This window comes from Mobula hypostoma, chromosome 12, assembly GCF_963921235.1.
Source record: "Mobula hypostoma chromosome 12, sMobHyp1.1, whole genome shotgun sequence".
Classification (NCBI taxonomy): Eukaryota; Metazoa; Chordata; class Chondrichthyes; order Myliobatiformes; family Myliobatidae; genus Mobula; species Mobula hypostoma.
Window position 1 is genome coordinate 72,111,400 of NC_086108.1, and position 72,089 is coordinate 72,183,488.

Consider the following 72,089-nt stretch of genomic DNA (forward strand, 5'->3'; position numbering starts at 1 on the left):
GATGGGCTCTGTTTCTTGGAGGACACAATTACAGGACTGAATTCAAGAGGACGACTAATTATGGAAATTCTGATGGATTGTCCTGTTTGTCCTTAGAAAAGGAAATAAACGGAAAAAGATTACAAAACAAAAAGCACACTGTTTTGGATGTATTCTTGGTAACGCAAATCGGCAGAGATGACCCAAAGAGAAACCAGAAAGGATCCCACCTTGTCTCAGGTCTACACAGTAACCCAAAATGGCTGGAATATGCAGCAGAAACTTCAGTTCCCCTATTTTTACAGGTGCTGGGATGAACTTGCCCTTGATGGAAGTTGCCTTATGTGGGGATTGAGAGCTGTTGTACCATCCAAGCTGAGACCCAAAGTTTTGGAGGAGCTACATGCTGGTCATCTATATGTGGTTAAAATGAAAGCATTGGCTCGAAGCTTTGTCTGTTGGCTTGGGATAGATCAGCAGATTGAGCAGCTTGCCATGTACTGTTTGGGATGCCAACAGTACATTCAGAAGATACCAAGAAGACTACCTCCTGTCCCTGGGAATGGCCTGCGTTTCCCCAGCAGAGGATTCATTTAAGTTTTGCCGGACCACTCATGGGCACAAGTTTCTTGGCAGTAGTGGATGCAGCTCCAAAATGGCCAGTAGTGTTCCCAATAGCCTCCGCTACAGCCTCGCACACTGCTGATGCGTTGAGAAGCCTCAGAAAGGTTTGCCCAGAGTCTGAAGACTGCACTGGAAGCAATGTCAGCTGAACACACCACACTGACCCTGAATCAGAAGCTCGCCAAATTCCTTCTTACATGATACAATGCAGCACACTCCTTAAACTGTCCTGGTGGTATTTTAACAGCAAATGCCATTTCAACTGTTTCTAAATGTTTTTGATGATTGGAGATACTTTGAAACAATTTAGACCGGGGTTCCCAACTTTTTTAATGTCATGAACCACCACCGTTAACCAAGGGGTCTGTGAACCCCAGGTTGGGAGCCCCCGGTTTAGAATGATTAAAAAAGTTTTTAAAAATATCAAAAATAAACTGACCTCAACATATTGTGATTTTGCACTATCCTGGACAGATGGTAATAGATGGTTTTCAATGGCAGTTCCTACAAACCCTCACCCCTATCTATAACCCCTCCCTGCTCACTTTAGTTAGCTTCACAAGATTTTTCTGAATACCAGGTATTGACTAAAGGCAGACTGGTTCTCAGATGGAGAACATCTTTCTCCTCTGGACTTTTCCTGCCCAGCATCACTTGGCCTGGTCCAGCCCAGCCTAATCTTGCTCAGATCACTTCAGGATACTCATCCTGTCCTGAGGTAGAGTGGGGATGCCGAGGCCTGGCGGTTTCTGGATGATTCAGAGAAAGGAGGAGCCAGCTGAACAAACCAATTAGGCGAGAAGGAAGCAGTTTAGACTCCAACGCATTCAGCTACAATAGAGATTTAACCATGTTTCAGCTGGTTAGACTGTTTATAGCCCACACACCTCAGCTTCTCTGCTGCACTCAATATCTGCAAAATTTGAGCTGCAGCTGGAGGGATGAGGCGAAAGAATATAGTATGTTATGCTGCTGTGCTACAGTGGCATTGCAACACAATTTTTAGTTTAATTAATTCTCAGCATAATACAGAAATGGCAAGTGACAGAACAGTTCTAACTGAACCCAAGTTCGCTGGAGACCATTCTGACAGAAAGGTTGGGCCAAACGTGGGGAGGAATGTCAGCCCCAACATGTGTCACCTCTACAGTCTGAGCTTTCTGAGACTTTTCTTATCACAGCTGATTTAGAATATAGTTCGTGTTTATTGAATAAAATGGGGAGATAACATGAAACTTGCCTGCCTAAAGTTGGTGACAGGCGTCATATTGTTTCTCCTTTATACCTTTTTACTCAATTTATTTATAGACTTATGTAAGAGATGCAGAAATTGAGTGCTGGTGTATCTGTTATGTTGAACTCTGCCATTTCCAGCAACAGATTGCTTTTAGTATTTTTGTTATCTATTCTGAGTTATAAATAGGGATCTCTATTCGTATAGTCACAAGTGTACTGTTTGCACCATCGTACTGCATTAGTCAATAGAGCAGTATATTCATCAAAGAAAACACATATATCACTCAGTAACACATGATCTTGTAATCAGAAAATAAATGCATAAGCATAAATCTTAAAATGCTATTAAGAAACAAAAGCTCAGAGAACAAAAAGGTGTAACAATCTGAATATTTTTAGTATTATTAAAGGTTGGATAGGAAAACTGGAAAAGGTGGAGAGAGAATAACTTTTATTTCTGGTTAAATAACAATGAACTTTCTTTTAGCAGAGTACTTAATGCCAACTCACTTTTTATGTTGTCATAATGAATGTCAGGGGAAGCCTGAGGGGCTGAGGAGCCAATTTGTGTCCCTACTAGTATGTGTTCTGGTGCCCACTCTAGTTTTGCAATCCACTGGATGAAAAGAAAGGCTGAAAGCTGAGTTGAGAGGTGGATTGGCAGACTTGCCACATCAAAGAGCATGATAGGAACCAGGAACAACTTTGCATATTCGCCGAGAGCTTGGAGTGATGAATTTCAGAAGGACAGCATGGGGTTAAGTCAGCTTTGCTCACTCCTGTCATGATCTGCCTTCCCTGCATGTTTGTAGTGGGAGTTGATATTGAGAATATATTTGCACATGCAGTGTGGCTGAGCAAGCAGATTCTAAGCATTGTTCAATTGAGAAACAGAAGTTGTAGGAAATTGTTAGTAATCAAGGGGCAGGTGACAAATAAATACATTTTATGGTGATTTGGAAGTGTGGTGATTTGTGAAAAATGAACACTATTATATTAAATAATATTATATTAAATATTATATTATATTATATTAAATAACATTGAGCATTGCATGTTAAAACTGAATTTCCCTATATAATCCATTGAAGACTAAACAGAGATTAAGAGCACTTGGCAGAATTCTGTGAGATACTTGTGTAAATTTTGTGACAGCACTGGGCTTCAATGGACGCCTCCATGTTATAAGTTGGCCACTGTTACTGCCAGCATTGGGACCACAGTCTGCAGCTGCGCCACAAAATGTAGAGATGTTGCAGCCTTGTTTGCAAAAGTGCAACGTGTGAAAATGAAAATAAGGAATTTGAAGAACATGACTGAGGTCGCAACAGGACATTTTAAATCATGGTTCTCAACTTGCTGCATTGTCTATTCTTTTTGTCACTGTGAGGGAAAATGGGAAAATGGAAGATTGTTAGCTGCACCTTTTAGATCCAATTTCCTCCTAGACTGGAAAAGCAGGTTGATGATGTTGTGCTGTGAATTGCAGCAGGATGTGACTAGCCTATTTTTCTGGTCGTTAGAGTTTCAGTAAGAAATGGTGCAACCAATTTTAAAATGTGGAAAACGCATTTATGTATTAAAACTGGCACAAATATATTATCCTGTTCCTGTTTCCAAGCTACAGAGGCTGAACAGGGATAAAAGCACATTAAATGAATGCAAACAAAAATCAGATGTAATATGAGGGTAAGGTTTGGATTGTTTTCTAGAAGGTAGGGAATAGAAAAGCAGAGCACTATTTAAATGGTAAGAGACTACAAAATGGCGATCTTCAGAAAGATTTCGTGTCCTCATATGAGAAACAGAAAGTAAACAGTCCGTCACAGCAAGTTATTGTATATGAAGTATTATTCTTTACTGAAAGGTGGTGGGGGCAAGGGAGTAAGCAGGCCTTGATGTAACTGTACTGGGCTTTTATGTGAGCACACTTTAAGTGCTGTAGTTCATTTTTTGTTTCCTTAGCATTAAAAGTATATTTCTCCCTTAGAGGTGCTGCAGTGAAGATTTATTGACCTAAATCCCAAGCTGAGAGGGGAGGATGAAAACTGCATATGGATCTAAGTTACTGGACAATAGGGGAAACGAGGTTTATGGGAACAGGCAGGAGAATGGTATTGAAGTCCAAGGTGAGTTTATTGTCATATGCACAGTACATACACACACAGGTGCGACAAAAGAAAACCTCCTTTCATCAGCATCATAGGCACATAGCATCATGTAAACACACACAGAATTCTGGAGGAACTCAGCAGGCTAGGCAGCATCTAGGAAAAGAGTACAGTCGATGTTTCAGGCTGAAACTCTTCAACAGTATCTTATAAGCCAAATTCACAAGAAAATCCTAAATTATACACAATTAGAACAAAAAACCAAAGTTCATTTTAGTACAAAGTGATCATAGTGTTGCTATACTGTGGTGATTAGAGTTCTGCTGTTTGGTTCAAGAACCGAATAATTGAACAGAAGTAGATTCTCTTGAAGCTGATGGTGTGGGTTTTCAGGCTTCTGTACCTCCTGCCCAATGATAGGGGTGAAAAGAAGACATTGCCCAGATGGTGAGGATCTGCGATGGACGATGCTTCCTTGAGGCAGTGCCTCCTTGCAGACACTACCAACAGTGAGGAGTGACATGCCTGTGATGAATTAGACAGAGCCCGCTGACTTCTGCAGCTTCTTACATCCTGTGTATGAAAGTACCAAACCAGACCATGTTGCAGCCTGTCAGGATACTTTCAACAATACAATTGCAGAAGCTTATTTAGAGTGTTTGGGAGCTTGACGATGTTGAATGGCAGGACCAAACAGTTATATGGCCTGTTCCTGCTCCTATTTCTTAGGTTGCTATTTTGTTGTATTTTCATTTTTTTATTAACTTAAACTTCCTTATCTAGTTTCATTGATGTAATTATTCATGTACTTAATAGGAAGTTAATATCCATTTAATTCTTGGGTGAACAGAATTTTCCTTCAATTCTGTGTTAGAATTGAGACATTATCTTTATCCCCCAACACAAACTCCTTTCTCTTGTCTGATATAAGGTTCAATTGATGGGAAACAGTGACAGAGCTGATCTCTCTTCATAGTCGCTTGTGTTGTTCTAGTCTTTATTGGGCTAATGGTCTACCTGAGAATGGATCAAATTTCTCCAATTTTTTTCCTGAAATTCATGAATTAAGAAGTGCTTAATAGGCCTATTGATGCAGCCTGGCAAGTTCCCATTCATTAAACCTAGAGCCCTTCCTGTCTTCTTGTGCCGTAGAAGTCTCCTGAAAGGCTATATTCATTAGGATGTTCTATCTACCCTGGCAGCTGTGAATTATTAGGAATTCATAATATTATAAAGGAAATAATTTCAATAAGATCTGTGTTCTGAATATTGCTTCTTTTTAAGGCTGAGCTTCTGTGATCTGGACCTTTAGCTTCCTTGGCCAAAGTCAGTCATTCCTGCTTGCCCTTGAAGAAGCCTGTTTCCTCACAACCCTTTCAACTCTTTGCCTTACTCCCATTTCTCTGTGTAATACCAGCCCGGGATATCAATCTTCCTCATTGTTGGCTTAGTGCTAATGCTTTTCCTTACTCCACTTGTGGTATCTCATTGACATTGATTTGTTGGCATTTGTTACCATGCAGAGAACAAGACATTATAGAAGGTCTACAATTCATTGGAAATTGAATACCATAGTACATTTACAAACCTTCCATTGTGACAATGTATTTCGATAAAGGCTGACAATAATTTCACTGTCTTTTATTCAGACACCATCCACTTTGCTTGGGGATACAAAGGAAAATAGAATGGTGCCAATAACTGAGAAGAGCACAAGGACTTGTTGCGGAGAGTTTCAATATAGCTTAAATAATTTTATTTCTTCTTTAGGGAACTGGAATGCATGAAGGAAATTTATGTTGCCTCATTCATTTCTGCATGTTAATGGGTACTAGAAGCTTTACCAAACTTAGCTGAGTGACCAGGTTCTAAATCCTATCAAAGAGCAGACAGATTGTACCAGCTCTGCCGACTCAGAGCTGCCAACTTTTTTTTGAGTCTACAACTCTGCTTTCCTGGGTTCCATAGAGAACTTTTACTGCTATGATCACCTTGCCAATTCCAAAACACTTGAAGGCTTGTACACAGTATCCTGTCTCTTGCTGGTCAGTAGGCTAATATATTTCCTTCATGTGCTCTTGGCTTTATCTGTCATCTTTAGCAACTTTAACTCCTTACATTACATTGAATTCTACCAACCCATTGGAAGCAGTGGCTTAATAAGCTCCCCCTGCACCCAGCTGTAATGGTTAAAGAGCAGAAACCCTCTACCCACCACATCCTTGAACAATGCTTTGTGTATCAGAGGTATGTGGGAGACCCACATTCCCCACAGTGCGATGCCTTGCCCAAATGTGCCTTCTAGTGATTATTTCTAACTCTGATTCTATGATAATTGTACTTTCCCATAATAGGCTGAATGGAATGGCTCTGTGCTCACAGCAGTTTTGAGAAATGAAAGGTGATTGCACTGACGTATTTGAGAGGGTCTGATAGTGTGGGAACTGAGACTCTGCTTCCCTTTGCTCAAGAACACAGAACTAAGGCGGCTCAATTCACAGTCAAAGGTTACCACAGCTGTGGGGGTCCTAAGCAACCATCATCTTCCAGGTAGGACTGCCATAAAGTATGTACCCCTTTTGCTACGCACTCATCATCGCCGATGTCCTCGGGTAATTGCCAGCTGCAAACATTCCCCAGCTACAATGGCTGTTCAAGCAAACACTGCCCTGCATGATCGATAGACATTCTCTCCCACTTCCCTCTCTATACTAATAGCGTTACTGTTAACCTATTCGATTACACACAAGGCCAAAGACTTTATGCATGATAGAAATCTGTAGTCAATAGGGGACCTCCCACATTGCTGTTCTAGGTTTACCAATTCTGCTGCAATATAAGTTTTGGGTGCAGGATGATTTCTGGTCCAAAGACTTGTCCAAATTTACTCCATTACTACTATAACATAGAACATAGAACATAGTGCAGTACAGGCCCTTCAGCCCACAATGCTGTGCCAGTCCTTAAACCCTGCCTCCCATATAATCCCCACCTTAAATTCCTCCATCTACCTGTCTAGTAGTCTCTTATATTTCACTAGTGTATCTACCTCCACCACTGACTCAGGCAGTGCATTCCACACACCAACCACTCTCTGAGTAAAAAACCTTCCTTTAATATCCCCCTTGAACTTCCCACCCCTTACCTTAAAGCCATGTCCTCTTATATTGAGTAGTGCTGCTTTGGGGAAGAGGCGCTGGCTGTCCACTCTATATATTCCTCTTAATATCTTGTATACCTCTATCATGTCTCCTCTCATCCTCCTTCTCACCAGAGAGTAAAGCCCGAGCTCCCTTAATCTCTGATCATAATGCATACTGTCTAAACCAGGCAGCATCCTGGTAAATCTCCTCTGTACCCTTTCCAATGCTTCCACATCCTTCCTATAGTGAGGCGACCAGAACTGGACACAGTACTCCAAGTGTGGCCTACCCAGAGTTTTATAGAGCTGCATCATTACCTCGCGACACTTAAACTCTATCCCTCGACTTATGAGAGCTAACACCCCATAAGCTTTCTTAACTACCCTATCTACCTGTGAGGCAACTTTCAGTGATCTGTGGACATGTACCCCCAGATCACTCTACTCCTCCACACTACCAAGTATCCTGCCATTTACTTTGTACTCTGCCTTGGAGTTTGTCCTTCCAATGTTTACCACCTCACACTTCTCAGGGTTGAACTCCATCTGCCAGTTCTGAGCCCACTTCTGCATCCTATCAATGCCTCTCTGCAATCTTCGACAATCCTCTACACTATCCACAACACCACCAACCTTTGTGTTGTCTGCAAACTTGCCAACCCACCCTTCTACCCCTAAATCCAGGTCGTTAATAAAAATCACGAAAAGTAGAGGTCCCAGAACAGATCCTTGTGGGACAGCACTAGTTACAACCCTCCAATCTGAATGTACTCCCTCCACCATGACCTTATGCTTTCTGCAGGCAAGCCAATTCTGAATCCACCTGGCCAAATTTCCCCGGATCCCATGCCTTCTGACTTTCTGAAAAAGCCTACCGTGTGGAACCTTGTCAAATGCCTTACTAAAATCCATGTAGATCACATCCACTGCACTACTCTCATCTATCTGCCTGGTCACCTCCTCAGAGAACTCTATCAGGCTTGTTAGACACGATCAGCCCTTCACAAAGCCATGCTGACTGTCCCTGATCAGAGCATGATTCTCTAAATGCCCATAGATCCTATCTTTAAGAATTTTTCCAACAGATTTCCCACCACAGATGTAAGGCTCACTGGTCTATAATTACCCCAACTATCCCTACTATCTTTTTTGAACAAGGGGACAACATTCGCCTCCCTCCAATCCTCCGGTACCATTCCCGTGGACAACGGGGACATAAAGATCCTTGTCAGAGGCTCAGCAATTTCTTCCCTCACCTCATGGAGCAGCCTGGGGAATATTCCATCAGGTCCCGGGGACTTATCCGTCCTAATGTATTTTAACAACTCCAACACCTCCTCTCCCTTAATATCAACATGCTCCAGAACATCAACCTCACTGATATTGTCCTCACCGTCATCAAGTTCCCTCTCATTGGTGAATTCCAAAGAGAAGTATTCATTGAGGACCTTGCTCACTTCCACAGCCTTCAGGCACATCTTCCCACCTTTATCTCTAATCGGTCCTACCTTCACTCCTGTCATCCTTTTGTTCTTCACATAATTGAAGAATACCTTGGGGTTTTCCTTTACCCTACTCACCAAGGCCTTCTCATGCCCCCTTCTTGCTCTTCTCAGCCCCTTCTTAAGTTCCTTTCTTGCTTCCCTATATTCCTCAATAGACCCATCTGATCCTTGCTTCCTAATCCTCATGTATGCTGCCTTCTTCCACCTGACTAGATTTTCCACCTCACTTGTCACCCATGGTTCCTTCACCCTACCATTCTTTATCTTCCTCACAGGAATAAATTTATCCCTAACCTCCTGCAAGAGATCGCTAAACATCGACTACGTGTCCATAGTACATTTCCCTGCAAAAACATCACCCTAATTCACACCCGCAAGTTCTAGCCTTACAGCCTCATAATTTGCACTTCCCCAATTAAAAATTTTCCCGTCCTCTCTGATTCTATCCTTTTCCATGACAATGCTAAAGGCCAGGGAGCGGTTGTCACTGTCCCCCAGATGCTCACCCACTGAGAGACCTGTGACCTGACCCGGTTCGTTACCTAATACTAGATCTAGTATGGCATTACTCCTAGTCGGCCTGTCCACATACTGTGACAGGAATCTGTCCTGGACACACTTAAAAAACTCTGCCCCGTCTAAACCAAAACATTCAACTGAAAGTGTCTAGCTGAAAACCAAATGTAATAAAATGTATTTTGAATAAAATAGTTGTTCCAGGAAAATCAGAACTGTAATATTTTTTGAAGTTAGCATTATTTTTCCATCATTATGGATGTTACTGGCTTGTTCCTATCAGGCCTTCCTAATTGCTTCCAGAAATTCCAGCCAATGCTGATCTGCCTTCATCCCTGTCAGTGCTCTTTTCCAATCAATTCTGGCCAACTCCTCTCTCATGCCTCTGTAATTTCCCTTTACTCCATTGTAATACTGATGATCTGACTATAGCTTCCCCTCAAATTCCAGGATGAACTCGATCGTATTATGATCACTGGCTCTTAAGTGTTCTTTTACCTTAATATCCCTGATCAGTTCCAGATCATTGCACAACACCCAATCCAGAATAGCTGATCCCCTAGCAGACTCTAGTAGACTCTACCACGAGCTACTCAAAAAAATTCATCTCGTGGGCACTCTAGAAATTACCCTTCTGGAATCAAGCACCAATCTGATTTTCCCAATCTACTGCATATTGAAATCCCCCATGGCTATTGTAATATTGCCTTTTGAACATGCATTTTCTATCTCCAGTTGTTATTTGTAGGCCAAATCCCTACTATAGTTTGGGGGTCTGTATACAACTCCCATCAGGGTCTTTTTACCCTTGCAATTCCTTAGCTCTCTCCACAGTGATTCAACACCTTCCAACCCCATGTCACCTCTTTTTAATGATTTGATTAATTTCTTTTACCATCAGAGCAAATCTGCCCCCTCTGTTTTCCTGCCTGTTCTTTTGATACAATGTGTATCCTTAGACATTAAGCTCCAAGCTATAATTGTCTTTCAGCTGTGATTCCGTGATGCCTACAATATCATACCTGCCAATCTGCAACTGTGCTGCAAGTTCATTTACCTTATTCCGTATACTGCGCACATTCAAATATAACATCTTCAGCCCTTTACAATTTTGTCCGCCTTTTACATTGCAACTCATCCTGTTGATTGCAATTTTGCCCGATCAACATCTTCTCCTCACTACACATTGCCTGTTTGTAAACCATCTACCTCATCTTCAGCATTATTATCCGCCTTTCCTACAGTCCTTCCTGCATTGAAATATAGGCAGCTCAGGACACTAGTTGCACTATGCTCAAACATTTGATTCCTATCTCGTCTGAGATCTTACCAACACCTGCATCCACAACCTCTCCACTAACTGTTCTGGCATTCTGGTCCCCATCCCCCTGCAACTCCAGTTCAAACTATCGTGAAGTTTTAACAAACCTTCCTGCTAGGAAATTAGTCTTCCTCCAGTTCAGGTGCAAACTGCCTCTTCTGTACAGATTCTACCTTCCCTGAAAGAGAGCCCAATGATCCAAAAATTCTTAAGCCCTCCCTCCTAAACCAACTCCTTAGTCATGTGTTAAACTGTATAACCTTCCTAGTTCTGGTTTCACTGGCACATGGCATGGGTAACAATCCTGTGATCACAACCCTGGAGGCCCTGCCCCTTAACTTAGCAACTAACTCCCTGAACTCCCAGTGAGAACCTCATCACCTATCCTACCCATGTCCTTGGTACCTACATGAACCACGACTTCTGGCTGTTCACTCTCCCATTTAAGAATGCTGAGAACTTGATCCGAGATATCCCAGACCTTGGCACACAGGAGGCAACAAACCATCTGGGAATCTTGTTCTCGCCCTCGGAAGTCCATTCCCCTATGTAACGAATCCCCTATCACCACAACATGCCTCTTCTCCTCCCTTCCCTTCTAAGTCACAGAGAGAGAGACCTGACCACTGTGACTTCCCTCTGTTAGGGTATTCCCCCCTCCCCCCAGCAGTATCCAATATGATATAACTGTCCTGTTATTGAAAGGGATGTCTACAGGGGTACTGTACTGACTCTTTAATCCCTTTCCCCTTCCTGACGGTCACCTAGTTTCCTGTGTCCTCCACCATGGGTGTAACTACCTCTCTATATGTCCTATCTATCACCCCCTCAGCCTCCCCAGTGATCCAGAATTCATCCAATTCCAGCTCCAAATCCTTAACACAGTTTGTTAGAAGCTGCAGCTGGCTGAACTTCTTGCAGTTGTAGTCTCAGGGACACCGGAGGTCTCCCTGCCTTCCCACACACTACAAGAGGAGCATTCAACTATCCTGCCTGGCATCTCCACTATCCTAGATACAAAGACGGGAAGGAAAATATATTCTTTTCTTTGTCTTCTTTGACTGAAGCATCTCTTCACTGAAACCTCAAAGAGCCAAAGCCTCGAGATCATCCCTCTGACTCTGTCCACTCGGACGAAAGCCACTGTGATAGCTGCTCGCTTATCCCTGCCTTCCTTCAGTTCGCTTATGCTAATCAATCCCAAAAGCCAAATGGTCACTGATCAAAGCTCTTTTTCATCATAGTGATCCACTGCTGCTTTTTGTATTCATGCTGTGTACCTGATTGAAGTCCCCTCCTCCCGAAACTTCTGATATCCGGATTGGTCGCGAACACGATAAGAAACATCCTCTCCGTTTCCAATGGGCTTTCAACATTTAATAGGTTTCAGAGATTCTTTCTCATTTTTCTGAACTCCAGAGTGTACAGGCCCAGGGCCATCAAACGCTCCTCAAAACTTTTCATTCCTAGGATCATTCTAGACTCTGGACCCTCTCCAATACCAGCACATCCTTTCTTAGAGAAGGTGCCCAAAATTGCTCACAACACCTCAAATGCGGTCTGACTGATGCCTTACAGGGCAAAACAAGGGTCTTAGCCTGAAACATTGACTGATTGTTTATTTTCATAGATACTGCCTGACCAGCATTTTGTGTTTTGTCCTGGATCTCTAGCATCTGCAGATTTTCTCGTGTTTGTGGCTCAGCATTACATTTTTGCCTTTGTATTCCAAGTCCTCTTGAAATGAATTCAAACGTTGCATTTGCCTTCCTTGCCACTGACTCAACCTGCACAAGGAGTCCCATGTCCTTTTGCACCTCTGATTTCAGAATTTGCTCCCCATTTAGAATGTAGTCTATGGTTTTTTTTTCTACCAAAGTGCATGGTCATATACTTTCCTACACTATATTCCGATTTCCAATTCTTTACTCATTCTCCTAATCTGTCTAAATCCTTCTAAAGACTCCCTACTTCCTCAACACAATCTGCCCCTCCACCTATATTTGTATCATCCAGAAATTGGTCATAAAGCTATCAATTCTTCAATTCTGTCATCTGAGTCATTGACATATAACATGAAGAGGAACAATCCTGACACGAACCTCTGCATAACACCACTAATCACCGACAGGCAAATGAAATAGACCACCTTTATTCCCACTCTTTGCCTTTTGCCAATCAACCAATCTTCTATTCACAAACAACAGGAATTCTGCAGATGCTGGAAATTCAAGCAACATACATCAAAGTTGCTGGTGAACGCAGCAGGCCAAGCAGCATCTATAGGAAGAGGCGCAGTCGACGTTTCAGGCCGAGACCCTTCGTCAGGACTAACTTTATACCGTGGGCACATTTGCCTTGTTCAGTAGTCTCATGTGCGGCACTTGTCAAAAGCTTTCTAAAAATCCAAGTAAGCAGCATCTACTGACTTTCCTTTGACTATCCTGCCTGTAGTTTCCTCAAAGAACTCCAACAGACTTGTCAGGTAAGATTTCCCCTTAAGGAAACCATGCTGACCTTGGTCTATTTTATCATGTGCCTCCAGTACCCGGAAACCACATCCTTATAATGGACTCCAACATCTTACTAACTACTGAAGTTAGGCTCATTGGCCTATACTTTCTATTTTTGCCTCCCTCCCTTCTTAAAAAGTTGAGTGATATCTGCAATTTCCCAGTTCTCTAGAACCTTTCTAGTACCTAGTGATTCTTGATAGACCACTACTAATACTGTACGTCCACAATCTCTTCAATTACCTTTCAAAACTTTGGGGTGTAGTCCATCTGATCCTGGTGACTTATCTACCTTCAAGCCTTCCTAAGCACTTTCTCCTTAGTAACAGCAGCTACACTCACTCCTGTCAACTGGCACTCGAATTTCTGGCATATTACTGGTGTAATTCACAGTGAAGACTGATACAAAATACTTCTTGAGATTGTTGGCCATTTCTTTATCCTTAATTACTACTTTTCCAAAATAATTTTTCAGCTTGTTTATGTTCGCTCATCTATTTGTTATATTTTAATATTCCTCATGTGCAAATCTGTTTAGATAACAATTACAAATGTAATAAGATTATAATCAGATAATTAGAAACATAAATTGAAAACTGCTTTCTAGAAAAGCCGGTAAGGCTGTCAATTGGGAATGTTGGTTCTGGTAAGATGGTGGTGCTTTCAATTGCAATGGCTTCTATGGGTTCAATAATAGGTGTTACTGTCCATTTTAAACGTATTTTTCATGAATGCAAGATCCTGCGAGACATTAAAGATTTACAGTCTGCCCATCAGCGAGCTGCTCATTGGTAGAAAAATTGAAGGAGCTGGACTTGGTGCAGTTTGTGCTGCTGCTTGCATTGGAGAGGCTTTGGAAGAGCTGGTATGCAAAGAAGGTATGCAGTCTGATAGCAAGTGACCGTTGTAGTCATTTTTCTTGTGATTGCAAGACCCTGTTTGGACTTTGTTAATGTGGAATGCTGCAATTCTGATTCACTGATTTATTTGCAGTCAGCAGGGGAGCTGCATGGCCTCGGTCATAGCAAGGACTAGGCCTCAAGCTACAGTGTTGCCTGTTTACAGCTGCCAGGAGAAAGGTGTGGAAGCCAGTGTGCTCCACCAGAGGTGATGTGGCATGGAGTCTAGATGGGAGACGGTGCTGCTCCCACCCCCGCCCCCCCAGTATTCGCTTGGCTGAAGACAAACCATTTTGTGGATTGTGGTCGACTGCAGATTTCTGCGGCATTCATGGACTCTGGGCCTCAAGCTGCAGTGTCGCCTGTTTGCAGCTGTCAGAAGAGAGGTGTAGAAGCCAGTGTGCTCAAACAGGGGCGGTGTGGCACTGTGTGCCACACTGGAGTTGGTGCTGCCACCCCGCACCCCACCCCACCCCAGCGATCACTCGGCAGAACACAAGCTGTATTCTATTTGACTAAACATTTCTGAGGTGTACTGTACGTGGACTCAGGGTTTGGACTATTCTTTTTTTATTGATATCTAACATGTGCTTACTATCTTGTATGTGCTATGTGTGCTTTGTGCTGTGTGTGACTGTTGGTATCGTGTTTTGCACCTTGATTCCAGAGTAACGCTGTCTTGTTTGGCTGTATTTGTGTATGGTTGAATGACAACTAAACTGAAATTGAATTGTGAATTAAAGGGCACAACACAAAGAAGGGATCAGCTTAAAATATTGCATTTGGTTTCTAAAATATTCAAATAAATTATTTTTTTAAAGTATTTGAGAATTATAAATCTTCATAACTGATATAAAGAAATATTACAGAAATAATGATCAAGTCCAAAAATTTCAAAAGCAGCAGAGAGAAAAGATCAACACAAGAGTTGCAAGCACAATCCATAGTCCATATTTCAGCAACTGACACTAACGCAGAAGTAATTAAAAATAGGAAAAATGTCAGAATCTTTTATCTAAACAATATAGTAAGTCGAAAAGAAGAAGGCAACAAGGGGGATATTTGCAGCAACATAGGTAAGCAAATTATTATAATGTAAAAAGGTCCAAAGCACAGTGCAGTTTGATAGTTTTCCAGGGTTTTCATATCTACATTTATTATAAGGGTTTCAATACTTCATAAGCCAACTGGCCATAATAAAGTATAAAATTCCAATTTAATAAGCCTGCTACACCATTTTAGAAGGTATTATAAGTCTAGATATTTGATATTCTGCACTGTGTCACAGAAATATAAATAATTTTGCAGCTGCTTTGTCGGATGAATTGTGTTGACCAGGAGTAAAATGGGAATTCTAATCCAGGCAAGCTGTAATTTCAATGTAGTTGGACACACAGCTACCTCAGATATTAGTTTGACTGAATTGCTGCCTATTTAGGTCAACCTTCATCTAAATTCAAATATACTAAAAATAATCCAAACATGGATGCAACAGGAGCAGAAAGTCAAGAAAGCCCTGAGTACTTTGAAAGATTCTTGATATGGAGTAAGAACAATGGAAAATCAATGAGATGTGTGCCTGCCTTTAATCCCTGAATATTTTTGTTTTTACTGTTACCGTGGAATTGCTGCTATAATTTTCCTGTATGCAAAGGTGAATTCCCATACCTTGGAACGCTAGATAATAACGTCATAAATATCTGAAACAGGTAAAAGCAAGTGTATATAATTAATTGAATACTAGTAGTTAAGGAAACAAGATAATTTTACAATTGGAATTTTCTGACCAAAAGTATTGCTTAATATTCATCTTGAAGGGGCAAAGATTTACTGCTGCGTGTGGTACTGGTGGCCAAATATTAAACAACCTTTACATAGTCAGTGCTGATTGGAGTGCGTTTCTCTTTTATTTGGACTTTCAGACCAGAACCAAGCCTCCTACACAAAAAAATGGCTGACGAATTAGGAGGCCTTCATTAGCAGCACTCTGAGCATATGGAAGATCATCTTCCATGTCGGGGAATTCTTGGTGCACACTTCCACGCAGACCAATCAGATTTCTGTTTCTGATATGCAGGAATGTTGAATTATTTTGCTTAGGAATTTCCAGTGAAGAGTTCAAGTTCAAGGTTAATTGTCATTCAACCATACACTTAAATACAACCAAAGGAAACAGCTCTCCTCTGGGGCGAAGGTGCAAAACACAGAACTAATAGGTCATACACAGCACACAGCACATATAATTAGGATAGCAAAAAAACATACAGTTACAAAAAAATAATAATATAGCACAAGTCCCTGAGTGTCATGGCCTGTAGGTTTATGTGCATGGATATTGTTCTGTAGCCGCATCTCTGCAGAAAAAAAACCCGTAACAGTTCCTCATGTCGCTCTGTACAGTCACAGATGAAAGCAATCCACCTTGTTTCCCACCGTGCAAACACTGGAAGGCAGAATTGACGGGAGGGACCAGCGTGGATTCCAAAAGCACACAGGCAGATCCGGCTACAACAGGCAGCCCTGAGGAATGATCTGTGCCGCAACTGAAGCCATGCAGCTCCCTGGCTGTTGGTCCTGTGAATCGAACTCACAGTATTCTACATTATCAGTGTCCAACGGGGTCTCGTGATCGCAACAACATCTAAGAACACCAGCTGCATCGTTCATTGGATTGCACCGTGTCTAATGTCTTCATTCCTCGGTGGCTGAAGCAGGATGCAGCACAATGCACAGCAAGTCCAGCTCCACCACTGTTTACTAGCAACACACACAAAGTCATAGAGGAACTCAGCAGGCCAGGCAGCATCAGTGGAAAAAAGTACAGTTGACGATTCGGGCCGAAACCCTTCAGCAGGACTGAAGAAAAAAAGACGAGTAGAATTAAAAGGTGGAGATGGAAAATAAATATCATCAACAAGCGCACCTTTCCTGCCCCCCCCCCCAACTTTCTGCTTTCTGCAGGGATCGATCCCTATGTGACTCCCTTGTCCATTCATCCCTCTCCACTGATCTCCCTCCTGGTACATAGCCTTACAAGCGGAACAAGTGCTACACCTGTCCCTACACCTCCTCCCTCACTACCATCCAGGGCCCTAAACAGTCCTTCTAGGTGAGGTGACACTTCACCCGTGAGTCTGTTGGAATCATCTACTGCGTCCTCCAGTGTGGCCTCCTGTATATCGGTGAGACCCGACGCAGGTTGGGAGACCGCTTCACCAAACACCTACACCCCGTCTGCCAGAATAAGCGGGATCTCCCAGTTGCCACCCATTTTAGAATCTCCCAGTGGCCACCCATTTTAATTCCACTTCCCGTTCCCATTCCGACATGTTTATCCATGGCCTCCTCTACTGGCACGATGAAGCCACACCCAGCTTAGAGGAACAACACCTTATATTCCGTCTGGGTAGCCTCCTACCAGATGGCATGAACACCGATTTCTTGAAGTTCCGGTAATGTTCCACCCCTTTCTTCCCAATTCCCCATCCCCTTTTCCCTCTTTCACCTTATCTCCTCACATGCCCATGACCATCTGTCCTCTCCTATTATATTCCCCCTTCTTCTTGCGCCCTGTATCTCTCTCACCACTCAACTTCCCAGCTCTTTATTTCACCCTCCCCCCCCACCCCCGGTTTCACCTATCACATTCTGTTACTCCCTCTCCTCCCCTCACCTTTCAAATCTACTCCTCATCTTTTTTTCTCTAGTGCTGCTGAAGGATTTTGGCCCCAAACATCAACTGTACTCTTTTCCATAGATGCTGCCCGGCCTGCTGAGTTCCTCCAGCATTTTGGGTGTGTTGTTTGGATTTCCAGCATCTGCAGATTGTCTCTTGCTGGTGATTAGATCACTATTTACTAACCCACTAGTGGGTTACTCCTGTGGTAGCTGATGTTCCTGATAACCAGCAGTATCTTGCGATTGTGAAAAAGGTGCAAAGGATGAACAATTACAACTTTGGACCAAAAAAGACCTCTGCATCTGAGTGCACCATTATTTTATTGGAAATTGGAGTATGAGGCCACATTCAGTTCGGAGGAGCAACACCTTATATTCCGTTTGGGTAGCCTCCAACCAGATGGAATGAACATCAATTTCTCGAACTTTCGGTCATGGCCCCCTTCCTTTTGCTGACCATTCCCAATACCCTCTCTCACCTTATCTCTTTACTTGCCCATCATCAGCTTCCTGACTGACAGGGTGCAGCAAGTGTGGCTGGGGAGCATCATTTCTAGCACCCAGACAATCAGTACTGGTGCCCCCCCAGGGATGTGTGCTCTCCCCACTGCTCTTCTCCCTTTACACTAATGACTGCACCTCACGGGATCCATCTGTTCAACTCCTGAAGTTTGCAGATGACACAACTGTCATTGGCCTTATCCGAGACGGTGATGAGTCTGCATACAGACGGGCAGTGGAACAGCTGCCCTCTGGTGTGGTCAGAACAATCTGGAGCTAAATACGCTCAAGACTGTGGAGATGACAGTGGGCTTCAGGAGAAGCCCCCCAATACTCCCCCCACTCACTACACTCAACAGTATTGTGTCTGCTGTGGAGACCTTCAGGTTTCTGGGTGTCACAATCTCCCAGGACCTGAAGTGGACACCCAACATGGACACTCTATCAAAAAGGCTCAGCAGAGGTTGTATTTCCTATGTCAACTCAGGAAGTACAACCTGCCTCAGGATCTGCTGATTCAATTCTATTCAGGAATAATCCAGTCTGTTCTCTGTTCGTCCATCACTGTCTGGTTTGGATCTGCTACCAAACGAGACAAGAATAGACTCCAAAGAACCGTCAGGGCTGCGGAAAGGATTATTGGTGTGAAGCTGCCCTCGATCCAGGACTTACATGCATCTAGAGTCAGGAAGCGAGCAAGCAGCATCATTGTAGACCCATCACACCCTGGACATCACCTGTTCCAACTCCTTCCTTCTGGTAGGCGCTTTAGATCACTGTATGCCAGGACAGATAGGTACAAGAACAGTTTCTTCCCGTATGCCATCAGTCTTAAGAACACTTGAATTTTAATCTATTATAAACCAAGTCCACCTGTACATACACAGGTATACCTCATTGTATACAGTTCACGATTACTTACGCTATTGTTTTGTTTGCTTCTTGATTCTGTACAGCGAGAGCTCAGGGAAACCGGCATCAAATTCCTTCTAAGTGTCTACATACTTGGCGATAATAAAGGATTCTGATTCTGCTGCTCCTCCCAATCCCTTTCTTTCATGGTCTGTTGTCTCCTATCATATTCCTCTTTCTTCAGACCTTCCAGCTCTTTATCTCTTTCACCAATCAACTTCCCAGCTCTTTACTTCATCTCCTCCTCCTCCTCTCCCAGTCTCACCTATCACCTGCCGCCTTGTACTTCTTCCTCCCACCCCCACCTTCTTACTCTGACTTCTGATTCTTTCCAGTCCTGATGAAAGGAATCAGCCTGAAATGTCAACTGTTTACTCTTTTCCATAGATGCTGCCGGGCTTACTGAGTTCCTCCTGTATTTTGTGTGTGTTAATTTCACTACTACTTATGTTAATCCATTCCAGGCACCTACCACCCTCAGCACATAAAAATCTTGCTCCTCTGATCTTAAAATCTGTTCCTCTGGTGTCTGACAGTTCTACCTTGGGGAAAGTTTTTGTCTGTCTCTGCTATCTTTACTTCTCATAACTTTAAAGCCTCTATCATGATTTCCCCTCACTCTCTGATGCTTGAGGGAAAACAGTCTAAGCTTGCCCAAGCTTTCCTTGTCGCTGATACTCTCTAATCCAGGCAACATTTTGGTAAACCTCATCTGCACCCTTTCCACATTGTTCCAGTAATGGGATGCCCAGAACTACATGCAAAGCCCCAAGTGTGGTCTGACTAAAGTTTGATATAGCTGCAGCATGACTTCCTTTTCAATGAAGGCAAGCATCCCATATACCTGCTTTATCACCTTTTCCACTTGCATAGCTATTTTCAGTGAACTATGAACCTGGACCTCAAGATCCCTCTGTACCTCAATGGCTTTAAGGGGGCTGCCATTAACTATATACTTTCTTCTTTCATTTGACTTTTCAAAGTGCACCACCTCACACCTGCCTGGGTTAAATTCCATTTGATAGTTCTCTATCCATAGTTAAAATTGATCTATATCCCACTGTATTCTTTGATAGTCTTTCGCCATTCCTGGTGTCATCCACAAGTTTGCTCGTTCAACAATTTATATTCTCATCCAAATATTTGATACAAACAACAGAGGTCCCAGCACCAATTCTTGCAGAACAACATTGGTTACAGACCTCATTTTTATTGTGTTCTGCATTGGATAAAATAACAACATATCCACTTGCATAATATAACAACATTTTTCTCACCCTTTTTTTTGATGTTCTGGATCTGAGTTAAAGTCTCTGCCAAATTAACAGGTTTTCTATACAGCTCAGTACCTGTTTCTCACTCAATGAACTAAGATTGCCTTCAAATGCATGCAGTTTCTTTCTCACCATGCTATCCCACTGGATGCATCTGCCGCCCTGAATTAAACACACAAATGTAATAACATACATTGGAAAATTAAAATAATTGAATCATATTAAATAAGGCAATATATCAGAAAATGTGCTCTAGATCAATACCTTGTTAGATTCTAGAGCATACGCACAAATTATACATTTAGATTTTAGTCAGTAATCCATTAATTATAGAATGCAATTGCTGTTTTGAAGAGAACACTGTAAGATTATTAATCATTCTTTAAATGAAATCTATGATTTTCTGAGATGTATGGATAGTACTGTCAATATATTGTAAATGTCAGCAGTTCAATAATTGCACTGGAAGCAATAACTACTCTCCTTGCTCAACCTGAACTGAAAAGAATGAGTAATTTATTAATGCACATTTCCTTGTTGCCTAATGCAAGTCGTGGCACATCGCCTGGTTTTATCACTTTGCACTTTTTACTTTGTCGTTCCACCTGCTACTTAATTCCATTCTAACAAGTACTTCCAAATTGTGGTTAGTTTCCCTCTTTCTGTAGACCGAACAATTGTTATCTATAAATGAAAATTGACACTTGACAAAGAATTACATGCATTGAATATTGTTAACACGAAAATATCTTCATTAGCCATTCAAATGGGTCATTTTGTTTATGGCGTCTTTGTTTTAAGTCAAGAAGGTATATAATGTTTACATTAAAATATAGATTACTTGCTATCCCAACTTCCATATTGATGTATTATGATGCAAAATAAGTTGTCATAAACATCACTGATATTTGTACATTCAGTATGCTGTTTCTTAATAGTTCATCTTGAAACTTCAGAACTAGAAAGTTGTACAAAATACAGCTGTTTGTCCATTCCATAAAATGGCTTAATCCCAAATTAAACTGGAAAGAACATTGAGTGAAATGCTCAATTATTCCTTCTCAGCAGTTGGTTTTCCGCCAGTATATTTTTCAGAAGAAATGAAACTTCTCACAGCACCCCACATTTGACAATAATTTCAGAATGATGTGGAGATATTCAGAACAATAGGATATTGCATGTTAGTGATTGCAACTGTAAGAAAGTTATAACTGAATGCTAAATACTTTATAATTATTTGAATATTTTCACTTTCAAATTATATTAGATTGATACACGTTTTCTATTAGGTGGAAGAGTGGTAACTGGCAGCTGTAAAATGTATAATCTTGCCATCACATAGTGTTGCACATTCCCTCTATTCCAGGCAGCATCCTGGAAAGCCTCTTCTGCGGTCTCTCCAAAGCCTCAGCGTCCTTCCTACAATGGGGCAACCAAACTGTAGGCAATACTCCAGATGCGGCCTTAATTGAGTTTTATAAAGCTGCAATATAACTTACTGACTTTTGAACTCAATGCCTCAACTAGTTAAGACAAGTATGCCAGATGCCATCTTAACCACCCTATCAACCTATCTAGCCATTTTCAGGGAGTTATCAACGTAGACTCCATGATTCCTCTGCTCATCTTGCCCTTAACAGTGCACTGTCTATTTATATTTGTCCTACTAAGGTAATACTTTACATTTGGCCAGGTGAAACTCCATTTGCCATTTCTCCACCCATATCTGCAACTGATTTTATCCCTATGTGTTCTTTGCCGGTCTTCTATGCTATCTACAACACCACCAACCTTTAATTTATTTATTTACTGAGATACAGCATGGAATAGGCTCTTCTGGCCCTTTGAGCCACGCCGCCCAGCAATCCCCCGATTTAATCCAAACCTACTCACCGGAACATTTACAATGGACAATTAACCTACCAACTGGAAAAGTCCAACTGGAACATCTTTGTATTTTGGGAGGAAACTGGAGCACCCGGAGGAAATCTGGCCAGTCACAGGGGTAATGTACAAAGTCCTTCCAGGCAGCAGCAGGACTCGAACCTGGGTCATCTGTACTGTAAAGCATCATGTTAATCACTACGCTACTGTGCCGCCTTATACTAAACCTACTGATCTACCCATCTACATTTCCATCCAAGTCATTTATATACATCACAAACAACAGAAGTCCTGGTACAGATCCCTGTGGAACACAGCCCTCCAGCTGGAATAAGCCCCTTCGACCTCTACCCCCTGTCTTCAATGGGCAAGCCAGTTCTGAATCCAAACGGCCAATTCACCATGGATTCCATCCATCTTAATCCTCTGGATGAACCTCCCATGATGGACCTTGTCAAATGCTTTAATAAAATCCATGTAGACATCCACCGCTCTACCTTCGTCAATCACCCTCGTTATCTCATTTCCAAATAAATAAATAAAATCTCAATAAAGTTAGTAAGACACCACTTGACATGCACAAAGCCATGCTGTCTCTCCCTAGTTAGGCCATGGTTTTCCAAATGCTCATAATGCCCTACGAATTCTCTCCAATAACTTCCCTACCACTGACGTGAGACTTACTGGTCTATAGTTTTCAGGATTATCCCTGGTTCTCTTCTTGAATAATAGAACATAAGCTACTTGCCAGTCCTCCGCAAACTCACCTGTGGCTAGAGTAGACACTTAGGTATTGATCAATCTCCTCTTTTGCCTCTGTCAATGACCTGGAGTATATCCCATCAGGCCCTGGGGACTTATCCCCCTTATGGCTCTTTAAGAGACCCAATGCTGCCTCCTCCTTTACCTTGAAATATGCTGGCACAAGGGATCCCAACCTTTCTAATGCCATGGACCAATGCCATTAAGCAAGGGATCTGTGCACCCCAAGTTGGGCAGCCCTGCTAGCATGTCAATCTTCCTCTCCTCCAAGTCCATCTCCTTGTAAATACTGATGTAAAGTACTTAATTAGGGCCTCAACCTACATACTCTGCATCCAAGCCAATGATCCACCAGCCTTCCCTTATCCTTAAGTTGTCCTACCCTCTCCCTAGTTATACTCTTGCTCCTGATCTAGGTACAGAATGCTTGGGATTCTCTTTAATCCTACTTGCCAAGGGCTTTGCATGTCCCCTTCTGGCTTTCTTAATTCCCTCCTTGATTTCTTCTCTGGCTTCTCTGTTTGATTCCAGATGATGCCTATACATTGAGACATTAAGCTAAGTTTCCATCTATCCTGACAAGTTCTCTCTGGCCAGTATTAATCCCTTCCTCAATATCACTTAAATAGATTTGAATTGAATTGAATTGAACTGACATTATTACTTACATCCTTCACATACACGAGGAGTAAAAATCTTTACGTTACATCTCCATCTAAATGTGCAATGTGCAATTTATAGTAATTTGTAATAAATAGTATGTACCACAGGACAGTCAATATAGCATAGAAATACAATTGTATCAGCGTGAATTAATCAGTCTGATAGCCTGGTGCAAGAAGCCGTCCTGGAGCCTGTTGGTCCTGGCTTTTATGCTGAGGTACCATTTCTCGGATGGTAGCAGCTGGAACAGTTTGTGTTTGGGGTGATTTAGGTCCCCAATGATCCATCCTTCAGGCCCTTTTTACACACCTGTCTCTGTAAACGTCCTGAATAGAGGGAAGTTCACATCTACAGAGGTGCTGGACTGTCCACACCACTCTCTGCCGAGTCCTGCGATTGAGGGAAGTACAGTTCCCATATCAGGCAGTGATGCAGCCAGTCAGGATGTCTCAATTGTGCTCCTGTAGAAAGTCCTTAGGATTTGGGAACCCATACCTAACTGTCTGAGGTGAAGGAGGCGCTGTTGTGCTTTTCTCATCACATAGCTAGTATGTACAGACCACGTGAGATCCTTGTTGATGTGTATGCCGAGGAATTTAAAGTTGTTCACCCTCTCAACCCCAGATCCATAGATGTCAATAGGTGTTTGCATGACTTTTTTCCTCCTGTAGTCACAACCAACTCGTTTGTTTTTGCGACATTGAGGGAGAGGTTGTTTTCTTGACACCACTGTGTCAGGGTGATGACTTCACTGTAGGTTGCCTTGTTATTATTTGAGATTAGGCCAATCTAATCATTGCCATTTTGCTCTTCATACGACTGTACTGTTTGATTCCCATATTACAACACTTATTTTGCATCATTATGTTGTTCATTTGCTGAAAGGTGTTTTTGATAGTCCTAAAGATGTGAAAAGTGCCATACAAATACAGTCTTTCCTTATTGAAATAGATCGAGTAACTACTTATTTACCTCATTCCTTTATTAAAAAGGCTGTCTGGTACAGTCTTATTTTCCATCTTCCAGCTGAACTTTGCACATATAATCATTTTCAAATCTTTGCAATCTGATGCTTCATTGGTCTCTAGTGCTGTAGAGTGTCAGTTCTATAATTCACTTCCCAGTTCTGACACCCCTATATGGCCGCACTATTTCCTTTCTCTATAATTCTCCAAGTTATTTAAGCTCGTCTATTTTTGACTTCTTGATCATCTCTTAATTTAATCTCTCCACTAATGGTTGCCACGAATTCAGCTGCTAAGACCCTAAGCACAGGAATTCCACCCCCCTCCAAACCTATCCATCCCTCTCCTATTTTAAGACATGTCTTTAAACCTATCCTTTTGACTAGTCTCTTGTTTATCTGTCCTAAGCTCATATTTCTTAATATATTAGTGCAAATATTGACAGACTAACACTCGCATGAAGTGCTTTAGGTTGAGTTACAAAATTACAGATCCTAATTAAGTTCAAATTTTTGTTAAATTTACCTTGATTTTTACTATCAGTGATAGCTTTCATTGCTGCAGGTTACTGGAAAGTAACGTAAATGTCAACAGATACTATTTCAGCATTATGAGGCCCTCCGTTTGTCGGGGTCGGGGTCGACCATGAATATTGCATCCTAACTGTCCACATGATACACAAGTCAGGGCAGTACGATCTGGAGAGCAAGCTGTTGCCCGCATAGCAGGCTCTCTCTCTCCATGTAGCTGATGAATCCAAAGAGAATGCAGAGAACAATACAGTTTGGCACCAGTGGCATCACAGGAGTTGCCAGCTGGTGTTCAGCTCAACGTAGGACTGCCTTAGGAATTCCATCTCCAGATTTCTCCTCACAGTTTATTCCCAAAGCCTTCCCCCTGAGTGGGTATAGCTGTGAGGCAGCAGAGGTTTGAGATCAGAGTTTTCCTTTTAGATGAACTGCCAACCACGGCCGATGAGCCCCATCTGCATGAACTGACACGTTTTAAGGCACCAGTAACTCATCTTTGCCTCTTCCCCTGTTAGTATTTGCAGTTCCACCTGTCTTAGTAACTAGCTACTCCTGAAGGCCAGAAGCTGGACTTGGTTGTCAGAGGTTATTTGAGACCGATGCTTTTGGGAGCATTTAATAGGCAGTGGGAACTTATCCCCACTAACACCCCTGGCTCTAACAACCTTAAGCAGCCTTCCCTCAGCATTATGCAATCAGTAATAGTATACAGTGATTCACCCTGTATTTTGTTGCCCTGATGTAGACATTAAGTTTCACTTTTTGATTGATAGCAAGATCCTGCCGCACAACAGGTCCTGTAAACTTTGATCTTAACCCAAATAGGTTGCAAATAGTGCATTTATAGATTGAACTTTCTCCAACCTTTTGACGGTATTTTTATTATATTTTGAACAGTGTCCTTTTTGCTACTAAATTCAGACAATTTAATGCCATGTCTAGCCAAGGGCATGCAGACACCTGTTGTGTAAAATTTTTCACTCATGGTATGCCAAGCAGACACCCTGTAATTTGCACTTCTTGATGAAGAACGTAGACCTCTGGATGTAAAATATTGACAAGCACTATCAAACGCAGCTTCTTCTTTCAGATTAGTTGTTTAAAGGTTCAAATGAATTGAAATATTTTCATTTCAAGTTGCAATTTACTTCCAAAATTCTAGTTGTGGAAATATTAATCCACAATTTCCTCAAAGATCATAACCTTCAGTTTATATTAAAATGGCAGAGAAACACACCAGTGCATGCTGAAATATTAAAAACTTGTGTAAAATGAGCAGGAATTTGTGTAAGCAAAACCAAGGAACCTACAGCATGTATAAAAATAACCGATCAGAAGTCATGAAAATATGCTTATACAAGATATTGTCTAAATAAAGGGCAGCCATTGTGAAAGGTTTAAATTTTTTGATGTTTCCTTTAAAAATAATTCAAATACTTTGTTCATCACCAAGGAATCTAATTGGGTTTTGTTTATACATCCCTGAAAAAACAAAAGCTGTTATTTCACTACAATGTTTGAAGGCTCTTTAAAATTGTGGTTTGCAAAAACAAAATGACAACCAAAAATCCATTAACAGAACATTTTATATTAAAGGCAGCAAATACAACCAGCCACAGAGTCCAATACAAAAGTGATATCATGTGATACATTTGGTCTGCAGTTGAGGACGCAGCAAGAATACTAATGGTTGAATCGAGGAAGGAAAAAAGCCAATTGCTGAGGAACCCAGCCAGTCAGGCTGTATCTGTGGAGGTAAAGGGATAGATATTTTCGCTCTGGTTTTGATTCTGCATTAGGATTGAGAGTGTAGGGTAGACGAAGGATAGCAGTACAAAGAGATGAAAGGGAGAGTGAGACGGGGGCTGGTAGGTGTTAGGTCAAACCAGGTGAGGTGCGATGCTGGGCAGATGAAGCAGGGTGTGGGAGAGCGAGATGACAGAAACAGGCTGATGATGAATTATAGGTTGAAATGTGAACAATGGAAATAAAAATCAATAGGCTTATTGAAGGGGAAGTGGAACCATATAAGGAAGGGGGTAATGGGCAGATGAAATCTGATGGAGGGTGTGCAGGGAGGTTAGGCCAAAGAAGAAGAAACACAGTTGTGTGAGTGATGGGCAAATGAAACTGGGAAAGGAAAACAAAGGAAAAAGGATCCTACTCTTAAATTTTATTGATGTAGTACTTACATAGAAAAATGTTCAGAAATTCATCCGGAATCATCAGAGATCATCTGAGCTGCACTGTGCTCAGAGGTGGTTCCTATGGTAAAGGTGGTGCTGAGCGATGGTCTCCATCAAGGTCATGGGTCTTAGTTGTTTTTTATGTTCTTATCGATGGTTGTCAGGACAGAGCGGGGAGTTAGGGGTCAGGTTGGGATTTAGGGACGGTGGTGTGAGGTCAGATTAGGATTTAGGGACAGGGACATGAAGGAGTTAAGGGTCAGGCCAGTGTTTAGGCTTCTGCATTTGTAGGTCAGAGTCATGGATGTGTAATGAAGAAATCGCATCCAGGCCTCCACTCTGCTTTCAAAGGCCAGTGCTGATAATGTAGGGTCAAGGACATCTGCAGTTTAGGCCTCCACCTGCACTTAGGCCTGTATGGATGTTGAAGGACATCCAGAATCTTGGCCTACTCTCTGTGTTCAAAGGCCAGTGACAAGGATAGGTGATGAAGGGCGTCCGTAGATGTCGGGCTGTTCCAGGTTGGTGGGACCCCGGATCAGGGAATCAGTGAACCCGGTGTTCGAGGCCTGGAGTTTGGTGTCCCATCATTAGCTAGTCCAGGGGTCAATACTGAAAAATGAAGCCTGAAATTCAATTGGGAGTCCAGAAGTTGAAACCTGATGGCCAAAGCCGGGAGACTGGAGGCCCAGAGGCCTTTCCTGGGGTTGAGGACTGTCCATGAGGGAGTGAGGAAAGGGGCTCGTTTTGCTGTTGTTGATTGCTTATTCTGTGTTGTTCTGCTGAGCATTGTGGATATGTCTGTTGGCAACAGAATGTTTGGCGATATCGACGGGTTGCCCTCAGCACAGAGTTGGGGTTTGTTGATTGTTGATGCAAATGATGCATTTCACTACATTTCACTACATTTCAATTGTACATGTAATTAAATAAATGAATCTGAATCTGAATTGTAGGAATAAGCTTGCATCCATTCAGAACTGGCGTTAATACAATATTACTACATTTCTTGTGTGGAGGGATGGATAATTTTGAAAGATTGGCAGGCATTTTGGCAGAATTCTCACTGAGTACATGACGATGGGAAAAATATTGGCTTAAAATCAAAATGACTGAATATCACTAATTCCAGATTGTTCTCCATCTGCTTTATCAGATAATGATTATTATCCAAAACCAGCCAAATTTGACCATAAGACCGTAAGATATAAGAGCAGATATAGGCCATTTGGACCATCAAGTCTGTTCCGCCATTTCATCATGGCTGATCGATTTTCCCTCTCAGCTCCAATCTCCTGCCTTCTCCCTGTATCCCTTCATGCCCAGGCTAGTCAAGAAATACGCATTGATAATCTGTCAATAATTTATACTTGATGTGGCTCATGCATTTAATAGTTACAGACTATAATTTAGAGGAGCAGTTAGTAAGTGAGACTGAGAGTGTTCATTTTATTTATTTTATTTGAAGATGCACAGTAAGGGGCTCTTTTGGCTCACTGAGTCCATGATGTCCGTTTACGCTAATGTGTCTGAAGAGTCCTACTAAACCATACACCTTTGGAATGTAGGAGGAAACCAGAGCACTTGGAAGAAATCCACATGGGGTCACGGGGAGAATGTACAAACAGTGGCGGGATTGAACCCGGGTCACTGGTGCTGTAATGGTGTTATGCTAACTGTTATACTACAATGCCATATTTAGATGAACTAATTACTTGGTTAGTTAATTGATCAATTATTATAGTAATAGGGGCCTTACACATTGGAGAAACTCATGCCTATGAAATGAAATATTTCAAAATATCCTTTCAGTGACCAAAGTAACAGGTAAATGATTGATGCAATGTTTTAATTGCATATGTATTCAAGAGCCATGCAATCCATGAGTAACCTGGGAGAATTATGGGATTGATATTGAGTGTGCATTCAACTCTGTTTACGTGTAAATTTGTTATTTTAATTTCACATTGTTTACAAAATCAAATTATCATAAACCCAGATTCCAATAAAATCCATGAATTTGTTTACTTATTTATTTTGTAACTTATCCGGTAATTCAAATATGAATTTTAATTGCACCTCACAAAATATGTTGCTTTCTGTAAATTTGGGATTGAAAATTTGACTCCAGAAAAAGTTGAAGAGAGAGAGGGTAACTTGGCACTAGGGCTTCTTAACTATGTGTTGTTATCTAAGGGAAAATTTATTCACCAAGTGATGGGAAATCTGGCAAAATGAAGGAGGTGATAGCACAGGATTTAACATCTCTCTCACCAGCTTCTCCCTGGAGAGGATATGATCATAGGGGAAAAAGAAAGAAGAACGGATTCTCTATTAGTTATCAATGGGATCTTTCTCGCAGTGGAAAAGTATCCATGCCTAAACCAAGTTCAAAGTAATATTTATTATCAGAGTACATACAACCTCGAGCTGCTTTTTTCCTGCGGGAATGCTTAGCAAATTCATAGAACAGTATCTGTAAACAGGATCAATGAACAACTAACTGTGCAAATCCAAATATAAATAAATAGCAAGAAATAACGAGAGCATAAAACAACAAGATAAAGAGTCCTTAAAGTGAGTCCATCGGTTGTGGGTTCATCAGAAGCCGAATGAGTGTGGTTATCCCCCTTTGATCGAGAGCTTGATGGTTCAGGGGTAGTAACTGTTCTTGAACCTGGTGGTGTGAGTCCTGAGGCTCCTGTACCTTCTACCTGATGGCAGCAGTGAGAGAAGAGCGTGGCCTAGGTGGTGAGGATCTTTGATGGTGAATGCTTTTCTAGGGCAATGTTTCATGTAGATGTGCTCAATGGTTGGGAAGGCTTTACCCGTGATATGCTGGGTTGAATCCACTATTTTTTGCAGATTTTCCACTCTCATACCAGGCCATAATGCAGCCAGTCAGTACACTTTCCACCACACATCTACAGAAACTTGCCAAGGTCTTTGATAACATGCCGAATCTCTGCAGACTCCTGGGTAAGTAGAGGGGCTCTTGTGCATTCTTTACAATTATTTTTATATGATGGATCCAGGGCAGATCTTCTAAGAAAATGACATGCGGGAGTTTAAGGGTACTGACCCTCCAAGTGAGAACTGCCTCATGAATCTCTGGTTTCCCTCTCCTGAAGCCTACAGTCAGTTACTTGGTCTTATTGACATCAAGTGAGAGGTTGTTGTTATGACACCGCACAGCCAAATTTTCAGTCACCCTTCTGTATTCTGATTCATCATCGCCTTTGATACAGCCCACAGCAGTGGTGTCATCAGCAAACTTGTATATGGTGTTGGAGCTGTAGTTAGCCACACAGTCATAGGTGTAAAGTGAGTAGAGCCGGGGCTAAGTACACATTCCTGTGGTGCGCCTGTGCTGATGGAGATTGTGGAGGAGCTGTTTTTGTCAATCTGAACTGATTGGGGCCTTCAGGATCCAACTGCATAAGGGAGTATTGAGGCCCACATCTTGGAGTTTACTAATTAGTTTTGAGGGGATAATAGTATTAAATACTGAGCTGTAATTGATAACGAGCACCCCGATGTACGCATCTTGGCTGACCAGACATTCCAGAGTTGCGTGAAGAGCCAGTGAGATGGCATCGGCTGTGGACCCGTTGCTTCGGTAGGCAAATTGGAGCACCCAAGTCGCCAATCAGGCAGGAGCTGATCTGCTTCAACATCAGCCTCTCAAAACATTTCACCACCATGGATGTAAGTGCCACTGGGCGATAGTCATTTAGACAGATCACCATGTTCTTTTTCAACATGATCAATTGTTGAATTAGCTATGCTGAATAGTATTATAGCATTTAACTAACCTTGACTATCTTACTTTGTTGCAGTAAGTTATAGAACATAGACCTTAGAACAGAACAGCACAGGAACAGGCCCTTTAGCCCATGATGATGTGCTGGACTAATTAAGCTAATGATGACAAATAACACAAATGCCTTCTACCTGCACTTGATCCATACCTCTCCAAGCACTGTATGTTCATGTACCAATCAAAGAGCTTCTTAAATGCCTTTATGGATTATGCCTGCACTATCATCCCTGACAACACATTCCGGGTACTCACCATTCTCTGTGTAAAAATATCTTTCCTCAAACATCTCCTTTGAAATTCTCTCCCTCAGCTTAAATGCATGCCCTATAGCATTAGAAATTTCGACCTGGGACAAAGAACTGGGTGTCCTTTCATTCAATGCCTCATACTTTTATAAACTTTCTATCTAGTCTCTCCTCAGCCTCCATCACTCCTAGTTTGTCTCACCTCTCATTTAATCTAGGTAGCATCCTGGTAAACCTTCCTTGCGCTCTCTTCATCATATTGGATTAAACAGAACTGAATGCAATACTTCTTAAGTCAGAGTTTTCCAAACTTAACCAGAGTTTTATAAAGTTACAACATAACTTCATGACTTTTGAACTCAACTATTACAAGCAAGAATGCCATGTGTCTGCTTTAACACCCGATCAGCTAGTGCTGCCACTTTAACGGAGCTATGGACTTGAATTCCAGATTGGAGATGATCAACTTTTGAGTCTTGGTTTAGTAACCTGACCATGTTCAAAGTAAAATGCAGGCTCAAACAAGGGGAAGAGGTGGTGTTCTTGCAGCAAACAGTGATGACTGTTTACAACTCATAATTTGGTGGATGAGACAAGCTTCATGCAAGATCAACAAACATTGCTTTAGAACAGGGGCTCACAACCCTTTTTATGCCATGGGTCCCTACTATACACCGAGAGTTCCATGACCTCAGGTTGGAAACCCCTGCACTAGAGGAAAAGAGGCTGAGAAAATTTTGGGCTCTTGTAGTATGTGCTTCCACTGAAAGTTGATTAATCTATTTATTATTCACAGTGGCTGTCATTTTAATCTCATTAATGCAGAAATAGGCTTAAAATGAGTGCATTAATTCCAGCAGTGCAGCATTAATGTACTAATTTCTTTTTCCAAGATAGCTGGAGGTCCAAATAAATTGTCAAGAAAAAGATGTTGCATCCATCTGCACCAGAAATGATGGCATTGTTTGAGCTGTAGGTTATACTGTGTTGGAATCTTCTGAAGAAGACTTTCTTTCATCCCTACTTACGTGACTCCCCCTTACCACCATCGTCACCACATAAACACTTTCTCACTGCTCTATATCAATGGAAGGTCCCACAAACATATTGTTGCAGGAGAGCTGTTGCTGAACAGAATAACAAATTAAAATCCTTTAATTGAAACTCGAGAATCAGTGTTCAACATAATTGTAGAATTGGAATTTAGCAGACCTTTCCAGCCCACACTTCCTAGCAACTAAATTAAAATACCCAACAGCCTGAATTGTAGATCTTCATTTTTATCGGTTTATTGTGGGGTTCAGTGGTTGTTTATATTCCAGTTTAGTTTCTGCAAATGTACAATTGTTGCTAACTAGATGATGGAAGGCTGTGATATGCCAGAAAATTGGCATGTAATCTAACATAATACAGATCACAAGCCTGAAATTGTCCTTTAACTGTACACAGATGGTTCAGGAATTTGAAAGTTCTATTGTTAAGTATTCACACATGTAAAAGTAGAATAAAGGAAAGTTCATAGCTGTCCAAAAAAAACTTCTTTTTATTGATCAGCATTCTCATGCACCAGAATATGATAAAATATTCAATCAAATTTAGCCAAAGGTTAACCTGGCGATGAATGTGTATCTGTGTGTTATTCCACGGGTTTCAAGTTTTCAGCTCTGCTGTACTTCACATATAATAATTTCATAAAAAAAATTATAGTTCCTTTTAATATGGAAAATGGTGTGAATATATTTATTTATATACATAATTTCTTCTTGCACTGGACAACTTTCAGATGGTAAAAACTAATCACTAACTTAATCTTCTTACATCAATTTCTATTAATAATTTACATCAATTTAAGACAGTCAGCTTTAACCTAACACAACCCCTATAGACTCCTTGTAATATAATTTGTATAATATCCATTAATAGCAAAGAAGTGCCCTCCAGCCCCAATTTTGAAAAGTAGTCAATATACGGATTGTCCAAACTCTTATTCCTGTAGGTCAGCAGTTATTGTCTATTCAAAGTGGTGGTGATCTACTTTCTTGAAAATTACAACCCATTTGCTGATGGGCAGAGAGTTCCGAGATTTAGACCCAGTGATGAAGAAGGTACATACTGTAATATATTTCTTGCAGCATAATGTGTGACTTGCAGGGGAATCTATGAACAATGATGTTCTGATGAAGACTTCAATCTGGTTAGTGGTAGTGATCATAATTTCAAAGGTTGCTATCAGAATACCCCAAGCAAGTAATGACAGTGGATCCTGTAGATGGCACACTGCACAATGAAAGGTAAGGGGGTGGTGCAGTACACCCAGGCTGTTCTGTCCTCAGTGGTGTTGGAGATTCTAGAAGGGGCTTAATAGAAATGCCGCCACCTTATCCATGTGATCATTTGTAGGGATTTTGTGGATATTATATCAGTTCAGATATGGTTAACATGAGTGACATCAGATAATATTAAATGTAGGACCCATGTATCTATTTCCTCTCTGTACTGTATTTGGTGGAGAGTTGTTTGTTGCCTACTTTTATTAAATTGAATATCACCAGTGTTGTGTGCGACAAAGCGTTAATTGTGAGAGGCACAACTAGAGAAAGTAACATGAGTGTATTGAAGCATGGAACCAGTGACAATGATCCTGCAGTCAGGGCTTGCAAATGAGAAGCTAGAGCTAAAGCTTTCAAAAGGAGTATGAAACAAATGTGAACAAAATTAAAAGTTTAATGCTATCAATTAATGATCTTATGAGAATTAAAGAAAACGCTTTACAGGTGCAATCTCGTCTGAAGGATGACTAAATTCTATGAAGCTGTTAACTTCATTACTTCCCAAGATTGAGCAGGAAGGGCAAAATGGATGGTTTTCGGGCATTGACGGCTATAGTAGTGCATTCATAGAGGTTGTGAAACAATGGTTGAACCAGACATATTCCATTGAAGGTCATGTTGCTGCAACAAGTGAATATGTTTCTCACCTTCCATCAGATAATGTTTCTCAAATTCCAAGGCATGTTTTGACTACGCATGCAGCAGAGGGCCCACAGGATGATGTGAAACCAAATGACAGTGTGTCTAATGTCAGTGTTCGAAATTCTGCAGCACAAAAAACACTTTCTGTATCTAATAACTCCTCTGTACCCATTAATACAGAGGTTAATTTAGATGCATTGATCAGATGGCATTGATTACTGAAGGACAAACATGCTTTGGAAGAACAAGAGGAACAGCTATGGAAAAGGAAGAAACAGCTTCATTTGGAGGGGAAATTGCTGCACGGGTGACCAAAGTTAATGTGTGGTGAGTGCTAAAAGTACTGTAGTAAGACAGGCCTATGGTGTGAGTTCCTATATTGAAGAGGCACAGAGAAAGACAAAAATACTCAATGCCAATGCTGATCCATTAGTTCCTCTAATCTTTGGGGTGCATGTGTAAGGCTCCCAAGATATAGTTCAGGTTGTTTAATCTCAGCCTGCACTCATGAGGCACTCTGAACCTATGGCACATTGAACAGCTCAAAGGACTCATGGAGGCACTCACTTACTGCATGGAAACACTCTTTTGGACCTACCAAATCAGAAGACATGAAAGCTCTTCAAGACTGTAGTCTTTTTCTTAGAGGCAATGCAATGGAAGAATTGCAGTACATGCATGAGCTGGACATGCCTGCTAATATGTTGATTGACATAAAGAAATTGTCCTATAAGCTTAGGGATAAATGTAGAACAGTAGTCTGTGAACAGCAAGGAAGGAACAAGTGTAAGATTACCTTCACTGGCATTTTTGATTTTAGTGTAAGGCAAGTAAAGGTTGCTACACACCCACTGTTTGGGAATTTGCAGAATGCTACTTCTCTTGTAATTAACAAAAGTATAAACAAAACTGAGTCACAATTTCACTCTAAGGCTAAAGGAAACAACTTTGCCACTACTGTGACCACGGTGAGAAGTAAAGATAAAACTGAACCTGGAAGGAATGGAAAATGGTCTCATCAGCCAAAAGGGTTTGTCTGTTCTGTGAGAGTGAACACAAAATGGATATGTGCCCTCAGCTGGAGAAAAGGGTCGTAGTGAGAAGATTGCCTTCCTAAAGGATAATGGTTTCTGCTTTGGCTGTTTGTGTGCGGACACATCAACAAGGATTGCAGGAAGCATACTTCATGCAAGGTATGCAATGGCAAGCATCCCAGCATACTTCATATTCACTCTGACGAAAAGGGTGCAGAATCAAAACAAGCCATGGAAGAATCAGACAGCAGTGAGTAGTGCTCTGGTATCCAGCGGCCTCACAGGGGCTGGCAATCATGATTGTAAACTTCTCATGATTGCAGTATAAGTGAAGTCTAAGAAGGACAACAAGACAGTGGTTACTTATGCTTTCCTAGATAAAGCAATTGTTATAAGGAGGCATTGATGGCAGACCCAAATGCAAGACACGGACACTGAGGTACTAGGAACAGGACAAGGTTTATCAAGAAAGCAAGGGGAACCAGGAGGAAATGACGCTGGACATGGACACAGGCCCTGGATGAGACAAGGACACAAGGCCTGGGCTAGGACTAAGACTAGGAAAGCGGGACCAGTGCAAGGAACTTGGAACTAGGAGCCTGGGCTAGGATTCCGAGCCTGAGACTGGACAGGGACCTGGAACCTGGGTCTTGACTCGGGCTTGGACCCCAGATCTAGGTGAGGACAAGATGATGCTATAGGACTGGACATAGAACTCCTGCACAGGACGAGCCACATGGACAGGATGAGACCATAAACCTTGACTTGGACTTGATGAAGTTCTTAGACGTGGCTTGGACTGGATGAGGTTCTTGGACTGGACGAGGTGCTTGGACTGAGTGAAGTGCTTGGACGAAGCTTGGACTGGACGAGACTTGGACTGGACGAGGTTCTTGTATGTGGCTTGGACCGGACGAGGGATCTACAGCACTGGGCTGGGCGAGGTACTCCTGGGCAGGATGTGGCTCTTGGACTAGGCTAGGCTCGGCTCTTGGACTCGGCTTGGTTAAGCCTTTGGGTACAGAGTCGGAAGTCCTTCTTGGAGTGCAGGGCTGGGACCCTCCTAGGATGCAGGGCCGGGATCCCTTCTAGGATGCAGGGACAGGACACATTCTAGGTTGCAGGACCAGGATGACTGCTGAGGATATTTGCTGAGGTAACTGCCCAGGTACCAGGTAACTGCCAAGGAAACTTGATAAGGTCACTGCCGAGGATACTTGACGAGGATTCTGATGAAGTGACAGGTGAGGTAACTATCGGGGATTCAGAAGGGAGGGGAAGGGAACAGTCCATCAGGGAATCCTTGGTTTGAGAGGTATTTATGTGCCAGCCCAAAATCAGAATCAGGTGCCTCAATTAAGGCACCCAGTGGAACAAGGGAAAACAGGAAAACCTGGAATAAGGAATCAACAGACCAGACCATGAACCGGAATGCGGACTTCATGGACCAGACCATGACAGGAGTACAGCAGTGTTCTGCACAGTGAGCCTCATGAACAAGTTCAACGTCACAGAAAAAAGCACGCGCACCCTCTCGCACACCATGAGTCAAGAGAAAGTCATGAGTAGCTACATTGTTTCAGGATTGGAAGTGGTTGGTTTGGATGGTGAAAACTATTGTGAACTACCTAACATCTATATGCAGGAAAGCATACCTGCCCACAAAGCTAACATTCCTCATCAGAGGGATCTCCAGGGATGGTCTCACCTGAGACATGTCCATTTTCCAGAGATTGATTCAGAAATTGAGCAACTCAGAGGGACAATTGTGGCTAAAGCACTGGAGCCATTGCAAGTGGTTCGCAGTGTTAATGATGGACCCTATGTAATAAGAACAATGTTAAGTTGGACTGTGAATGGACCACTGAAAGGAGACAATGGTGTTGGATGGAACTGTGCACAGCCAATTAACAGGATCTCAGTTTTAAACTTGGATGAGTTTTGGCAGCAGCAGTTCTTCCCCGAATGCAGTTAAGAGGAGCCATCTGGTTCGTCAAGAGAAGCGCACAAGTTCATGGAGTTCATTGTAAATTCTGCAAAACAGGTGGTATGGCCACTACCTGATTCATTCACCTTTGAGAAAGATTGAGGTTAACATGCCAAATAACAGGAAGATTGCGGAACAGCAAACTCTAAATCTAAGGAAGAGGTTTAAGAGGGATTTGTCATTTTACTGTGACTACATAGCCTCTATGAAGGATATTATCTTAAAAGGTTATGCTGAAAGAGTGCCAGCAGAGGATCTGAAATGTAATAAGAAAGTCTACATCATGGTGTTTACCATCACAGAAAAGGGAAACTTTGTGTTGTGTTTGACTGTGGAGCAACTTTTCAGGGAATAACTCTCAATGCTCAGCTTTTACAGGGACCATACCTTACTTGCTCACTGATTAGAGTCATAACCAGATTGAGAAGAGAACCAGTGATGATCATGGTGGATATTGAATCAATGTTTCATCAGGTTAAACTACCAGTGAAAGATGCAGATCTGCTGGGATTTTTCTGGTTGCCTTATGGCGACCTCGGCCAGTATACGGTGGTCTTTAGAATGGTGGTACACCTCTTTGGAGCAAATTCATTACTGAGTTGTGCAAACTTTTCCCTTAGTAAGTGCACAGAAGACAATGAAGAACAGTTCAGTTGTGAATCAGTGGGCAAGGTTTTACATTCCTTCTGTGTTGATGCCTACCTTATGTCAGTGTCCTCTGAGGAGAAAGTGTTGTTCTCTCTATCATGACCTTGTATCCATTTGGGCTAAAGGTGGTTTGTGACCCACAAAGTGGATAAACAACAGACATGGTGTGTTAGCTGTGGTATCAGAGAAAGACATGAAGAGTTTGGATCAAGATACATCTTGGGTGGAGAAAGTACTGGGTGTGCAATGGTGCATTCAGTCTGATACTTTCAAGGTTAAGATCACAATCCATGATAGACCATTCACTAGAAGGGGGAACCTCTTCAAGTTAGTTCCATCTATGATCCTTTAGGAATCTTGAGTCCAGTTGTGCTATCTGCTAAGAAAATCCTACAAGATCTATGTAAGAGAAGGCTTAGCTCGGATGACACTATACCAAAATCAGTTGTGCTTGAGTGTACAAGCTGTCAAGAAGAACTCTGCCAGCTGGAAGACTTCAAGGTTGTTAGATGTTTGAAATCCCTGGATTTTGGAAAAGTTACTGCTACACATTTACACCACTTTACAGATGCAAGCAAAGATGGCTATGGAGCAGTGACCTACCTATTATTGCACAATATGCACAGTGCTTTTATCATGGAAAAATCTAGAGTAGTTCCATTGAAGTCAATTTCCATCACCAATGCTATGATGGCAAACCATATGGACATATTGTGGAGGAAGGAAAGAAACATGTAGCTTCATGACTCAGTTTTTTGGACAGATAGTACTTCTGTGTGGAAGCAAGTCAAGAATGAAACTTCCAGGTTCCGAATCAACATTGCAAGCAGAGTTCCACAAATTCTTGAGGTCTCACTGGCATCTCAGTGGAGGTGTGTAAGCACTTCAGGCAGCTTAGCAGATGTGGCCTCTAGAGGGTTGAAGGTGGAAGCTGGTTTTATAATAAAAGATCAAAGTACTTTTTATCAATTTTGGAACTTCATTACACTGTGTCAATTATCCTGACTTTGTCTCTCAGCATTTTTGGTTTGTTTTCAAGTAACTGCTACATTAAGAACTTCAAATGATAAAGACAGATAATTTAATCAGTCCAAAAATTGTTCGGCGACAGTACATGGAATGTTAAACTACCAGGACAATTAAATGAAACACTTCATTACTTTTAGAGAAAATGTTGTTTCTTTGACACATTAAAATGATGCAGGAGTTCTGAAATACATAGAGTTGTGTTTTGCCCCCATGTAGCTTTCCCTGGCTAATTGTATTTCTGGTTTATTTGGTGAGGTAAAGTCAATGAAGGTCAGTCTGTGGGGAAAAAGAGAATTTGCTTAAAAGTAATCAACAATTTGATGATTCTATTTACTCAAGTATTGGAGTATCAACTTTCTACATGTAAGTTTTACACCTGATTTAGAGTAAGTACCATTACAAATGGATTGAGTGAGCTGGTTGTGATGCTTGCTGTTAATGACTTGGTGATCAATAAGTCAACAAAAGGAGATGTAATAAAACTTTATTTATTTTACTTTGATTAAGTCACTTGAAACAGCTTTATTATTCATTTTCATTCATTCCAAAACCTATCAATGCAATAATTGTTGCATTTATAGAAGAATATATTTCTATGGCAACCTGCCCTAATGTTCTATTGATTCTATTGCAGCAGCCAGAGCTGGGCAAACAGTGGAAAATGGAGGATTATAGAAGAATTGTGGGTGTGATTAGTGTTTCCTCTTTGGACAATTCATAGTTGCTATGACTCATTAAATTAGGTGATTTAATTAGCTTTGATTCACAAGCTGCTTTCCAAAATAGCATCTTGATCTGTTTTGCATAAAGAACGTACACTGGCAAATATCCAGCATTAACATGAAAGGTGGTATTTAAAAAGGAAATGTTGGAAATACTCTGCAGGCCAGGCAACAGCCATGGGGTGGAGATGGTTGAACAACAGAGGAGAAATACACATTCAGTTTGTTGACCTTTCTCTGCAGCTGCTGTCTGACCTGCCAGCTTTCAGATTTTCAGCATCCACTGCATTTTGTTGTTTTGTTATTTGAAGGGGATTTAATGCTATGAAAATAGATTGGTGTGTGTTTTTGAATGGACAGGCCATAAGTCTATACTTGGATACCTAGAAATAACAATTGAACTTTTAGCAAATATGCCTCTTGCAAATACACTATTTGGTCAAAATAGATGGCCTATATCATCTGGCTATAAAAGTGCCTATAATACTTTACTTTATTGTCGCCAAACAATTGATACTAGAGCGTACAATCATCACAACGATATCTGATTCTGCGCTTCGCGCTTTCTGGAGTACAAATCAAAGGTAAATATTAAAAACTTAAATTATAAAACCTAAATAGAAAATAGAAAAGGGAAAGTAAGGTAGTGCAAGAAAACTGAGAGGTAGGTCCGGATTGTTATTAATGATTATGATATAGTTGGGATCACAGAGACATGGCTCCAGGGTGACCAGGGATGGGAGCTCAACGTTCAGGGATATTCAATATTCAGGAGGGATAGACATGAAGGAAGGGGAGGTGGGGTGGCGTTGCTGGTTAAAAAAGAGATTAACGCAATCGAAAGGAAGGACATAAGCCGGGAAGATGTGGAATCGATATGGGTAGAGCTGCGTAACACTAAGGGGCAGAAGACGCTGGTGGGAGTTGTGTACAGGCCACCTAACAGTAGTAGTGAGGTCGGAGATGGTATTAAACAGGAAATTAGAAATGTGTGCAATAAAGGAACAGCAGTTATAATGGGTGACTTCAATCTACATGTAGACTGGGTGAACCAAATTGGTAAAGGTGCTGAGGAAGAGGATTTCTTGGAATGTATGCGGGATGGTTTTTTGAACCAACATGTCGAGGAACCAACTAGAGAGCAGGCTATTCTGGACTGGGTTTTGAGCAATGAGGAAGGGTTAATTAGCGATCTTGTCGTGAGAGGCCCCTTGGGTAAGAGTGACCATAATATGGTGGAATTCTTCATTAAGATGGAGAGTGACATAGTTAATTCAGAAACAAAGGTTCTGAACTTAAAGAGGGGTAACTTTGAAGGTATGAGACGTGAATTAGCTAAGATAGACTGGCAAATGACACTTAAAGGATTGACGGTGGATACGCAATGGCAAGCATTTAAAGGTTGCATGGATGAACTACAACAATTGTTCATTCCAGTTTGGCAAAAGAATAAATCAAGGAAGGTAGTGCACCCGTGGCTGACAAGAGAAATTAGGGATAGTATCAATTCCAAAGAAGTAGCATACAAATTAGCCAGAGAAAGTGGCTCACCTGAGGACTGGGAGAAATTCAGAGTTCAGCAGAGGAGGACAAAGGGCTTAATTAGGAAGGGGAAAAAAGATTATGAGAGAAAACTGGCAGAGAACATAAAAACGGACTGTAAAAGCTTTTATAGATATGTAAAAGGGAAAAGACTGATAAAGACAAATGTAGGTCCCCTGCAGACAGAAACAGGTGAATTGATTATGGGGAGCAAGGACATGGCAGACCAATTGAATAATTACTTTGGTTCTGTCTTCACTAAGGAGGACATAAATAATCTTCCAGAAATAGTAAGGGACAGAGGGTCCAGTGAGATGGAGGAACTGAGTGAAATACATGTTAGTAGGGAAGTGGTGTTAGGTAAATTGAAGGTATTGAAGGCAGATAAATCCCCAGGGCCAGATGGTCTGCATCCTAGAGTGCTTAAGGAGGTAGCCCAAGAAATAGTGGATGCATTAGTGATAATTTTTCAAAACTCGTTAGATTCTGGACTAGTTCCTGAGGATTGGAGGGTGGCTAATGTAACCCCACTTTTTAAAAAAGGAGGGAGAGAGAAACCGGGGAATTATAGGCCGGTTAGCCTAATGTCGGTGGTGGGGAAACTGCTGGAGTCAGTTATCAAGGATGTGATAACAGCACATTTGGAAAGCAGTGAAATGATCGGACAAAGTCAGCATGGATTTGTGAAATGAAAATCATGTCTGACGAATCTCATAGAATTTTTTGAGGATGTAACTAGTAGAGTGGATAGGGGAGAACCAGTGGATGTGGTATATTTGGATTTTCAAAAGGCTTTTGACAAGGTCCCACACAGGAGATTAGTGTGCAAACTTAAAGCACACGGTATTGGGGGTAAGGTATTGGTGTGGGTGGAGAATTGGTTAGCAGACAGGAAGCAAAGAGTGGGAATAAACGGGACCTTTTCAGAATGGCAGGCGGTGACTAGTGGGGTACCGCAAGGCTCAGTGCTGGGACCCCAGTTGTTTACAATATATATTAATGACTTGGATGAGGGAATTAAATGCAGCATCTCCAAGTTTGCGGATGACACGAAGCTGGGTGGCAGTGTTAGCAGTGAGGAGGATGCTAAGAGGATGCAGGGTGACTTGGATAGGTTGGGTGAGTGGGCAAACTCATGGCAGATGCAATTTAATGTGGATAAATGTGAAGTTATCCACTTTGGTGGCAAAAATAGGAAAACAGATTATTATCTGAATGGTGGCCGATTAGGAAAAGGGGAGGTGCAACGAGACCTGGGTGTCATTATACACCAGTCATTGAAAGTGGGCATGCAGGTACAGCAGGCGGTGAAAAAGGCGAATGGTATGCTGGCATTTATAGCGAGAGGATTCGAGTACAGGAGCAGGGAGGTACTACTGCAGTTGTACAAGGCCTTGGTGAGACCACACCTGGAGTATTGTGTGCAGTTTTGGTCCCCTAATCTGAGGAAAGACATCTTTGCCATAGAGGGAGTACAAAGAAGGTTCACCAGATTGATTCCTGGGATGGCAGGTCTTTCATATGAAGAAAGACTGGATGAACTGGGCTTGTACTCGTTGGAATTTAGAAGATTGAGGGGGGATCTGATTGAAACGTATAAGATCCTAAAGGGATTGGACAGGCTAGATGCGGGAAGATTGTTCCCGATGTTGGGGAGGTCCAGAACGAGGGGTCACAGTTTGAGGATAGAGGGGAAGCCTTTTAGGACCGAGATTAGGAAAAACTTCTTCACACAGAGAGTGGTGAATCTGTGGAATTCTCTGCCACAGCAAACTGTTGAGGCCAGTTCATTGGCTATGTTTAAGAGGGAGTTAGATATGGCCCTTGTGGCTACAGGGGTCAGGGGGTATGGAGGGAAGGCTGGGTTCTGAGTTGGATGATCAGCCATGATCATAATAAATGGCGGTGCAGGCTCGAAGGGCCAAATGGCCTACTCCTGCACCTATTTTCTATGTTTCTATGTTTCTATATTTGGAGGATACAGCCCAGATCCGGGTCAGGATCCGTTCAGCAGTCTTATCACAGTTGGAAACAAGCTGTTCCCAAATCTGGCCGTACGAGTCTTGAAGCTCTTGAGCCTTCTCCCAGAGGGAAGAGGGATGAAAAGTGTAATAATGAGTATATTAAAAATTTCTTTCCAAATTACTTATTTTTCCAATTTACTTTCATGCTGCCTTCTGAATCCAGGTTCAACACGCCTAATACACATGAATTACAAGCAGGAGAGGGTCACTTGGCACCTCAATCCAGCTCCAGAGTGATCTGATTGTGTCCTCAGCTCTCTATTCCCAACTTTCTGCAGTAGCCTTTTACCCTTTTGCTTATTTACCTCTGTCTTGGGAAAAAAATCACATTCTATTTCTACCATCCTTGGAGTTCCAAAGACTCTTAATCATCCGGGAGGTAAAAGTTTTGCTTTATCACTGTCATTGAAATATAAACATTGGATATGGCAGCTGCAGGAAAGCATTCACCCTTTCAAGACTGTCTCACTGTTCCATAGCATCTGAATTAATTCTCTATCTTAAGATCATTTTGCTAGTATTTTTTCACACTTCTTGATGCCTTACATGTTTATCGGTTCACAATCAGGGACAGTAACGCAATATCAAGAATGCTTTGTTAGAATGGCATAGAGTTATATAGCACAGAACAAGGCTCTTAAGCCCATGGAATCTGCACTACCAATCAAAACCCATCTGCACTAATGATACATTAATCATTTCTTATTCTCCCAATATTCATCAACTTCTCCATTCTCATCAGCCCATTTCCTAACATTCATAAGAACATAAGAAGTAGGAGCAGGAGTAGGCCATCTGCCCTGTCAAGCCTGCTCCGCCATTCAATAAGGATTAGGCTGATCTGGCCATGGACTCATCTCCACCTACCTGCCTTTTCCCCAAAACCTTTAATTCCCCTACCATGTAAAAATCGATCCAAATTCATTGCCACAGTAGAGGCAGTTTACTGTGAGTAACCTACTAATTATATGTCCTTGGGATGTGGGAGAAAACTGGAGCACCTGGAGGAAGTCCATGCATTCACAGAGAGAACGTATCACCTCCACACAGCACCCAAGGTCAGGTTTGCACCTAGGTTTCGAGCATCGTGAGGCAGTAGGTCTGCTCGGGGTGCCACTAGCCACTGGCTCTATTTTCTTTGTGACAAGTTATACATTGGAACCAGTATGGATCCTGTAAGAAAGTATTAAATTGGAATAGGGCAAATGATGAGAGTACATGTGAGTACCCTTTATCTGAAATGCTGATTGAAGAGGATTTAATGCTATGAAAGTGGATTGGCGTGTGCTTTTGAGCAGCCAGACCATAGGTTTGTACTTGGATACTTGGAAATAACAATTGAACTTTTCGCAAATATGCCCCTTGCAAATACGCCATTCAGTTAAAATAGATAATTCATATCATGTGGCTATAAAAGCACCTATAATAATGAGTATAAAAGGAATCTTAATTGAAATAAATTTCATCCCAAATACTTACTTTTCCAATCTACTTTCATGCTACTCTCTGAGTCCAGGTTTAATACACCTAATACATATGAATTACAAGCAGGAGAGGGTCACTTGGCACTTCAGGCCTGTTCCAGACTGATCTGATTGTGTCCTCAGCTCTCTATTCCCATCTTTCTGCAGTAGCCTTTTACCCTCTTGCCTGCTTACTTACTTCTGGCTTGAAAGTATTCACATTCCATTTCTATCATCTAAGGTATACCAGTAAGAGAAAATCTGCAGATGCTGAAAACCAAAGCGATACACATAAAATGCTGGAGAAAGTATACAAGTTATTCTTTAGAAAAAGCTAGAAGTTATGAGAAAACATACTGCTCAGTGCAGTGCTGGTCCACAGATTCAATGTAACCTCTTACATAAAGAACAAAAAAGGAAAATTGATCTGGAGTTTAGGTAAGGACAAATATTTATAAGTATACTGAGACATGGTAATGAATGAGGAAGCCAGCTGTTAAATCTTAAAGTTTTTACTTGTATCTGGACTAAGAGAGGCTGAAAAAATTTGAATCACTTAACTGAATAAATGACTTCTAATGAAGGTAACAGATACAAAGCACAAAAGAGAAGGAAAGAAAAGTATGGTAATTAATAATTAAAATAAATAAGCAATACTCTTCATTTATCAATAGTAAAGTTCATATTTTGAGGTCTTCCTGCATTCATTGCTCTCTAGCTACTGTGCATGGACATATCTGGAGCGTGCACACACATGCTGCGTGTATCCTTTACTAAGCTATTGCACTTACTGACTTGGTGAAGGATTTGCCAAATGTGTTAAATGTGACAATGGCACCTCAGTATTACAGCTTTGTGTGAAAACAGCTGCAATCCTTAGTGCCCAGCAGCTGTGCGAATCTGTACATTTAGACAATCTTCAACCATTTAATAGCCTAAGCACTTTTAATTAATGTCTTTTCAGATGTTATTACAGGCAGAACAATTACCCTCTGTTTCTGATAGGTCTTTTCACAGAAATATGGTTTGTCCAAGAGTTTAAGTTACATATCCACAATATTTTTTTCATTGGAGTATTGCTATTCTTTGATCAGCAAAACAGCCAGAGCACAGACTGGACAGTGAACAAACATCACCTTCTTCCTCTCTTCTTGAAATCAGCTTAATGCGGAGCATTATGGATCGTAAAAGCCCACAGTGCAGAAGTTGCTGTTTGGGCCATAGATGCATTTCTTCCTCTTTATTCTTGTTTCTTTCCAATTCACTTTCTAAATGCGTTACTAAACTTATTCCATAATTCTTGCAGTTAGAACTTTAAAAATCACATGATGTGCTGGTGAAAGAAATATTCCTCTTAGCTCTCTGTATTCTTTGACTACTGACCTATTCACCAGTGGAAACCATCTTTTTGGTTGCTCTATCAAGCCCTTACATCATCTTGAACTCTTTCAAATATTCCTTAAACTCCTCTGCTCCAAGGAGAAAATTATCACTTTCTACAGACTTTCCACATTATCCTCTTTTCTCACCCATCATTATCTCTTTGAGGCCAAGACATCTTTCCAACTTAGTAGCATTTAGAGATGGAAATGACCTCTGATCCAAGGTTAGTGATCCACAAATCTTCAACACAATTTCCACATTTTTGTGGCCAATATTCATATCTATAGAACTATTAAATCCATTTAAAAAATAACTTCATAAACACCCTGCCATCTTGGTGTACGCGATCCTCCAGCCCTCGTGGTTACCGCTGTACTTTAATATTGTAATATTTAGATTAAATTTAAAATTATTCCAAAATGCATCCATTCACATTTGCTGCAACAACATTGAATCTGTTCAAATTTAATCTTGTTTTGTATTCTGCCTCATCAATCAAATGTTTAAATCTGAATTGAGCAGATTTATCAATTTCACTGCCAACTTGTCAAAGGCTTGATATATCCCTGCATGGGCCTGGTTAAAAGCTCTTAGCTATTTTTCCATTGTGCTTCTCATTCCAGTTCAGCATTTGTTTTTTCTTCCCACGAATATGTGTGTTATGTGCTTCTCTTGTCAGCTCTGGCTGAGCGCATTCCCGTGAGTCAAAAGATGCTCGGTTCTAATTCCATTCCTGTTCCTTGAGCCCTTGCTCTGGACAGTCTCCAATGCAGAACTAATGGAGTAAAGCAATGGAGGACTGTTGTTTTCCAGACAAGGCATTAAGCCGAGACTCTTTTCAACCTGTTGGCTGGCTGTTAAAGGTTCCACGCTGACATTTGGAGGAGAACTTTCCTGACTCCCCAGGTAACATTATTTCCAGCCATTGTCACCAAAACCGCTTACTCACCTTGTTGCAATTAATTGAACACAGCTACATTTCTCTACTTTTCAACAATAACATCACTTCACAATGACTTTTTAGCAATGCACCTTAAATGTTCATTCTCTCTCTTCTTACTCCTGTCTATAACTGGATCTATATTCTATGCCATTTAACAGCAGCTCTGCTGCAGTTTGTGTGATTCATCTGTAGCTGATAATCTCTCTTAGAAGGTCGCTACATGAGTCTGCTGACTATTACACAACCCTCTCTTGGCAGGCTGTAAATTTTTTTTCTAAAAATGAATTGGCGAGAACAGGGTGTTCCTGGAGAGATGGAATTTTTCCATTTACTGAACGGTAATGATAGCCACGCTATTTCTAAAATGTTAACTGCAGATAGTGTTAATGTTGTTGCCATGTTAAACTGCTTACATTGTTTTTGGCTTAATCACATGGCATTGAATGTGTGATAAATTATTTAACTCTCTTGGTAGTAGGACAAATGTATGTTGTAATTAATTCTGAATTTGTTCACTTTTAGTGACAATGAGTTTACTTTTGAGAAAGTGATTTGAGCAAAAATATGACAGTGAAAAAAATTCTTTCTCTTGAAAATAAATCAATCACAGATCTGTCTCTTGAGTTAAATGCTTTGAGATTCATAGATTAAGTGAGGATGGAACTAGTTCTATGGTGCAGCTTGTCCATGCTAGCCAAGATGACTATCCATGCTAATCCTATTCGTCTGCATTTTCTCTCCAGTTATACAGTGCAGAAAGAGGCTCCTCCATGCGGAATAAGATGTCTTTCTGAGCTGGGCCATTTGCCTATGGTATCCCTCCAGTACTTTCTATGAATGTACTTACCTAAATGTCTTTTAAACATTTTGTCCACCTCTACAGCTTTCTCTGGCAGTCTGTTCCACACACTGACCATCCTCCGTGTAGTAAAAAGTTTCCTCTGGAGTCTCTTTTAAATCTTTCCCTTCTTGTTTTAAATCAATGTCCTCTAGTTTTCTAATGCCCAGGGAAAGAGATTGACCGTCCACCGTATCTCTGGCCCTCATGATTTTATACGCCTCTGTAAGGTCATCCCTCAGGCTCCCATGTTGTAGGGAAAAGAAGTGGCAGTCTATCTAACCTCTCCTTATATTTCAGGTAGCATGTCTGTGAATCTTTTCTGCAATTTTTACAGATTAATGACATCTTTCCTGTAGCCTGGCAACCAGAACTACACACATACATTACTCCCAGGTATGGTCACACCAATGTCTTATACAGTTGTAACATGACATCTCACCTCTTGTACTCTGTGCCCTGACCAATGAAGGCAAACATGACCAAATCAGCCTTTGTCACCTTGACTGCCCATGCTGCCAATTTCAGGGAACTGAGTACCTGCACCTGTAAGTCTCTCTGTTCTACAGCATTCTTCACGGCCCTGTCATTTACTGTGTAAATCCAGCTCTGGTCCCAAAATGCAACACCCCACACCTGTCTGAGTTAAGTTCCATCTGCCATTCCTGCTCTAAGTGAATGTAGAGGTGGAAAAACTTCAGAAAAAAAATGTAATGGGTACTGTCTGAGAGAAATGTTTGCCAGCCAAAACATGTTAGCGATTCGGAGTTTTACACTGAACGTACAGAATTTTAAAAAAACTATTTAGAGATGTAAGAGGCCCTTCCAGCCCAATGAGCTCGTGCTGCCCAATTACACCCATGGGGCTCATTAACCTACTAACCAGTACACCACTAAAATGTGGGAGGAAACTGTAGCACCCGGAGGAAACTCACACGGTCTCTGGGAGAACTTACAAACTCGTTATATACAGCAGCAGAACTGAACCCGGTCACCAGTGCTATAATAGACTTTCGGTTACCGCTGTGCTACCACGCCGTCCCGTTTATCTGACCTGGTTTAAACTGCATAAACATGTATACATTTATACTTTAATGAGATTATTGGAGCACCAGAGTATTTTTCTATATTGTACTGTTGAAGACAGAACCAAGGGATATATGGAGATGTACCCTTATCCAACACTACCTCATGATAATAAAGTAATAAGAAGCATGAAGCATTGCTAACTCAGATGGTGTTGTGATGATAAAGAACAACCACGTTGCCCACTTGTTAACAACTCATAAATAATCATAACATGACCCATTGAGAACTTGCAGAGTGTGAAAAGGATAGTTACTTGAGCAAAATGCAAACAAAATGCTCAGCAGGTCAGGCTGGGTCCTCCAACATTTGGGGCTGAGACCCATCCTGATGAAGGATAATGATGATGGCTCCTGCTGAAGACTCTCAGCCTGAAACTTTGACTGTACTCTTTTCCACAGATGCTGCCTGGGCTGCCGAGTTCCTCCAGCATTTTGTGTGTGTTTCCTTGGATTTCCAGCAACTACAGAATATCCTGTGTTTATGACAGTTACTGGAGGCAGTCTTATGTGCTGTACTGCAAATTGTTAATGTGTTAAAAACCAGAATAAGGTTTCAGGGAGCAAGGGAGTATCAGAGGATATTGGTTCGATGCCAGTAAAGCATGCAGGATCAGATTCTGCTGAAGTCAATGGGAGTGGAAGTAGAAGTAGGAACTCAAGAAGTAATGAGCCAGCAAACCTCTCTGTTTATCTTGGAGTTCTCCAAAATTAACTTTCATTCTAGTATCTGCTTCATGGAGCAGGGTGAATTGTGCTCATATTTCTTTTAAAAAGTTATTTATCAGCAACCATAAGAAATAGGAGGAGCTCAGTAATTTTCTCGCAACTTGACATATTAAGGATCTGCTAGGCCTTCGCTGCAGGACACAATAACTGGAAAACCGCAGATAGAACAGTCTTCCAGAAAGTTCCTGACCTCCATCTTGGAAATATTAGACGGCAGGCAAGTGGAGGAGTCTGGACCACTAATTCTACATGAGCTTATCAGATCTATCTTTTCCTTTGAGACAAATAAAATTCCTGGAAGCAGTGGTTTACTTGCTGAGGTGTGTTTATCTCTGTGGGACTGGGAGGAGCTTGATCTACTGAGTATGTACAGAGCAATGTCGTTAGTGGCAGCATCTTGAAATTCATGACAAAGCAGAAAGGGAAGAAGGAAATGGTCAGAACTGATGACCTACCTCATTTCAAAGCCCTTGCCAACCAAGTCAAGTCTGCTCTGAACTACACTACATTCAACAGGGAGATATCTGACAGCCCGGCATTGCTCAGAGATATTATCACCTACATATGGGACAGGAGACCCAAAAGACGACTGATATTGTAATATGGAGCAAAAAACAACACAGAGTGCTGGTGAAAGCGAGCAGGGCACGCAGCATCTGTGCAGACAGATGGATGATCAGGACTGGTATGGGTTCTTGACGCAAAACATCAACCATCCCTGTCTCCACAGAGTCTGCCTGATACGCAGCTTTCCTTCAGCAGCTTGCTTTTGTTTTGCTTTACATGAGATATTAGTCAGCTTGGACCAGGAGATTGTCTTTAACAGAATATTACACGTGTTTAAAGTTCAAATGTTCAAAGTGCACATATTATCAAAATACTTATACATTATACAACCTTGAGATTCGTCTCCTTTCTAGCAACCACAAAACAAAGAAACCCAAAAGAACCCATGAAAACAAAAATACTGTCAAACACCCAATGTGCAGAGAGAAAAATCACAAATCGTGCAAACAATAAAAGAAAGCAAATAGCATTCGGAACAAAAGTTAGTCCACAGACACGAAGCCTAGAGCAAGCTGCAGCCTGAGCCTTGGTTCAGCACAGAGCCAAGTAAATATCGCAGAGTCCTCAGACTTGGAGCCCGGAGCAGGCCCCAGCCTGAGCCTCAGTTCAGCACAGAGCCAAGTAAAGATCGCAGAGTCCTCAGACTTGGAGCCCGGAGCAGGCCCCAGCCTGAGACTTAGTTCAGCACAGAGCCAAGCAAATATCACAGAGGCCTCAGACATGGAGCCCAGAGCAGGACCCAGCCTGAGCCTCAGTTCTGCACAGAGCCAAATAAATATCACAGAGCCCTCAGACATGGAGCCCAGAGCAGGCCCCAGCCTGAGCCTTAGTTCTGCACAGAGCCAAGTAAATATCACAGAGCCCTCAGACATGGAGCCCAGAGCAGGCCCCAGCCTGAGCCTCAGTTCTGCACAGAGCCAAGTAAATATCACAGAGCCCTCAGACATGGAGCCCAGAGCAGGCCCCAGCCTGAGCCTCAGTTCAGTGCAGAGCCAAGTAAATATCACACAGTCCTCAGACATGGAGCCCAGAGCAGGTCCCAGCCTGAGCCTCAGTCCAGCGCAGAACCGAGTAAGTGTTGCAAAGCAGTGAACAGAACCGACCTGACCCTTGCCTCGTCCCGACATCCTTTTCAATCCATCTAGCCAGGTGTTTAAATCATCCAGACATTAGGTTGTTCTTAACACTAGGACCCGGGCACCTTTGAATCGATATACTCTGGGCATGGACCCCACCGCCACATTTTGGCCCATACCCAACATTTCCAAATTGGCCTGCCGCTTAGATGGATCAAACCTCGTTCTCTGTTTAGGTGGATGTGCCTCGAATCTGCCTCTCCTCCACTCCGACTTTGCCTCGAATATGCCTCAACCTCGCACCTGCATGCTTCAACCCTTGACTCATCCTCGCCTTCGCTCACCTCTCCTTTGTTTGTGGTGATTGTTTACCATAAATACAAGAAAAATAGTTACTAATAAAGTATTTTTGTATTCTTTGCCTTGCTTGGCACCAGTAAGTAGTCACTGGGCTTTACCAGCACCATTTTAAACCAATGGTTTATGTTACACACAGACAAGAGTTGCATTGTTTAATCGAATGCGTGGGAAAAGAAAAACTTCACAATCAAATCTAGGATCAGATAAGACTGCCCTCACTTTTTTGTTGTGTTTGTGTGTTGAACTGAGCCTTGTGCCATACCTATCAGGAAGGACACAAGTATCCGAGTGTTGATGTCCCAGGCAGACGAGGCAGTCAAGTCAAAGAGACAACGTCACTGTTTTCTGCTTGGAACCACTGTTGTCCACAGACCGAAGAGAATCTGTGCCCAGTCTGAACAAGCCTTGAGTGCCAGAATCAATCACAGCAAAAGTGAGTCCGTGTTCCCTTTACCATCAGATCCTTCCAATTACCTGAATCTGCTTCACAGGAGCTGGATTATGCGCCAAGAAATAGTAGAGTGCATAGTAAAACCAAAATAAAAACCAGAATGTGCTTCGTCTTCGTTCTAGGAGAAAGCTGGATTATCAGCTTTTGTTGTTACTCTGTCTGACACAGGTGTGGCCCGTGCCCTGCTCATGCAGTTGGCATTCAAACCCTCTTTCATATAATCTAGGGATTCAAAATGGACTGTGTCCACCGGAATGTATAAACCTACAGGGCAAAATGCACTTAACTCAGCCCTGATCCCAATAGCCACTTTAATGAACACAAGAAATTCTACCTATGCAGGAAATGCAAAGCAACACACAAAATGTTGGAAGAACTCAGCAAGTCAGACAGAATCTATTCATAGTCATAGTCATACTTTATTGATCCCGGGGGAAATTGGTTTTCGTTACAGTTCCATGAAAAAGCTCCTTAGTCTTTTTCACATTAAGCTGCAGATAATTCTGCTCACACCATGTGATAAAGTTTCCTACCATAGCCCTGTACTCAACCTCATCTCCCTTGCTGATGCATCCAACTATGGCAGAGTCATCCGAAAACTTCTGAAGGTGACAAGACTCTGTGCAGTAGTTGAAGTCCGAGATGTGGATGGTGAAGAGAAAGGGAGACAAGACAGTCCCCTGTGGAGCCGCAGTGCTGCTGATCACTCTGTTGGACACACAGTGTTGCAAGCACACGTACTGTGGTCTGCCAGTCAGGTAATCAAGAATCCATGATACCAAGGAAGCATTCACCTGCATCGCTCTCAGCTTCTCTCCCAGCAGAGCAGGGCGGATGGTGTTGAACGCACTGGAGAAGTCAAAAAACATGACCCTCACAGTGCTCGCTGGCTTGTCCAGGTGGGCGTAGACACGGTTTCAGCAGGTAGACGATGGCATCCTCAACTCTTATTCGGGGCTGTTAGGGGAACTGGAGGGGATCTAAGTGTGGCCTGACCATAGGCCGGAGCAGCTCCAGAACAAGTCTCTCGAGGGTCTTCATGATGTGGGAGGTCAATGCCACCGGTCTGTAGTCATTGAGGCCGCTGGGGCGCGGCGTCTTCGGCACAGGGACGAGGCAGGGCGTCTTCCACAGTACAGGAACCCTCCGGAGCCTCAGGCTCATGTTGAATACATGGCGAAGTACTCCACATTGCTGAGGGGCACAGGATTTGAACACCCTGGTACTGACACCATCCAGTCCTGCAGCCTTGCTTGGGTTGAGACATTGGAAATGTCTATGGAAGTGAATAACCAGACCCTTCTTCAGGACTGGAAAGATGATGACAGAATAACAAGGTGGGGGAGAGGGGAAGGAGGACAACTAGAAGGTAATAGGCAAAGCCAGGTGGGTAGGAAAGTTACAGGGCTGGACAGAAGGGAAGAGGAGGATAGGAGAGGAGGGTGGACCATAGGAGAAAGAGAAGGAGGAGGGGAACTAATGAGAGGAGATAGGCAGGTTAGAGGAGATAAGAGGCCAGAGTGGGGAATAGAAGAAGTCAAGTCAAGTCACTTTTTATTGTCATTTCGACCATAACTGCTGGTACAGTACACAGTAAAAATGAGACAATGTTTTTCAGAATCATGGTGCTACATGAAACAATACAAAAACTACACTGAACTACGTAAACACAACACAAAAACTACACTAGACTACAGACCTACCCAGGACTACATAAAGTGCACAAAACAGCGCAGGCATTATAATAAATAATAAACAAGACAATAGGCACAGTAGAGGGCAGTAGGTTGGTGTCAGTCCAGGCTCTGGGTATTGAGGAGTCTGATGGCTTGGGGGAAGAAACTGTTACATAGTCTGGTTGTGAGAGCCCGAATGCTTCGGTGCCTTTTGCCAGATGGCAGGAGGGAGCAGAGTTTGTATGAGGGGTGCGTGGGGTACTTCATAATGCTGTTTGCTTTGCAGATGCAGCATGTGGTAAAATGTCTGTAATGGCGGGAAGAGAGACCACGATAATCTTCTCAGCTGACCTCACTATCCGCTGCAGGGCCTTGCGATCCGAGATGGTGCAATTTCTGAACCAGGCAGTGATGCAGCTGCTCAAGAAGACGGAAGGGGAAGGGAAAAAATTTTACCGGAAGGCGAAATTGATATTCATGCCCTCAGGTTGGAGGCTACCCAGACGGATTATGAGATGTTGCTTTGCCACCTTGAGAGTGGCCTCATCATGGTACAAGAGGAGGCCATGGACTGCCATGTCGGAATGGGAATGGGAATCGGAATTAAAATGGCTGGCCACTGGGAAATTCTGCTTTTGGCAGAAGGAATGGAGGAGCTTGACAAAGCGTCCCACAGTTGACAACAGGTCTCAGCAATGTAGAGAAGGATGCATCGGGAGCACTGGATTCAATAGACGACCCTAACAGAATTGCAGGTGAAGTGTTGCCTCACCCAGAAGGACTGCTTGGGGTCCTGAATGGTGGTGAGGTAGGAAGTGAGTGGGCAGGTGTGGCACTTAGCCAGGAGGGTGATTAGTGGGGAGGGACGAATGGACGTGAATCACAGAGAGGACGATCCCTGCAGAAAGCAGAGAGTAGGGGAAGGTAAAGATGTGTTTGGTGGGATGATCCCTTTGGAGGTTACGGAAGTTGTGGAGAATGATGTGTTGAATACAGAGGCTCATCAGGAGGTAGGTTAGGAAAAGAAGAATTCTATCTCTGTTAAGGCAGTGGGAAGATGGGATGACTTTTATGTGTGATTGCATTAAAAAGTGCTGACTGTGGGCAGAATCCTCCAAGTTTCCATCAGTTTGTTTCAGCATTAGATGATCAGTTGATAGACAAAGAAACGTGCAGTATGCAGTGGCTAGGGTCTGTCCTCACCATTCACTTCCACAGACATTCCTTGAACTGTCTGACTGAAATTCGTTTTACATCGATTTAGTTAAAATGTGGGGTTATTCAGAAGTATGCTTTGCCAAATGCTGTCACAATATAAATAAGACCCAGTGCAACAAAGCGTTTGATGACATTAACCTGTCTTCATCAGAAGTGTAAGTATATTACTTTTTAGAACTGCATGGGGTTATTATTTGCATAATGATCACTGACAGGATTTAGAAGTCTACAGTCTTGGCTGAGATGCTTTAGCAGAGTAGGTGGCCTAAACTCCAACAGAATAAAAATACTTATTTGTATTAATGTGATGTTGAATGACAGTGGTGCCAAAGCCCCTTTTATTTAATCAAATCAGCATGTGGCTGCCAGATCTAGGTCACCATCAATTCCCAAACATGTAAGTGAATTAATTCTCAATGCCACATTGAAAATTACCAATTTTGTTGTAACTAATTTTTTTAAAAAGCATTTAACATAAATTAATCTCTGAAGAGACATTATTAACAGCAAGTAACATTGGTTTAAAAAACAGCAGTACTCTAGATTATTTTCTTGTAAGTCCTTCTAATCCATTTGTTTTTCACCATATGCATACATTATACTTGGCATTGCTGAAGGACTGAATTTTAAAAACAGGTTTTAGATATGTATAAAAGGACAGAATCATGGAAGAGGATAGAATCAGAGAGGACAGGAAAATTTTTAATTGAGGAAGGGCAAATTATGAGGCTATAAGGTTAGAACTTGCGGGTGTGAATTGGGATGATGTTTTTGCAGGGAAATGTACTATGGACATGTGGTTGATGTTTAGGGATCTCTTGCAGGATGTTAGGGATAAATTTGTCCTGGTGAGGAAGATAAAGAACGCTAGGGTGAAGGAACCATGGGAGACAAGTCAGGTGGAAGAAGGCAGCATACATGAGGTTTAGGAAGCAAGGATCAGATGGGTCTATTGAGGAATACAGGGTAGCAAGAAAGGAGCTTAAGAAGGGGCTTTGAAGAACAAGAAGGGGGCATGAGAAGGCCTTGGTGAGTAAGGTAAAGGAAAACCCCAAGGCATTCTTCAGTTATGTGAAGAACAAAAGGATGACAGGAGTGAAGGTAGGACCAATTAGAGATAAAGGTGGGAAGATGTGCCTGGAGGCTATGGAAGTGAGTGAGGCCCTCAATAAATACTTCTCTTTGGTATTCATCAATGAGAGGGAACTTGATGATGGTGAGGACAATATGAGTGAGGTTGATGTTCTGGAGCATGTTGATATTAAGGGAGAGGAGGTGTTGGAGTTGTTAAAATACATTAGGACGGATAAGTCCCCGGGACCTGATGGAATATTCCCCAGGCTGCTCCATGAGGTGAGGGAAGAAATTGCTGAGCCTCTGACTAGGATCTTTATGTCCCCGTTGTCCACGGGAATGGTACCGGAGGATTGGAGGGAGGCAAATGTTGTCCCCTTGTTCAAAAAAGGTAATAGGGATAGTCTGGGTAATTATAGACCAGTGAGCCTTACATCTGTGGTGGGAGAGCTGTTGGGAAAGATTCTTAGAGATAAGATCTATGGGCATTTAGAAATCATGGTCTGATGAGGGACAGTTAACATGGCTTTGTGAAGGGCAGATCATGTCTAACGAGCCTGATAGAGTTCTTTGAGGAGGTGACCAGGCATATAGGTGAGGGTAGTGCAGTGGATGTGATCTACATGAATTTTAGTAAGGCATTTGACAAGGTTCCACATGGTAGGCTTATTCAGAAAGTCAGAAGGCATGGGTTCCAGGGAAGTTTGGCCAGGTGGATTCAGAATTGGTTTGCCTGCAGAAGGCAGAGGGTCGTGGCGGAGGGAGTACATTCAGACTGGAGGATTGTGACTAGTGGTGTCCCACAAGGATCTGTTCTGGGACCTCTACTTTTCGTGATTTTTATTAATGACCTGGATTTAGGGGTAGAAGGGTGGGTTGGCAAGTTTGCAGACGACACAAAGGTTGGTGGTGTTGTGGATAGTGTAGAGGATTGTCGAAGATTGCAGAGAGACATTGATAGGATGCTGAAGTGGGCTGAGAAGTGGCAGATGGAGTTCAACCTGGAGAAGTGTGAGGTGGTACACTTTAGAAGGACAAACTCCAAGGCAGAGTACAAAGTAAATGGTAGGTTACTTGGTAGTGTGGAGGAGCAGAGGGATCTGGGGGTACATGTCCACAGATCCCTGAAAGTTGCCTCACAGGTAGATAGGTAGTTAAGAAAGCTTATGGGGTGTTAGCCTTCATAAGTTGAGAGACGGAGTTTAAGAATAATGAGGTAATGATGCGGCTCTATAAAACTCTGATTAGGCCACACTTGGAGTACTGTGTCCAGTTCTGGTCGCCTCACTATAGGAAGGATGTGGAAGCATTGGAAAGGGTACAGAGGATATTTACCAAGATGTTGCCTGGTTTAGAGAGTATGCATTATGATCAGAGATTAAGGGAGCTAGGGCTTTACTCTTTGGAGAGAAGGAGGATGAGAGGAGACATGATAGAGGTATATAAGATATTAAAAGGAATAGATAGAGTGGACAGCCAGTGCCTCTTCCCCAGGGCACCACTGGTCAATACAAGAAGACATGGCTTTAAGGTAAGGGGTAGGAAGTTCAAGGGGGATATTAGAGGAAGGTTTTTACTCAGAGAGTGGTTGGTGCGTGGAATGCACTGCCTGAGTCAGTGGTGGAGGCAGATACACTAGTGAAGTTTAAGAGATTACTAGACAGGTATATGGAGGAATTTAAGGTGGGGGATTATATGGGAGGCAGGGTTTAAGGGTCGGCACAATATAGTGGGCCAAAGGACCTGTACTGTGCTGTACTATTCTATCTTCCTCTATCTATCTAAAAATCTAATCTCCAATGAGTTGCTTAGGCACAACGTTTTATAAAAAATACTTTGTTTCATCCTTCACTGAAGAGGCAGATAAATGAATACAGATTATTGCCAGGTCCTTGAGCTAGTTGCTGGGAGATGTGGAAAAGAGTCTGTAAATTATGTGCCTGAGAATATGAAACTTAAATAAGAAGAATCAGATTCCATCAGTCAGTGGTATCAGGCCTGCTCAGGCAGGCACCTGCCAGTCTCCACCCAGCTACCAGGAGTCACCTGCCACTCGTTTCCAACTCATCACTTGCAGCCTATTTAAAACCAGCACCCATCTATAATTCTTGATCACTTATCAAACCAGCCAGATTAGCCTTCAGAAGTTCTCAAATGGCAGAGCTAGGGAACTGTGGCTGACAAGGGAAGTTAAAGACTGCATAAAAGCAAGGAAATAACATATAAGGTAGCAAAAGTGAGTGGGAAGTTGGACTATTGAGATGCTTATAATATGCAACAAAAGGCAACTAAAAAAGGTACAAGAAGGGAAAAGATGAAATATGAGGGCAAACTAGCCAATAATATAAAGCAGGATACTTAAAGTTTTCACAGTTCTATAAAAAGTAAAAGGGAGGTGAGAGTTGATATTGGACAACTGGAAAACGATGCTGGTGAGGTAATAATGGGGGACAAAGAAATGGCAGATGAACTTTAGTAAGTACTTTGCTTCAGTCTTTACTGTGGAAGACACTAGCTGCATGCCAGAGGTCTGGGAGTGCCAGGGAGCATGAGTGAGTGCCATTGCTATAACAGTGCTAGGCAAACGGAAAGGTCTTAAGGTGGATAAGTCACCTGGAACAGATGGACTACATCCCAGAGTCCTGAAAGAGGTTGCTGAAGAGGTAACTGATTCATTGGTCATGATCTTTCAAGAATCACTTGAATCTGTCATGGGCCCTGAGGACTGGAAGACTGCAAATGTCACTCCATTCTTTAAGAAGGGAGGAAGTAAAAGAGAGGATATTATAGGCCAGTTAGCCTAACCTCAGTGGTTGGGGAAAGTGTTGGAGTCCATTATTAAAGATGAGGTTTTGGAGTACTTGAGACAAATGATAAAATAAGTCAAAGTCAGTATGGTTTCTGTGAAGGGAAATCTTGCCTGTCAAATCTGATAGAGGTCTTCGAGGGAGTAACAAGCAGGGTGGATGAAGCAGAGGCAGTGGATGTCATTTACTTTGATTTTCAGAAGACATTTGATATGGTATCAGCCATGAGGCTGCTTAACAAGAAAAATTCCTATGGTGTAACAACAAAAACACTGGCATGGATAGAGGAGTGGCTGACAGGCAGGAGTGGGAATAAAGGGGCCTTTTATGGTCAGCTGCTGGTGTCTAGTTGTGTTCCTGAAGGGTGAATATTGGTACCACTGCTTTTCACATTGTTTTTCAATGATTTCCATAGTGGAATTGATGGCTTTGTGACGAAGTTTGTAGTGATACGAAGATAAGTGGAGGGGTAGGTAGTGCTGAGGAACCAATGCGATTGCAGCAGGACTTAGGCAAATGGAAGAATGGGCAAAAAAGTGGCAGATGGAATACAGTGTTGGGAGATGTATGATAATGCATCTTGGTAAAAGGAACGGTAGTGCGGACTATTATCTGAATGGGGAGAAACTTCAAACATCAGAGGTACAAAGAAACCTAGCAATCCTTTGACTCCCAGAATGTTAATTCACAGGCTGAGTCTGTGGTAAAGAAGGATAATGTAATGTTCGCATTTATTTCAAGGGAAATAGAATTTACAAACAAGGAGATAATGCTGAAGCTTAATAAGACACTAGTTAGTACACATTTAGAGTACTGTCAACAGTTCTGGGGCCCCTTATCTCAGAAAGGATGTATTGTCATTGGAGAAGGTCCAGAGGAGGTTCACAAGGATTATTCTGGGAATGAAAGAGTTAACATATGAGGAGTGTTTGGTGTCTTTGGGCCTGTACTCACTGGAATTTAGAAGAATGCTTGGGGATCTCATTAAAACCTACCAAATGTTGAATGAACTAGATAAGGTGGATTCCTCTGGTGTGAGTATCCAGAACCAGAGGACACAGCCTCAAATTTAAGAGGTGACCTTTTAGAACAGAAGTAAGGAGGAATTTTTTTTAGCCAAAGAGTGGTGAATCTGTGGAATGCTCTGCCACAGGCTGCAATGAAGACCAAGTCCGTGAGTACCTTCAAAGCGGAAGTTGATAGATTCCTGATTGGTTGGGGCATCAAGGGATATGGTGAGAGGGCAGATGTATGGGGTTGAATGGGATCCGGGATCAGTCATGATGAAATGGCGGAGCAGACTCGATGGGCTGAATGACCTAATTCTGCTCCTGTGTCTTGTGGTCTTGTAGTCTAATCTACAAACCTCCTCTGCTGCAGATACAGTATGTCATTATTTGAAATGCTTCATGCCTACCAACCCTGTTTTCCCCATGGAGGACCCATCTGCCAGGGCCCTAGCTTGTTGCTGCTGGAATACTTGGAAGATGGCACGGAACGTCATCCTAACTGCCAACCGCACCTCCTGCTACCAGGCCAACAGCAGGTGGCATCCAGTCAGGCTACTCTGTCTGGGGACCATGTCTGATTACCCGCCTGAGATTTTCCCCTGCACATCCACTCCCGCAAGCTCTCGTCCCAGGTCATTAGTCCCTTCAGGATTACCCATCATATCAATCCAGTCGGGGTTCTGAGTTGGATGATCAGCCATGATCATAATAAATGGCGGTGCAGGCTCGAAGGGCCGAATGGCCTACTCCTGCACCTATTTTCTATGTTTCTATGTTTATCTCCAGCTGCCACCATCCTGCAAAATCACACCTATCTTCCACCTGTCCTGCCTCAAGCCTGTTGTCCATGCACCATATTCACCCCACCTGAGCCTGCATTTCTGCGACCTAGAATGGAGGAAGGTAGCCCAGGTATATGGTTCGCTGGTTGATGGATTCATGGATGGGGTACGCATTACTTGGTAGATTGGGAAAGGTACAGCCCCATGGAGAGATAATGGATCCAGTTTTATCTTGGATCTATCACTTAATGAGTTCGACCAGACTCATCAGGATCACCCTGTCGAGTGCCCACCATAAGAGGGGGAGTCCTTTCAGGCAGTACAGGTCAGTGCCTTCCAGTCTCCAACCAGCTAACAGGAGTCACCTGGCACTCATTTCCAACTCATCACCTGTAGCCTATTAAAACCCAGCTCTCATCCACCATCCTTATTCACTCATCAGACCAGCCAGGATTAATCATTTGCTCCTACCCTTTAGTTACCTTGCTGCCTATCTGTTCCCTCTTGTTTCGTGCCTCCTCCGGCTTGTTATTTTGAAGTTTATTAGTAAAGTTAATGTTTGCCACTGTTCTGCTGTTGGATCAAGTCTCCACTATATTTCCTGACAAATGGTGCAAAATACCTCTATATGTCGTGTTAAAATAATGCAGGTCTCAGTTTCTCTTTTATTTGTTTACCCCAGAGCTTCAACCTTTGGATTTGGGGAAAGGATAGGGCACCTGCATCCTCAAAAATGTATTCAAATCTCCTTGTTTTCATTATCACTAAAAATCTCTTTTGAAGGGAAGTGTCAAGATAACTAATTAGCTTTTTCCATTTAAAATGATTTATTGGGACAATTCATTAGAGGTAGTGTGTTGCAATTTCCAGGCTTCATTTGTTTCAGAGATTCTCATCTGATGAATTAACATGAGGTCCGGGTCCTCCTTTATCCTGTCAAGTCTCTGACATTACTGACAGTGAATAATAGCTGATGGAGCATATCAGCTCGTGCAAAATTTTGGAATCTTTGCTTACCATCTCTACTATCTCTGTCCTGTAGATCCCTTTCTGTTGTTTACATTATGTTTCTTTTAAATAGAATGATTTTTTTTCTTGTGTCACTTCATAAGAGTGACTGCATATAAGTGAGAATGTTACTATCTCAGCCATGTTTTTGTGCTTTGTTCAACATCACGTCTAACATTACTGATTTATCGCAGCTTAGTTTTTTGAATGGAAAATAGTCCACTCTTACGCTGCTTTATGAATTCTGAATTCAATAATTTTCAAGTCTCTTATTTTGCACCATTTTAGCACCTTATTATGTATTGATTTGGGTATTTGGACATTAATCCTGTCATTTTTAACTAGTTGATTTAATTGCATCACCCAAATGCTTTCATATTTTTTGGATCTGTACGTACTTAAATGAAAGGTTATATTTGCACTAAATGTTTTGTTCACATAAAACAAGGACATGGCCTTATGAAATGTAGGAATACTTAAGAATTTGTTTGCAGTTAAAATATATTTTTAAATAGTTACATTATTGTTTCTTGGAACAAGAATTGTCAATCCCTGATCAGCCTAATCTTTGATCTATTGTATTCCACTTCTTCAGATCATTAATATATTTGAACATTACTGACAGCTTTAAATCATTCTCCATACCTTTGCTTCAATAAAAATGAAATATGTTATTTACCTGTTTTTTGCACTATAATCTTCAGCTTAATTTGTTTCTTAAAGGATGCTACTTTTTCTTACAAAGTACATCCCATTTTGTTAATGCCAAGCCATAGTGATGACACTGTCACTGAGCCCTGTAAAGCCTGGTCAATCAGAGGAAACCTTTTGCTTTTCTGCACATGGCCTCGTAAGTGCATAATAATTACAGAGCTTTTATCTAGAATTATCCTCACTGTGGCTCAGATTGACTGCAGCTCTCAGTAAACATAGTGCTCTGATGGAATGGTAGCTTTCTGTCTTGTCTCCCAGCTCTCACAATCTCACAATACCTCTGACCCAGCCAGTGCTTTAGTTCCATTTCCAAAAGTCGGGTCCTAGCTATGCTTGCCTGTTTGTCGGCTACGTGGAACAGTCTATGTTCCAAGCCTACACTGGTGACTGTCCTGCACTTTTCCGAGCTGCATCAATGATTGCATTGGTGCTGCTTCCTGCACCCATGCTGAACTCATTTATTTCATCCACTTTGCCTCCAACTTCCACCCTGCCCTCAAATTCACCTGGTCCATTTCCGATACTTCCCTTCCCTTTCTTGATCTCGTTGTCTCTATCGCTGTAGACAGCTTATCCAGCAAAATCTATTATAAACCAACAGACTCTCACAGCTACCTGGACTACACCTCATCCCACCCTGCTACTTGTAAAAATGCCATCCCTTTTTCTCTCAAATCCTACCTCTCCACCACATCTGCTCTCAGGATGAGGCTTTTCATTATAGAACAAAGGAGATGTCCTCCTTTATCAAGGAAAGGGGCTTCCTTTCCTCCACCATCAACACTGCCCTCAACTGAAATGCTTCCATTTCACCCACGTCTGCTCTTACCCTACGCTCCCGCCACACTACCAGGTATAGGGTTCCTCTGTCCTCACCTACCACCCCATCAGCCTCTGCTTCCGGCACATAATTCTCTGAAATTTCCACCAACTCCAACTGGATCCCATCACCAAACACATCTTTCCCTCCCCCCACTTTCTACTTTCTGCAGGGGTTGCTCCCTAGTCTATTCATCCCTCCCTATTAATCTCCCTCCTGGCACTTATCCTTGTAAGCGGAACAAGTACTACACCTGCCCCGACACCACCTCCCTCACTACCATTCAGGGCCACAAACAGTCCTTCCAGGTGAGACGACACTTCACCCGTGAGTCTTTTGGGATCATATACTGTGTTCGATGCTCCAGGTGTGGCTTCTTGTATATCGGTGAGACCTGACATAGATTGGGAGACCACTTTGCTGAGCATCTACGCTCCGTCCACTAGAACAAGAAGGATGTTCCGGTGGCCACCCATTTTAATTCCACTTTCCATTCCCATTCTGATCTGTCCTTCGATGGCCTCCTTCACTGTCAGTATAAGGCCACACTTAGGTTGGAGGAACAGTTCCTTGTACTCTGTTTGGGTAGTCTCCAACCTGATGGCATGAACTTCAATTTCTCAAACTACCAGTAATGCCTCCCCCTTCACCATTTCCATCCCCTTTGCCCCTTTGTCATTTTATCTCCTTGCTTGCCTATCACCTCCCTCAGGTGCTCCCCCTTTTCTTTCTTCCATGGCCTTCTGCCTCTTTCACCAATCAACTTCCTAGCTCTTTGTTTCATCCCTACCCCTCCAAATTTCACCTATAGCCTGGTGTTTCTCTCTCCCCTCCTCCACCTTTCAAATCTCCTCCTCAGCTTGCTTTCTCCAGTCCTGCCAAATGGCTTTGCCCCGAAACATCGACTGTACTTTTTTCTACAGATGTTGCCTGGCAAAGTTTCTCCAGCAAATTTTGTGTATGTTGCTCCAAAAGTCATGCTCTATTTCTCCAGATGACAGCTCAAGCAATTTCCAGAATAGGAAATTAACTTATTGTTTTGATAACTGTTTGAATTGCTGCCCTTCTATGCTATCCTTTTATACAAGTGAAAGCACAAGAATTAGGTTTATGGTAATCATAAATAGTTGGTATTAATAAATCAAATAAGCATTCTTTATCAAAGAGTAAGTAAAAGCCGCAAATCATCTCTTTGAAAATGAGTGTCATCAATCCTATGGGCCTCTGTGGTGACCCATAGAGCACTGGGCTTGCAGGTTTCTCAGGCACCTGTTTTTATTCATTGTCTTAACTAGGGTCATTAAGCACTTCTGTTTAATCTTGTCAAGTTTATTGTGACCGGCATGGGGTTTCCTCGTTCTGTTATTTATTTTAGTGGACTCCTGATTAGCATTCATTGCGGGGTCCTTACACTAAGAATGATTTGTCTTGCGGTATTATTCAGTCATGCCACTGATATTCTGTTGGTAATCCTATATATGAACTCTTGTTTCTATCTCCACATGGGAGTCTTTTGTTCCTCCACACCTGGGTTCAGTCGTTGCCAGAATTTCATCGTGACGAAGACCTTGCCTTGATTTTAGAAGAAACCAAGGCAAAATTCAATTTGTTCACATTAATATGAAGCTTTTTTTTGTTCTCAAAACATTCTGGACATATTAATAACCATGATCTTGTAGCCTGAGTTGAGGTATTTGATAGCTTGAGCCAAACTTGTATGAACTTATCTTACTTGGAATGAAATGTATCGATGTTTCAGGTCCCGGTCCCCATCCCCTTATCAGAATGGATAAAGGGAGTTTTCTCTTGCAAAGAAGGTGAGGGTGGGGGATTGGAACAAAGAGAATATCTCTGATAGGAAAAAACAAAATTGAATAAGCATAGCATTTACAAATAGGTTTTGCCTCTTTTGTAATGTGAAATTAGTGAAGATTTTCATGTGTCTACATTCACAACATTATTTCCCAGCAACATACAAAAGAGCTAAAGGCATTCAGTGGGTCAGGCACAGGCAGCATTTTTGGAGGGAAATGGGTGGTTGATGTTTTGGGTCAAGACCCTTGGTCCTGATGAAGGGTCCTTTGGGTGCTGCCACAATTTTCCAGCACCCACAACCTCTTGTAGTTCCATTTTTCTCTCTAGTGTTGTTTCCACATTGTAATAAATAATTAAATTAAAAATTAATAAAAACTTCCTGCTATTGCAACAGAAAATATATCACATGCTGGATTATCATTGCTACCCCTGGGAATTAGAATAAACTCTCCATTTGTTCCAGCACAAAACTTCAAGGCACTGGCTTTCTATTCTAATAGATTACAAATTCTGCCAAAGGTTGCAGTATTAATCAGTATAGTTATAATGCAGTAAAACTAAATAACCTTGTTCTAAAGTTGGTGGTTGCAATACAAAAGGGGTATTAGAGCTTTTTTCAAAGCGGTGTAATTTGGGACCTCAAGGTTCAATGTATGGGAGGAAAGATGATTGTGGGGAGACCATAGAGATGTGATTGACCGCTAAGGAAATTGAGTTAGGAACATACTCGGCTTTGGTCCTGGCAGTGGGGAGTCAAATATTTTACTAAGCAGTTGAGCAAATTCTCAAGAATGGTTAGTTTTTCATTTGTAAATACGCTGATACTGGTGAAGCCCACCAACTTGGATAGTAAATAAACTTGACCTTAAGAGCCAATTACATTCCAAAATGTAAGGTTGCTTGAGTGGTTGCAATGACATTTCTGAAAAAGTCACTTTTCTTAATGCATTAGTCACAGGCTGAGCAAGTGATTGAGTGCATATTTAATTCCTTGCAATCTGTATCCATGGAAAGTTAAATTGCTGCACTGCAATCAAGTGACCACAAAATAAGACCAAATTGACAGTGCTCTCTCGGTGATGGATTAATGCTTTCGTGATTCTACATCAAATCCTATGTTAAGTTCTTCATTGGATGCTTTAATATGAACAATTTGCCATCTACTTTTCACTGATCTATTTTCAATGCTTCCTTGTGCCTCTGACAAGCAATTGCCTGAAAGTGTCCTCATTTTTTTTTTAATGCAGTCTCTCTTCTGCACATGCACACCATAAAAATAATAAAAACCAGCAACAGGAGCCCACTCCTCTCTCAATTTGATAATGGCTAATCTGTTCTCAGTTTCAGGTCTCCCTCCCTGCCCATCCTAAAACCACTGACTTCCTGCAATGCCAGAAACCTTATCTCTGAATAGCGAGTTACCTTGCATGGAGATAGACCCTTCTGCCCATCTCCTCCATGCCAGCCAAAATGCAAATCTAACATAGTCCTGTTTGCATTTGGCCTGTACCCCTCTAAATATTTCCTACCTGTGTACTTCTCTAGATCTCTTTTAAATATTATAATTGTGTCTGTTTAAACATTGTAATTGTACCTGCAAAACGTTGTAATTGTCCTTCCATGGTTCAACCTACATGGATCTCTGGAACAGATAATTCAAAAGGTTCAGGTAAACAAATAACACAACCTTGTAAAACAGACCGGTTCTTCTTTTTACTTTAAATGGCTAACATCTTACTCTGAAAATGAGACCTTTAGCTCTAGTTTCACCCATGTTTGTGCCAGAACCATTCTATGATTGGAAAACCTGAGTCATCCAATATTTCAATGCCAAAGTTGGGTAGGGAATTGAAAATTAGAGATCAGTGGGATTTGAGATGGATAGGATCTGGGCTTGAAGCTCAGCACACGACTAAATAGTGTCCAATTATTGACTGAGGAAAGTGGTTCAGGCAACTTTCATATCAGCCTGAACAGATTTTTCTATTTTTCAATATAATTATTGAAAGGGGAGAGGTAAAAGATTTAACTGTGTTGCCTTGATTGGTTTGACACTGATTCAGCTGTTTCAAAATGAGTTTGAGAGGCACTTCAAAGATACTAAATTAAAGTCTGCAGATATCCAACTAAGAACTTCTACAGGTGAAAAGTTAACTCCTGTGGGAATGAAATTGAACTTGTATGTGGTATTAACAGAAGGAACTGCATTGTGGGATGTGATTGGCTCAGACGACTGCAACTTGATTGGAGATCCATTCACTATTTGCATGAATCATCCCCTGTAATAAAGCCATCTGAAAGTGAATCAGGAAAGGTACTGGATGATGCCACAACTGTCTCCATGCAGAACACCATGAATCATTGCCCAACAGAGGACAAACATGTGTTGGTGACAACGTCAGTACCTCTGGTTGGAAAGCATATTGGACTAAGGAAGGGCCAAGCTGCCCAGTGGAATTGTGAAAGTGATGAAAGCAGTTGTTCAACTACAACAGTTTTTATAGCAAAAAATCTGAGAAAGCTTCCAATATCTTAAAGAGGCAGTTACTTGTGAAATGTGATGATGAATTAAGTTGGAAAGAGTTCAAGGAGTTTCAGGAAAGTTGCATGAATTTAGCTTTTGTGAGTATAAAAACCAGAACCTACTCTATGTGCATCAAGGTTGTTGCATGAATTTCAAGTGGGAGTCAAAAAGCTGCTTGTAAAAGTAGATGCAAAGACCCAAGCCCAGCTGGATGAATGGAAGGCCAAAAAGAAAGGAGTCAATGGAGATACATCAGATGATGTTGCGGATATAGAAACTAAGTGCAGAGATCAGATCGTGAAGGGAGCAATAAGCGAATACTCCATGAACTAAATATACCTTCCCATGATCATGATGCACAAAGGAGAAGAAACAAAAGGAAGGTGAAGAAAGGTGTCCAGAGCTGTCAGAATCACTTCCTACAGTCTCAGAGTCGACTCCAACAGCCACCACGGAGAAGGCACCAGAATCTGAGATTGGTTTCACAGCCAAAAGCCTCATCTGTCAAGCAGAGAGAACCCACTTGTCAGGAAAGATGTTATCCCACAAGAGTAAGAAAGCCTCTGCAATGAAGAAATCTTTCACCCTAAACAGGACAACTTAAAATTTACTATGGTGTGGATGTCTGTATATAGTAGTAATATTAGAAAATATACTGGGAGATGCATTCTACATTGAGTTGGAGCTTATAGCTAAGTAGGGAGGTGTGTTGTTTATTTAATATCTCACTGATATTTGAATAATTGTATATAGATTAGTTGATTAAGCATTCTTGTTCATTTAAATAATGGGTTATATGTAAAAATATGTCAAGTCAAGTTTATTGTCATTTAATACATGAATATAATGTCTATAACTATATAATGTATAGAGAAACGAGACAATGTTACTCTGAACTTGAGTGTAAAGCACAGTAGTACACATAACACAATAACTTTTGAAAGTAAGGATAAAATCTACAGATGAATCACACATAAATAACAAACTAAAGTGCATTAATATTAAATATTGTAAGGTACGGAACAGATTAACCAGTGACACTTAGAATACGATGCGACAGGGAGTTCAGAAGTCTAAAGGTCTGAGGGCAAAGACTGTTTCTCATCCTGACCATTCTTCTTTTTATGCATCATAGTCTCCTGCCTGAGTCCATGATGCATAGTCTCAGGGAGACCCCTATGATCCTCTCAGCTGTTCTCACAGTCCTTTGTAGGGATTTCTGGTCCAATGCTTGACTGCTCCCATACCAGATGGAGATGCAACTAGTCAGGACGCTCTCAATAGTGCTCCTGTAAAACACAGTTAAGATGTTGGGGGTGGGGGGGGGGGAGGAACCTTGCTCGTCTCAGTCTTCCTAGGAAGTGAGGTGCTGCTGTGCCTTCTTGTTCAGGGAGGTGATATTAAGTGACCAGGTGAGGTTAAGAAGGGACAAGCGGAGAGGCCATTGTTGGGAGTGAGAATGGGAGGGTCAGGATTTGGCTCAAATGAGTCTTCATCTTGGAAGAAGCATTGGCTCTGGGTAAGTTTCTGTTAAGTTTCCCTTGTTTCCTTACCGTGTCTGGGGTACTTAGTGTAGTTTAAATGACAGTTGTGTTCTTCATGCTGCATGTCTTCCAGGGAACTACACCTGCATGGTGCATCCAGCTGCAGCTCCTTGAAGACCATGTTAGGGATCTGGAGCAGCTGCTGAAAACCTTTGGCTTGTACGGGAGAGTGAAGAGATCACTGATTGGAGCTACAGGGAAATAGTCACCACTAAGTTGCAGGAGGCAGGTAGCTGGGTGACTGTCAGGAGGAATGGAAATTTGAATAGGCAGTTAGCACAGAACACCCCTGTGGACATTCCTTTCAATAATAAGGATTCCATATTGTATACTGTTGTGGGGGATGACCTCCCAGGGGAATGCTACAGAGACCAGATTACTGGCACTGAACATGGGGCTGTGGTGCAGAAGGGATAGAAGGAGAAGAGGGGAGCAGTAGTAAAAAGGGTTCTATGGTCAGAGGAACAGACAGGAGATTCTGTGGACGTGAATGGAACACACAGACAGTATGTTGCCTCCCAACTGCCAGTGTAAAAGATGCCTTGGATCGCATCCACAGTATTTTGGAGAGGGAAGGAGAGCAGCCAGATGTCTTGGTACATATTGGTACAAACGACGTGGGTTGGAAAAACAAAGAGGTCCAGAAGAGGGAATTTAGAGAGCTCGGCAGGAAGATGAGAAATAGGACCTCCAGGGTAGTAATTTCTGGATTGCAACCTGTGCCATGCACCAATGAGGATAGAAACAAGATGATTTGGCAGATAAATGCATGGTTGAGAAGCTTCAAGTTCTTGGATCATTGGGATCTGTTCTGGGGGAGGTATGATCTATACAAAAGGGGTAGTTTGCCTGAACTTGAGGGGAACCAATATTCTCACTGGCAGGTTTTCTAGAGCTGTTGGGGAGGGTTTAAGCTAATTTGGCATGGGAATGGGAACTGAAATGAAGGGACTCAGGACAGGATGGATGGTAAAAAAGCAAAGGTAGTGTGCAGTCAGCCTGTCAGGAAGGGCAGGCAGATGACAGGACAAAATTGCAACCGGCAGGGTGAGTATCAGTGCATTAGGGATGCAGAATCAAAAAGGGTAGCAAATACAGAACTCAAGGTGTTGTATCTCAATGCATGGAGTATAAGAAATAAGGTGGATGATCTTGTTGCACTTTTAATGATCGTCTGATACGATGTTGTGGCCATCACTGAATCATGGCTGAAGGATGGTTGTAGTTGGGAGCTGAATGTCCACAGTTACACGTTGCATCGGAGGGATAGGAAGGTAGGCAGAGGGAGTGGCGTGACTCTGCAGGTAAAGAATGGCATCAAATCACCAGAACAATATGACGTAGGATTGAAAGATGTTAAATTATTGTGGTTTGAGCTTAAAAACTTGCAAGGGCAATAGGACCCTGATGGCAGTTATGTACAGCCCTCAGAAAAGTAGCTGGGATGTGGACTACAGATTACAATGGGAAGTAGAAAAGACGTGTCAAAGGGGCAATGTTATGATAGTCATGGGAGATTTTAACATGCAGGTAGATTGGGAAAATCAGGTTGGAAGCGGATCGCAAGCAAGTGAATTTGTTGAATGCTTACGAGATGTCTTTTTAGAGCAGTTTGTCATTGACCCCACAAGGGGATCAGCTATACAGGATTGGGTGTTATGTAATGAAATGGAGGCAATTAGCAAGCTTAAGGTAAAGGAACCTTTTGGAGACAGTGATCACAATATGATTGATTTCACTTGAAGTTTCATAGGGAGAAAGTAAAGTCTGATGTAGTAGTATTTCAGTGGAGTAAAGGAAATTACAGTGGTACGAGAGAGGAGTTGGCCAAAGTAAATTGGAAGGGGCTGCTGGCAGGGATGACAGCAGAGCAGCAACGGCGTGAGTTCCTGTGAAAAATGAGGAAGGTGCAGGACAGATGTACTCAAAAAACCAAAGAAATACTCCAATGGCAAAATAGTACAACCATGGCTGACAAGGGAAGTCAAAGCTAATGTAAAAGCAAAAGAGAGTGCAGAGAGCTAAGCAAAAATTAGTGGGAAAAATAAAGAATCGGGAAGCTTTTATAAACCTGCAGTAAACAACTAAAAGAATCATTAGGAGGGAAAAGATAAAATATGTAAACAAGCTAGCAAATAATATCAAGGTGGATAGAAAAAGCTTTTTCAAGTATATATAAAAAATAAGAGAGATGATGAAAATTGATATAGGACCACAAGAAAATGGCACTGGAGAGATAATAACTGGGGCCAAGGAGATGGCAGATGAACTTAATGAGTATTTTGCATAATCTTTCACTATGGAAGATACTAGCAGTGTGCCAGATGTTGTAGTGTGTGAAGGAAGAGAAGTAAGTGCAATTACTGTTACAAGGGAGAAAGTGCTCCAAAAGCTGGAAGACCTAAGGTTACATAAGTTACCCAAAGCAGATGAACTGCACTCTAGGGTTCTGAAAGAGGTAGCAGTAGAGATTGTGGAGGCATCAGAAATGACCTTTCAAGAATCATTGGAGTCTGGCATGGTTCTGGAGGACTGGAAAATTTCGGACGAACTTGGAGTTGGACTGTGGTGGGATGCTTCCGGGATGCTGCATCAGCAAGTTTGCGGTGCTGGAGGTTTACCATCTGCATGAGCTGACGGGGCTTTTGAGAGACTTTGAGACTGTACCGTGCCCATGGTCTGTTCTTATCAAATTACGGTATTGCTTTGCACTGTTGTAACTATATGTTATAATTATGTGGTTTTTGTCAGTTTTTCAGCTTTGGTTTGTCATGTGTTTCCGTGATATCATTCTGGAAAATCATTGTATCATTTCTTAATGAATGCATTACTAAATGACAATAAAAGAGGACTGTGTGTCCTCATATCTGAAAAAAACCTAAATAGCAAATATCACTCCACTTTGTAGGAAAGGAAGGAGGCAGCAGAAAGGAAATTATAGACCAGTTAGCCTGACCTCAGTGGTTGGGAAGATT